The 72089-nt window shown below is 41.4% G+C and overlaps 1 protein-coding gene across 1 annotated transcript; it reads right to left on the bottom strand.

Annotated features, from left to right (window-relative positions):
- Positions 1-294: 294 nt before the first annotated feature.
- On the bottom strand, positions 295-35232 carry KCNK1 (potassium two pore domain channel subfamily K member 1). Its single transcript, XM_032102294.1, has 3 exons — positions 34577-35232; positions 5793-6188; positions 295-2884 (listed from the first exon to the last, which is right to left on the bottom strand). Exons 1-3 carry the CDS (start codon positions 34929-34931, stop codon positions 2625-2627), a joined length of 1011 nt encoding a protein of 336 aa, XP_031958185.1. The 5' UTR covers positions 34932-35232; the 3' UTR covers positions 295-2624.
- Between the last annotated feature and the right edge of the window lie 36857 nt (positions 35233-72089).

Consider the following 72089-nt stretch of genomic DNA (forward strand, 5'->3'; position numbering starts at 1 on the left):
TTTCAGATTTTCTCAAATATTGGAGCAGTTGGTTCATAAGGACATGATAAATGCTATGTTACTTTTATTTGCTACAATCAGTCAGCATCTGAAACAAAAACGAACATACCTTGGATTGGTCTTCTTTTTTTTAAGGAATAACCAGCGCAATACTAAGCCACAATTAATATCAAGGTCAGGTACAACACTGGCATTAACAGAGCCTCCTTGAGCTGAGGAAGGCTAAGTAAAGGATGCACAAACACAGACAGGATTTCCTCAATGCACACATGCCACTAAAGAAAATAATCCCACTTCAGAGTGCAGGCAGGCAAAAGCCAGACTTTTTATTGAAGTTTAAAATAACAAATATTCACCTACAATCACAGTATACTGCTTAGTTTATCGCTTCTGCTTTGAATTCTGTGCTTTCATTTCACGTGTCTACATTTCGCATTTGTGTACACGCTGCAGAAGTAACTTTGTATATCATTTAACATCTGTGCATATCCTTTAGAGCTTAATGTTACACAGAAATTAAAAGAAAGTTTGAATTTTAAGGTACCAAAAAAAAATCAATAAAGTTCCACTGAAAAAAACTGTATAAATGTTTCCTGTAGTACAGTACTCCTTATTTTATATCAGTGTCATTTTTATGCCATAGTTTTCAAATATTGACTGTATAAAGAGAAGACTAGGGGAAAAATTATCTAAAATGTCATTCCTACATCTGTTAAACTCTGGTGATTTATGATATATGTACAGTATATAAATATATTTATGTATATATGTACATATATATTGGTTAACATTCATTATAAATAGAACTGTGTTAACTTAAGCAGTATAAAAATAGCCACTTTCCTGGGAACATGCAAATGCAATATGCTCTCACCTAATCTATAAAATTCAAAACAACCAAAACCTTTAGCTCTGATTTTCTAGAAATATAAATTTCAGTTGAAGACTTTCAGCTGATTTAACCATAAAGTAAGTTTTTCCAGTAAAGATATAAAAATCTGTTTGATGCTAGCTATCATTAAGCTGAAACACAGTATATTTTGGGTTATTTACTTTCAAGTATTTTTCCCATGTGCGCTAAATCTAGACACACTGCATTTTTTTTTCTTTTACAGTAAAATATTATTCAGCTCTAAACACTAAAAGCCAAATTACAGGCAATCTGGCATGCTTGCACTGCAGGTAAAAGGCTCTCCTCTACACCGTTCCTATGTGGGAGGCTGTCCTAATATGGCTATTTGTGCTCCAGATCTTCTGTTCATTGCAAAGCATTATCAAGATTCCCCTATCTTAAGATTCTTAAGGCCCGAAGAGAAGTACTACAACCACTTAAGTCTCATCTCATGCTCACCGAAATTCACTCTGAGGTCCCTGCATTCAGCACAGTGACTGGTAGCTGGACTAAAACACCTCTCCTATTACAGCCAAAGAGGTTCCAGCTTCAGAAGTTGAGCGAGATCTTGACTTTTTAGTGACTTTTCCCAAGGGGAAAAAAATTCGGTTCCATCCGAACCAAATGTGACATTTTTCCTTTTTTCTTGCCATATGAAAAACTGAAAAATTGTTTTGCCCTGAAACATTCCTTTCACCTCCAAAGTGCTCCGAGTACCAGCAAGAGAAGCAAAAGAATAGGAGCTATGTTCAAAGGTGATGCTGTTTCTGTTCCTCCTTGTACCCACCAGCTCAGCAGAGCACACGCTGGGCTGGACGGTCAGAGGAACAGCACCGAGTCCCTCTGCTGAACAGATTTCAACCTTCTGTTAGGAGAAAGCCATAAGCACATGACTGTGCCAGTCATATGTGGCATGTGCTGATTCCATTCCATGCAGCTAAATACCCACTCCTGCCCATTTCAGAAGACTGAAATGCATCTGTATTCCTTCCCTACCATCTCATCTCATCCAGAGCTTTGAATTGTTTTCGCCATCTCTCAGAAAAGTATTTCATACAAAAAAACAAACAGCGTGGAAGACTCAAGGCACACTCTCTTCAGGACAACTTTTCTTGTGATCAGAGGACCTTTTAAGGAAGTAGGAAATTTAAATGTAAATGGCATGGGCAAAGGAGGGGCTGTCTTGTTTTTCCTTTCCTAGAATTATTGTTTGCACCTGCAAGTTACTGGGTAATAGAGGGATGACCTAGATATTCCCCTTCCACCAGATCTAGAGATACTGCTCTGAAAATGTTTTCCAGATTAAAATGCTACCTATTGGATTAAAACTACGACTGTCAAAGGTGCACATCCCAAAATCTGCTGTCAAGCAGTTACAAGATGGGGCGTGCAACTCAGTGAGCTGGATGTCAGTGAAGGCCTAGTCTCCTAAAGATGTTCAAGTTACTTGTGCAAGCCTTTCTCTCTGGAATCTCTGAAAGTGGTACACCTAAATCCTTATCCCTCAACCAAAATGGCCTTATGTTCCCAGCCACATCTTACATTTATTCCCTTTTCCCAGGGTGGCTCCCACATTGTTCCCAAAAATCTTTTCTATGTCAGAAGTGATGAATCCTTGTTAAAGTAGCACAGTCTTCCAGCTTCTATATTTTGAGAAAAAAATTATGAGGCTTTCTATTTCTTATGGTAAGTAGCATAAATGCACCAAAACACAGGTATGGATACCCATGTATTAATTGTTTAGAGAGCTGTCATTGGAAGTTGGGGACTGGGAATTCACAAAAGGCTCGTTTGCCTTCTGATCGTCCTTCATGGAGGCTGCTTGGTCTGAGATGGAAGAGAAGGAGAGCTGGTCGTGTTCCATTATATGCACCTGGTCCTCTTCCTTGTCCTTCTTCACATAAAACAACTTCCTAAACTTTTTGAGCTCATGAAGTTCACAGAAAGTCTCAAGAACCACCAACATTGCGATAAGGCCCATCAACAGATAACCTGAGTGAAAAAAAAAAAAAAATTAATTAATTATTAGCAAACCAAGTAGGGCTGGAACAGTTTTGAGCCTGTGACTTTTCTCACCCCTGTCATCTCTGACTAGTATGTTAATTTTCTTTATGGCATAATTTCAGAGCTTTGGACTGTGATATCCTTGTTTTTTCGTTTTTAATTCTACAACCAACAAGACCCCACATAAACAGAAAAAGTAATACTAGAGGCTTGAATTCTATTACAATTGTACGAGAAAAAAACGTGTAACGGTATTAAAGAAACAGAATACTAAGATTTACCACATGCACACTCTCCTACTTACTTATGACTTTCATTATTAAGTACCCTTCAAAAGATTTTGATCAAAAGATCAAAAACAGAATTTCAACAAAATTCCCACAATATTCCTACATATTACAAGTAAAAATATGGGAGCTAATTATGGTCATTGGTTATTTCTATCAGTTTAGCAGGACAAATCACTTACTACTTAATGAAAATTTTGGAATTATTTTCCTCTAAAATTATTAGACATACAACACCCTGAAATACCTGGAAAAACAAAGCAACTAGAAACGTGTACAAGCCCGATAAAACCAAAATGAAAAATTACTGTAAAATTACTCCTGGAATTTGAAAAACCTGACGCAGTTACTCCATCTTTTGGGGATGTTTGCAATGTTTTACTAAGGAATATAGATTACCCAAAACTTGGAAGTGATTTATTTAAAATATATTACCAATGACTTCAACCATGTACTGACTGACTTATTTTTAGAGGCAATAGCCAGCTCTGATAGACTGAGACGTTCAGAAATGAAGATCCCCATGACCAGCAGCACACCGTGCTCTTTTTTTTCCTCTCCGAACATACGCATGTATAGTTTAAAGGAAGGTGTTAAAATGAATATTGATTAATCTCAGTGTTTCATTAGATCCCTACTTCTGATCATTACAATTCAATGAGGAGCATGACTACTTAATTATTTTATCATTTCAATGAAGTAAATCGAGCAGAAGCTAAGCGTATAACTATTAGCAGAACGCACTCGTCCAAGGGCTGAACATAAAATGTGCTGAGAAACCAACACAGAGTAACGATTATAATTTCCATATGGTCACTGTTCCATTACCTAAAGGCATAAATATTTCACCTGTAGTTACAGATTATTCACTGGCAGTAACGCTCTCCTTTTCCTTCCAGGAGTACCATTAATCAACTTTTTAATACTGGATACTGATCTCAATCAGCACTACAGCTAAAATTTATGAATTGTTTTTAAGCTTTATATCATAACATCAAATGGGAGCTATGCATTAACACAAGGAAGAACTGACAACGCTATACCAAATGAAAAGCATCTATAAATCTGCACCGAGAATTTATAATTATCTCCGAAACTCAGTCCAGTTGATTGCCACTTGATTTAGAACGGGACTTGTGTTCTCCCAAAAATTCTTGAAAAGCCTGTAGTACTAATTAAGCATCTTCTGATGCAGAAGTCCAAAATGTCTTCTAGAAAATTTAGGTTCAGGAGAAAACATTTTATTTGGTTCCTTGAATTGTTCACGTGAAAAGAAAAGAATAATTTAAAAGTTATAACCTTAAAACCTATTGAAATTAGATATTCTAAGGTCATAACTTTGCCTAAAAGCTACTTTTTCCTTTTAGTATTTCCTACAATTTATTTCCTAATTGTTCTACAGCTTGAAAAAGCTTTAATCTGAGCCCTAATGTTTTCTTCAGATTTTGAGTTTTCAGAACAGCAAGCCTGTAACAAGACCTTTGCCATGTGTGAGTTTCCATTCACTTCATCATTTAGCATCCCCAAATCAACTCTGCAGAGCAGCAGGTTAATAATTAAAAGCTACCATTCATAAGATAAACATGACGGGGAGAAGAGGAAATCTGCAATGGCAAGAGGCCTAGCAGGATAATAAAACAAAATGTTCTGTTGGCTAGTTCAAGGCCCTGCTTCAAGGAATGAGAAAACCTCTCTTCTCAGGTAAAACACAAAACCAAGTTAACAGACTCTTTGCCTACATTACGATTGCTGGATCATGCACATAAGCAGAGTCAAATGCAGACCAGCCTAAGAAATGGACCTGACAGGAAAGGTTTGCTTTGGCTGTTCAGATCTTTTAACTGGTGCCTCTGATGACCCAAAGACTGCTCAGACTGAAGCTATACCAGAAACTGCAATGCTTCAAAACACTGTCACTGGAAAATATTGCCCTCAGCATACATTTACTCAGAATACCAACACAAAGGTAATTTTCTTAGCTTCACTTTCTTAGAATCACTGATCACCATGATTTCTTTTGTGTCAAATATAATCAAACTATTTAAATTTAGCATTCATGGTCTTGCTTTGCTATCATCTCAGTCTACTTGTCTGTCTTTGACAGCTGGTATGTACCAGTGCAAGCTTCAGCTACCTTCTGTTACAACTGGAGTCAGAAACTTTGCTATTCTGCCTCATTTTCCACTGCTTCTTGATTCGTCTCTGTCCACCTGTCATCTCACCTTATGAGATGACCTTAGGTTACACGGATCACGTTCTTGGTTCCGTGATGCACTGAAATGGTAGCCCAAGATGCTCTTAACCATTTTCATAACAGCATTTTTTTCCTACTACTAATAAGAGAGGAAGTAGCTATGGCATATGAAGAATATGAAGAATAATGGCATTCTAGTTCTAGCTTTTTCATTCTTAACTAAGAAAACTGACCTTACTTAACAGTTTCCTCTTTACAGAGCTACCTAAATTAGTGCCCAGTTTGCTAGCTGACAGTTCACAAACGGTCATTATCCACAGAGTGGAGAAGAGAAGTCTGACTGCCAGTTTGATGTTCATTTTTTTTTTTTTAAATATAAAATGCCTTTTACTTAGCTGCTTAGTTTGACACTTACATGTAATTCCAATTTTATACAGCTCTCGGAATTTTTGATTGTAGCCTTCTCCTGGCACATAGTCTCCAAGGCCAATGGTGCTCAGGGAAATGAAACAAAAATAAAAAGACTCCAAAAAATTCCAGTCATCTTCCAGGACAGAAAATATTGCTGCTGGGATTAAGAAGAAGCAGGAGACAGTGATGAACCCAAGGATCATGGCATGGATGATTGCGACGACCTGCTTGGAGAAGCCCCAGCGAATGTGGAAGTACAGCACCGGCCGCCTGGTGACGTACACAATGATGCGCTGCACCACCGCCGTCAGGAACAGCAGCGTGAACGGGATCCCGATGACTGAGTAGATGATGCAGAAGGCCTTTCCTCCATCAGATAAAGGCACTGTGTGTCCATAACCTGGAACAAAGCAGAGGAGGCACGGAGTTAAACGTAGGAGCTCAGGTACCAGTCTGATATCAGCTAAATTGAGAGAGAAGAACAAGCTGCACTATTGCCAATTCTGAATTCCACTATTCTTGACAAATGCTGTTCAAAGGTCTGTTTTAAGCAGGCAAACAAAACTCAGTACTAGCCATGAGCAAGCAAACCCAAATATTTTTATATTTCAAAATTGTGAACATCATTGTATAAATGCTTACTTCAGAGAAGGAAGAAAGGCCTAGTCAGGAGTGGAAGTTTATGCCAGGAGATTTGTATTTAATTCTGGGTTTTCCTGCTGAACTTTTTATTTAGTTTTACAAAGTGAAGTAACTTCTTCTCCCCATCCGGTAAACTGGGATAATATTTCACAAAAATATTCCTACATCTACTTTGTAGTAACACACTCTAACGCCTGTTGTAAAAATCAATTAAATTACGTAGAAGTACTATAGCCAGCATTCCAAACTATCTAATTCCATGCTTCCACAAATGATAATCCATCAAAGGCATCTAAAAGCAGAACAAACATTTTTCACATCAAAACTCCAAGGATCTAGCCACTGTGGCTAGATTTTTGCCTTGCCATTTACACACCAGGAGGATCAACAATGATGTGTTCAGAGTACAGGAATGGATCCCCTGGTGTACAAGAGGCTGATCACAGCCAGCAATCCCAATGTCACAAACCTGTGCAATTTACTTGTACCCAGTGCAGGTGGCTATGCTGCCAAAGCACACTCTGACAGAAAGCACTCGGTTCTAAACGTAAGTCAGCACAGAAAGGAACAGTAAATCCAGCATAAACCAGGAATGCTTTCTTCTGTTTGCCAACCAAAAAGAAAATAAAAGAGTATTTTCTTTTCATTGCAGCAAGGAAAAGGCAATCTCTTGAAACTTAGTCTGGGCAGCCTTTACACTGATATCAAACCAAGCAAGTGCAGACAGGCCCTGCCAATTCTGCAGCCCCAGATCAGCCACATCATTTGGGTTGCATTACTGCTGTACAGCAAGGCATTTTCCAGAGCTACTGCAATGAGCTATCTTGAGCAGTCCAGGCAGAACACACAGTGAATTCAGGGTTATGCTGCTTCTGATTTCTGAACTGGACTCACTCTGCACCTCCCCAGTCTGCCCAGTGCAGCACTAGACCAGGCAGACATTCCATGAGGCCTCCTGGGAACCCCCTGCCTGCTCTCCTGTGAAACTGGCTGTTCCGCAAGTCCCTTCAAGTTTTATATGAACACAAGAGACTTCTTCTCTATTTTGATGGATTTAATAATAGAGTCATTGCTTTTTAAGTTTTCCAGAGGAGTAAATAAAAAAATAACATTTCCTTTTCTTAATATGCACAGAGACACTTCCGGACAATGAGAGGCAGGCAAAATGTCTTATCACTATAATGTACAAAGTCTTGTAGAAGAAGCACATGAGGTGTAACTCCTCTGTGTGAGCTAACCCGACAGGAAATTTCAGTTGTACTTGAATTTTAATGATATTATGAATAATTTACCCAAGCTCAGTCTTTTGAGCCCTGGAAAATCGTATTAATTAATGGCTTTTTTTCCTACTCACCTTCTGCTTGCTTTATCCGCTTTGAGATAAGAGGATCAGAACTCCACCGAGCAGTTCAATCAGATTTATGAAGTTGCAGAGAAGCGTTCTACTCCGTGCCTAATAATGGTGCTGGAGATTTGACTGGCATTTCTGACTAACACCAAGCTGTCGCTTTCTTGGCCCTTGTCTATTAAATCCCTTGGATCTTGTATCCACCAGGGCCTATCCCATCACTTCCTACATGAAACTGAGCATGACTTAACGTTTTATCCACACTCATTTTCAAGTGACACTTTACTGCCCAGTTGCCCTGGGCCTCTTCCACCATCCTTACTGCCTTAATTAATGTTATATCTTTAGTAAACTTCCCTCTGCCAGGTCATTTAGGAATAAGCTGAACAGCACAAGCCCAACACAGATCTACAAGTAACACCATTTGTGACATTCCCTAGGGGAATGAACTAACCATTCCCTCAAGAACTAACCACTTCTCCTACTCTGTTTGCTATCTTTCCCTATCTCACATCCATCCAGACCAGTCCCAGTTACTTAGTTTCCCTGAAAATATTTTGAGAGAGAATCAACTGCAAGTTTGGCAGAGAAGAGTGTTGTGAGTATATCACAGCGTAATTAAAACTGATTGATGTGACACAAACACCAAAAAAAGCAGCTGCACTTCTCCATCTCTTCAGTAAAGCAGAACTATGGGTATGTTATTTGAGTAAGCTGCAGATCAGACCTCATTTGGAATAATCTACCTCGTTCTGTATATCCATGCTTAAAGAATGCAAGCACATTGGAAGAAGAGCAGAAAAGGGTTACTGAAACCAGCACAAGAATAGAGACTTTTTTCTAAAAGGAAGATAAAACGGCTGACTTTCTTGGCACAACTGACTGGAGGTTGAAAAGTGATAGAGTATCTGCCTGTTAATGCATCAGCATACAAGCACCAGCAAAAAGAAATGCTTTAGATGCAGAATAACAGTGCCAGCAAAAAAAAAAAAAAAAAAAAAAAAAAAAAAGCTTTGATATAACATAAACACATTTCTAGTTTAGAAATTAGAAGAAGGTTTATAAGCTTCAGAGAAGAGTTTTGGAGCAGCCATCCATTTCCAGAACTGGGAAAAAAAAGCCCCAAATGCCTGTGTTAAAATGAAGCCTGATGAAGCCTGGTAACTTTATAGATGGTGCAGGAACACGAAGCTACACATGACAAGCAGAAGTTGAGCTTGCAGACCTAGAAAGTCCCTTGCAAACTCCTGGCTCCTAAATTGAACATATGTTCACACTGTACAATGAATCCAAGCTTTCATTAATTTGAACACAAACATCTGTAGCATGCATACCAACAACAGTATCTGACACATTTGTTGGATCATTACGCACAAAGCAGCTTGATGGTGGTTTAATCCCAACCTCTGTGCTGACCCAGGCAGCAATAGGCTCATTTCTTGGATTGGATGAGGGATTCTGTTACTTCTCTGATACTTCTCTCATGATTCCTTCTGAAGGACAGAAATTACTGCTACACACTATGTACCTAAGCTCTGAGGAAGTGAGTCTGGAGGAACACTCTGCTCCCCAGCTCCTACCAATTACAGGAACTATCATACTAAAGAGCATTGACAGTTTCAGACTGAAGAGAGAATTTACTTTCAACCAGCAGCAGTAAGATGACATCTAAAAGCAATGTATGAGTGATCAGTGTTTGGGAAAGAGAGGCACTGCTTGGGAATAATTATATGGAAAATCTTGAGCTGAAACAGTCACAATTTATGAGGCTATGGCAAGTGAGAAAGAAAAGGATTCCTATTTTTTTCCAGTATGCAAGAGCTTTTATGTAACTTTTCTTGACAATGCCTATAATCTTAGTTATCACTGTACAAAAGTCATTAAAACATCCCAAACCAACACAGCCATACTTTAAAAGAATTATGGTTCAAAGGCACAAGATACTTCATTGTCTCCTTTCAGACACTTGTGCTCTCTTGCCTCCCATCACTGCTCCTGCACCTGTTTGTACTTCTTTGTACTGTGTCCTCTTCAGGGAGGTGTGTGTGCCCATTTGCCTGTTTCAGTGGAAACCACCATGATCAGAAGCATTACAGTTGCAACCCTAAGGTGTTATTTTTGCTATGAAAAAATGATGCTCACCAAAAGGGGACTACTATTACTGTCTCAGTCTGGCTCTGTGGCTCACACGCGTGCACGCACAAACGCACGGCTAGCTTCAGTACGAAGTCGCTGGCAAAAGAGGCAGGAAGGGTCTTTGTTTATGTTCCAACAGGAGCATTTCTTCCTTCTGCACTGTCGAAGGTCACCGAGACAAAGAGGAGAACAATGCTGAACTCAGAGGTTTTATCCAGGGGCAGGGAAATGGCGGGACTAGGGAACGGGGACCGATGGGGAACCCCTGGGGGAGTGACAAGGGGGGGTCAAGGCTGACAGCCAAGCGGGGAAGCCAAACTGGGATAGATTAACTTAACAGAACAAGCATCCTGGGAGAAGCCTTTCTGGTCACCCAAACCTCTTTAGGTTCTTGTGGTACTAGGGACTTGTCTTACTGAAAACTCTCTGTCCTGTGTAACGTAAGTTCACCGGCCACCACAGACTACTTATGAAGACTTTTTTTTATTCTATCAAGAACATTTGCTATGGGTGACCAGAATTAAATCAGCAATGCAGCATGTCTGATAACTATGTTACAAATTATGAAGAAAAACAAGATTTTTTGAACACTGTATTTTTATATTGTATAATGAAAACATCAGATAACAATCACCCATTTAAAAGCACTGACCTTCAAAAAATCAAACCCTCAGATATCCTGCCCAAGCACTGCTGCTCACACTGACACTAGAGATAAAGGATATTACAAATAATCCCTTCCATTGTCTATTCATAGTTTAGAGGTGTTTTTCCTTTAAAAAAAGAAATCATGAAAAAGAATACATCCAACACCAGCAGCATTTACCAAATGGAATAAGATCAATGATCCATCTAGCTCAATGTCTTGAGATAGACCATACTGGATTGATTACACAAAGAGTAAAACCCCATAAGATGTTGAGAGTTGTGTTTCAGTTCTGTTCACATGCAGGGATTTTTTCCTTAAAGGTCACTTACTCTCTTATGACTTGGAGGATTTCTACTATTACATGCTCATATAAATCTGTTCTGATGTAATTCTAAATGTTGTCACAAAAGTGACAACATACAAAAGTGTTTCTTTTTAGAAATAATTTAAAATACTTCAACCTTTTTACATTTACTTTGGTGATGAGTTATACAGGTCAATGATGTGTTCAGTAAAAAAATTTCCACTTGCTGTACTTCAAGTTAGTCTTCTGTTCCTACATCTTTCTAAAAAGGCTTAGTCATGACTTTTCTACACTTCCCAGTGGGTTGTATCCCTCTTGTGCAAGTTCCTCTTTCAGTTATTTTCTCTTCTGTCTTACCTGTGACTAATTGCTCCTGTTAGATCACTTTGTAGATAAATACACAGATCTGGCCATTATATTCCAGTTAAGATATATTTTCTCTCTCCATTTTTATATACACCATCACACTTTGTTTTCCAGAATCTCCAGGTAGCTTTCGACAATGTCCAGTTCATAATAGCCTGCGTCAAACCCAGAATTGCCTATGAACATTTCACGCTTTTCCATCCTCTGTTAGCTTGGCACTTGCTGGGACTGGGTGTTTACTCCTTTCATCCTTCTCAGACACCACTTTGACCAATCTAAGTGGTTGTGTATCATCACTGCTTTGTCTCTCCATAGTTCAGTCCCTCCTGTAGCTCATTACTGAGTTCTTCTCTGTGTTAAGAGGCAGTAGCTGCCTTACAGGTCTTTCAGAACCCTGAATTGAGTATTTAGTGCCAGAGTGCAGAGGTGCCACAGCTGTGTCATAACAACCCAGCCTAGACTTCCACACAAGCCCCCAGATGATGCCAAAAGAGGGGATGTTTGAATGGTGGAGAGGGATCTGTCATCAGGTGAGGCAAGTAACAGGCGAACAGCAGTGCTACAGCCCTCGGGAAGCTTTCCCCAGCCAGCCTCTCCCAGGCTCTGGTGATGAAGCCTGGCAGGTGTGTACCAGGCTGCAGCGCTGCCTCCCTCACCCCTCTGTTATGCTCCCAGGGCATCAGCCATCCACGCCTGCTCTCATAGGCTGCTCACATGAATGGGGGACACTGTCCACAGCATAAAAGCTCACTCCTCTCCCTTCATGAATTATACCATCAATGGTTTTGTGTTGTCTGTTTTCTTCTGCCAGGTGCTCTTCTCCTTTTCTTCTGCTACAGATTTTGTCAAGCCACAGCTCCCTCTGGCCCCAGGTGACCTGTTGCAACACCACCAGCCCTGGGTAGCACCACTGCGCTTCTCAGCGTGTGGAGAGGGTTGTATTCAGCACACCCAGTGTCCTCCCCAACACACTCATTGAAATGGCAGAATCACACTGTGCAATGTGGCAGCATAACACAAGTGTGCTCATCCCTTTGCTGGTCTGAGTCAGCGTCCTTGAAGAGACATCAGACCTTTAAGTCAGCTCATAATCTCAAACTGGCCCAATAAATTAGGTACATCATGTACTATATATTTTTAAGTTATGCAAAAATCTTTAATTCATCCCAAGCATAACATGACTCACTGGAGTATGATGAAGATGGTCAATGATAATATTTACATAATTTCTAGACTTTTATTTTTATAAGCCTTTGACATTTTACACTATGTTTAACAGTGAAATACATCCTTCTTCATAACTGGTCTATTATCTTCCAAGGTGAAAAGGAAATGTCAGGTGATGGTAGATCTGCGCAGTAAGAGAGATCACTCTGGTTGCTGCTATGCTCTTCCTTGCAATAGAAAAGAATAGTTTGAGACCTAGTTTTACAAAAAAAGATGTATTTCACTGTTAAATACTTTGGAAAAGTTCCTCAACACAGTTTTGCTAAACAAATCAGAGAACTTTGATTTCCAGCCAGGCTGAGATACACTAACCTACATTGCAGAAAGGAAGAGGAAACATGTCACTATGACAGGCATTTTTAAGCAGAGGAAATCCATTTGGAAATTACATTTTACTACCTCCTCAACTCCTGCAGTTGAGTTAATGGAACTGATTTTGTGTTCATTAGAAGAAGGAAGAGGAAGAGGTCCTGTAAACTAAATTGATGAAATAATCTGCTTAAAGAAAAAAAAAAAAAGAGGGAAAATGATGATGAGATTTGTTTGAAACCTAGTTCACTTCACTAATAAAAGCTTACTATGCAGTCCTCAAAGACTTGCACTGCCACAATTAGAGACGTGATGAAGGGAGTGGCAGAAACCTCTTAAACCAGTTTTGCCACTAAAGAAAATATTCATTAGGTTCATTCTCACACAGCACCAGTAAAAGGTGATTTAGAAGCGGTTTAGACTTCAAGATGACATGATTTAGTATGGTGCTGATCCAGCTCTCCTCAGTAATAATATACCCCTCAAACCTCACTGGAATAAAAGTAGTAAAACAATATTTAAATTAATTTAACCATGAATATTACATCTTCTTCATAGCAGTATCTCACCTAATCACTTCTCAGAACAGAACTGTTTTGTTTTGCCAATTTCTAGAGTCAGGGGACTTCTTCCAAAAGTACCAACCAACCAACTAAAACTCCAAAGAGAGTCCAATGCACTGATTTACATGCATTTCCTAATGGTATGCAGTTTTGATTCCTTCTGAGGCTGCTCTTTGCTGCCACTAGTTATCAAAGAGAAAGACTGCTAATTCCTCAGAATCAATGTCCTGCCAGCTAGGGCTGGACTTGCCCTGGAAAGGATCGTGTTCATATAATCAGCTCACGAATGTCATCTGCTGCACTAAGAAAAGATGAAATGGCTTTTAACACAGTCAGTTTAGTAATTAATACTAAATAATAAATAAATACTTGTATGAGTAATTTGGCTTACTGTCAGAAATACCTGAACCAAAGAAATGAGGCATGGATACATTCACTTCTGTGGTCAAAGCCAGTTTCAAAATCAGTTTCTACCAGAACAGTTGTATATCAGAACATTTATATCTTGCAAAGCATACAAAATCTGCCTTGTCTGTTCCTGCACAGGAAGCAATATTTCACCTGCCCAAAGAAACTGTATCCACAGCTGCTGGGAAAAGGGGATGCTAATGAATCAAATTGGGGAAAAGGCTCGTATGAGGACAAGGGATACTTTCACACTTTATTCATATTTATGTGAAGAAGAACAGCTTGCTCTACGCTCTTATATTTGGTATTGTTTAAACAGCCCATGGATCTGTACCAGTGCTAGCAAAACACTGATGTTCACTTCCTATTCTTATATATTCTGGGTCAGTTTAAATAACCTGTGTGAAAGTGGGTTTACTGTGTATGGACCTGCAACACATCCTCATTCAGAAATCGTGGTGGTCATTAATTTAGAAAAATAAAAAAATTTAAAAATCCAACATATCCTGGTAGCAGAAGCAGTAATGCTTCTAATTTCCTACTGGGTATGTTCTTAGTCCTCTAAAAAGCCTTCCTACAATAAGCCCATCCCAACTCTATGTCTTCTCTGGGAGTCCTCCACAAAGAGACAGCAAAGGCTCTTATTGACTGGGACATTTGAACAGAGTAGCACTTCTGGTGGAAAATAATTATCCATACAAAAATACATTAAAAATTTAGTATTTAACAAATAATTTGTGTACATATTATTTTTAACTAAATGTAATAAGCCCTTAGAACTTGAAATATAAATATTTAAAACTAAACTAAAACTAATGTGAAAGTGTTTTATGTATCCCATAATAATTATCATTACTGGTTATGTTCTTTTCGGTTATTTCACACTTACTGTGCTACCAAAGCAGAATAAAAATATTTCCTTGCCTTCAAAATGTCCAGCTTAAGTAAAAAATACAAGCCATTCAGTGAACATGAATGGAAAGGTGGAAAAGAACGATCTGACAGGGGCAGTGTGCAACACAGCAGCATTCATATGCCACCTGCACCATCACTCCCTAACCCAGTCTCCCTTTCAGTATTCATATACACTGATGAGCTCCCCACAAAACCTCTCTTCTCCAGGCTCAACGGCTTCAGTCTCTCCCAGCCCTCACAGGAGAGATGCTCCAGTCCCTTCACCACCTTGGTAGCTCTTGAATGGACTCTCTCCAATAGCTCCATGGTGGTTTTTTGCACTGGGGAGCGCAGAACTGGACCCAGCACTCCAGGTGTGGCCTCACCAGTGCTCAGTAGAGGGGAAGGATCATCTCCCCCAGCCTGCTGGCAGGACTCGCAGTGGAACCCAGCATACCATGAGCCCTCTCTACCACCTGGGCCTGCTGCTGCCTCTCCTTCAGCCCTTAATTACGCAAGGAAAACTGAAAGTGCTTTAAGTCTTTTCAAATGAGTCAAACAAGCAGGATCAGAGTAAAGCCATTAGATAGATACGTTACGTATCTATTAATTTTCTTAATGAGAGAAAAATTACAGAACCACTTATTTACAACAAGAAGTTCTGTATCTTTTTTGCTATTGTTAAGACCATTTACATTTTTCTAGAGAGATATATGCCATCCCCTTCTGCAGCTTAGTGTTCCTGTGAACTCTCAAGTTCCAAAAAACATTACATAATTCCAAAATTATGGCACAGAAATTCTTACATTATTTATGGTTGCCATTAATCAGTTTCCATGATCTCCAGGGAATATTTTCTTCTCAGCTAGGAAATGCGTTAAGATGGTTATTGCCTTTGTTCCAACACAGCTGCTGATGCTGGAGAATTAGCTGTCCAGGGAGAAATTTCTGTACCCCGTAATCTATATAAGGTTACTGTGCACCTTTGTATATAAACATATACAAGTATAGAAGGTGGGAATATTGATCTTGTGACCTGGGCACGTCTTTCCAATTCCACATTTTTTCTGTACTGATAATGCAGCAGAAGAAACTGTTGTCACCTTAAGTATTCAGGACAAGTAACAATAAAGCACAAATAACTTTTAATTTATTTCTTTCTTTAAATTCTGACATACTTTTGTATAAATGATTGTGACTTATTATTATTATACATTTCTGTCATGTAGAGATTAAAATATAAATATGACTTTTAAGCCAGAAAAAACTCCACGTTCTTGAAGACTGACAAAAAATAGCTTTGCTCTGCTTCACCTTTGAGTTAGCTGCTCTCATGATCCACAAATACTAATATAAAAATGCAAGCTAAAGACATTTTTTAATCAAATTCGAGTGGAAAAACATTAAGTAGTACAAATACCTTGTCATTTCAATCAGCAAGAAAAAAGAAGAAAAAAGCTGCAGTCAGTGCAGGGGGATCCCTGGACACTACATATTTATAGATGGTAATTTACTATTCAAAACATGATAATTTTTGACACTCTCCACATACCACCAATGCAGCAGGAGAAACTGCAAGATGCAGAAAATGTTTTTGTGTTGGGCTTGTGAGCAAAACTTTAAAACATTAAAATAGTTTGGTTGCAACAGGCGCTTAGATCTTGTATCTGAATGTCATGAAAAAAGCAGTATTTGATAATATTACTTAAGGGATCGGGTATCTGCCAATTCCTGGCCAAAATCAATTCTTTTGACCATTGGAACGCAAAGTATAGCTACAGGAAAAAACCAAACAGAATAAAAAGAATTGCATGGCCACCTTGTTTACATTAGCATTACAGCACAGTGAGTGTTGATCCATAGTGTGGAATACTTGGTAGCATGTACCTGAATTCAAGATTGCATTTAGGGAAGCCAGGGTTTGCTTCAGATTTGCTCTACTCTGTTCACAAAGGCTGGATGCCCAGTAACAGCTGAGGTACTCTCCACTGCTTCAGGCTGTTTAATTGGAAAGAAGTCCAGTCTACATGCTCCAAAACTGCTCCACAAGTGTGAACCAAAGCAGGAAGTCTGAATGAACTGTAGTGCACTCTTGATCTGAAACCAAACAGAACTACAGGGCCAAGAAATCTGGCAGACTTCAGCTGCCTTCAGATTTTGAAGTTGAATTCTTTGCTTCCCTAGCATCAGCTCCTCCACTGGTATTCCACAGCAGAGTTGTGCCAGACTGGCTTAATATCACAGCTCCCCATACTTCCCTGATTGGGTCCCGATTTTTGGAAAGAAAAGCTTTCATTTATTGTTTCTGAATTGCCATCATAGTTCAATAAGATGAATGACAACAGTATTAAAAGTCTGTGAGCCTACCTGAACCTCAGGTCACTTGATAATATACAAGGATGCTCTATTAATTGAAGGGAAACTAAATATAACTCTGAGCCAAACCCAACAAATGCTAGTATCGCCTAATTCTGATGACAATATTCTACATTTCCTGTCATCACAAAGATCATCCACATCTCTCTCACATCACCATGCAAGGCAAGGCACACCTACAGTCTGATGGGAATTCCAAATGGCAGCAAGCAGTAACATTCTGTCCATTTAGTCACTGCTGTTTTAGACAGTATTTACCCAGAGCAAGTGAGTAAGTGAAAAACATTACAACCCCACAGCAGTGATGCTAACAATGAAGTCATTCCCATATCAGCAGTTAAGATGTGGGGGGTGTGTACAAGGAAGGAGTTGTTACTAGAGCAGCACAACAGCAGATGGAATCCACTGCACAGGAACCAAACACAGACATAAGATTAAGTACAGAAATCATTATCTCCCCCCAACACCTGAGATGATTATTTTGAGTGTTTGGTGCAATATTATCTCTTCTCAACAACAGTATCAGTGGGAAATACAGCTCAAAAAATAGTAACTTTAATTTGAAAATAACAGCACTCTTTCCTGCCACCACCCAACACCAGATCTTGCTAATCCTGCCCGGATAGATTACGTATGACCAAAACAGGTATTATCAACCCAAGGGAACTGTTACACCCTCCCAGCAGAGTCTACTTGAAAACACACGTTCCTTGCCACCAGAAAGATACCTACCTACCATGCGTGACACAGGGTGGCAGGGCTCTAGGTGAGGCATATTCGCCATTCCAGGGCTAGTAAATATTCCTTTATAAAGAACATGTTCCCTGCAGGAAGAGTTTATGTTCTCCAGGCACTCAGACAGCAGGCAAAGCTTTCCCACTTACCCTGCAAGAGCAAATTTTTTCAAACCCTGTCAGCTACATGGCTCCTATCAGACTGCCTGTTGAGAAACTCCTTTTTCTTGGGACATGCTTAAACTTCCAGCCTGTCATGCAGTCTGTGTGGGCTGGACCCATACTCCCACATTGCCCTGACAACTTCAGTCATGCTTTTTGGATGTGTCATTAAAGATTTCCTGTCCTCTGTGTGCTTCACAGGACAGGAGCAGAGACTAAATGTTGACTTCAGCAGGCAGAGGTCTGCTAAATCTCTGTGCCAAAGCATTCAGGCCTTACTTCCATCACAAATGATAGTCAAGAGGTGTACATGAATTTCTGGGTTTGCCCTTTGGGTTTGTGTTTGTTCTTGTTTTTTTAAAAGCTAACAGCACTTTTTTTTTTTAAAGTCTAAAGTCTTTATACTGGAAATCGGTTCCTCTTAGTGTCATCCTGGATTTAGGACCCTATAAGAGTTTAACTGCAATCAAACCAGGATCCATCTGGTGTTAGGCTATTTTTCCCCCACAGAACTCCCAGTAACAGCACATTTCTAGAAATACCTATCCAAAATACAAACATAACATCTTTAGATCTGCCTCTAGCAAAGATTTAGCATAAATAAAAAAACTCTTGTTTCAACAGTTATTTTCTGTTATCTCAGATTCATTTTCCAATGGAGAAAGAAGTAAAAATTACAAAAGTCTGTTGAATAAAACTCAACCAGCAGGTCAAAAGTAAGGTGAGACTTCCTGAGGGCTCCTCTGAGAATTCAGCCGGGAAAATTCCAATTATTCTTTTATTGGTTTACTTGCCCGCTAGGCAACAGATGGTCAAAAATCTGTATCAAAGTAGGGGCTCCAACAGACTACTTTATTATGAAGGTTTCCTAATAGAACAAACTACATAAGTCTCAGAAACTTAAATTTGATAAAAGAGAAATGTGAACGAGTTTTATTAGGAAAGTTTTACTTGTAGTCCTCTGAAACACTGGAAAACAAGATGAGGTTTTTGCACCGGAATGTTCAGCAACGTGTGCAACAGCATTCCCATAATAATGTATTTTTAAAGCCACTGATCATCAAGATTAACAAGCAATCAAAGAAATAGGTTCTTTAAAAGCCTTCCTAAGAACTTCAACACCAACTTCAAGGTATCCAAAGGGGTTGTTGTGGTTTAACCCCAGATGGCAACTAAGCACCATATGGCTGTTTGCTCACTCCTCCCTCATGATGGGGAGGAGAATTAGAAATAAAAAGTAAAACTTACGGGTTGCGATAATAAAAGTTAGTAACTGAAACAAAGTCAAATACAATAATAATTATAATAATAACAATAATAATAGTAATAATGAAAAGGAGAATGAAAGGAATAAAATCCAAGACAGACAGGAGATGCACACAGAAGCGCTCATCACGTGCTGATTGATGTTCATCCAATCCCCATGCAGCAACTAGCCTCTACCAGCCAACTTCCCCCAGTTCATACAGTGGGCATGATGTTCTGTGGCATGGAATATCCCTTTGGCCAGTTTAGGCCAGGTGTTCTGGTCATGAGCCCTCACAGTTTCTGTGTACCAGCTCCCTGGCAGATCATGGGAAGCTGAAAAGTCCTTGACTTGGGGTAAGCTCTACTGAGCTACAACTAAAATTTCAGTGTGTTATCAATATTATTCTCATACTCAATACAGAACAGAGCACTGTACCAGCTACTAAGAAGAAAATTAAATCTGTCCCATTTGAAACCAGGGCAGGGTACAAGCCTTTCTAGTTCTTCCTCAGATTCACATCCTGAAATATTCAAAGTAGGAAAAAAACCTAAACAAGGACAATGTTTTGGCAGAGAAGAAGTGTCATTATTTACTAGACTTAGCCAGTAGCTTGTCCATGATATTGATCTTCTTATGTTGATTTGGTAAAAAAACACCATGAGACTTTCACCTTGACTGCAGCATGAAGTGGTGTATCTCACACAATAGATTTTACACATCCAGATTCTGTCTTTAATTCCAGCAGTCTGCACCTATGGAAAAACTCCTTTTAGCAGCTAAGATGCATATAGGATCTAATTGGCAGTGAAGCTCAGAGGACACACACTTTCTGAAGAGACTGGTAGAAGAAGGAGCTTTTTCTTACCAGAAAAGGTCTGGAACCATGGATTCATTTCATGCTGCAACTTTGTCTTTCCACAGGCTCTAATTTTCACATAACAGGTTTTAGAGTTCTATCAGTTACTTCAGCTTTCCACCACTTGTAAGCCCTTGAGTATGCACAGTATACCCCAGGGATGTGCCAGCTGCCACTGCTGAACCCAGCACCTGGTGCACTGTGGTGCTCTGCTTGAAGCCAGGTACAGTTCACTGGAAAAGAGATTTCTAAAAATTTGTAATTCACACCTGTTACCATCCCAAATGCACCCTGGGTTGTGTCAAAAGCTTTGAATGCATTGCAGTGCCACTTACTGAAGTGTTTTAATCACACATCCAATCACTGAAGAATACCTATCTAGTCTTGCTAACTTAATAATTTCTTGCATTGAAATGAACCACAGCTTTTCTTCCTACCATCTGGAAATAAAAAGAAACAACCAGCTGCAAATTAGTATGCTTTCCACCTCCACTTTGAAACAAAAATTGCTTTATTGCACCATCAGAAAGAACAGAGCACGAAAACAGTGAAGGAAAGCAGTATTGTGGGCAGTAAGGAATTATCACACAACATTAAAAAATTAAGCCATTTCACGCTGTGGAGTTAAAATCAAATCTGTAAGCAGCATCTTTGCATTAAAATCCAACCTCACGTAGAAGAAAGCGTTATCTACCAGATACAGCAGGGGAATAGGAATATTTACTTCTAATCTTGTTACTGATTTGACATGTGGAACTCAGGGAAATTACGAGCATCAGCTCTGTTGTTTGGCAGAGGAAGACACATAGTCCTGCCTATTTTTGTAAGGTACTTCAATATTTCATACATAAGTCAGTCAGTCACCATAATGTATCTCCATGTGAATAAATCCTATTACTTTCTTCTGTTTTAATAGCTATTTCTCAGAAACATGAAGAATTCAACAACGCATAAAGCCAAACAGAAGCAAAACAATTTAACACAAATAGAGAAAAAATCACTAAAGCAACTAGCAAAAACACACAGATCTGAAGTGCATCACACTCCACTTTCATGCAAGCACATTCCATCTAGAATAATAAAGATAAATTATGAGACAATATTTACATAAGGACCAAAGTAAGATACTTTTACACATGAGATTACTTACTCAAAACACTAAATCACAGTCCTAAATATGATACTCGATGATACTTTCTCATTTGAATACAGTCTAGCTGAATATATCCACCATTTCATCAAGCTCAAAATAGAACACGAATTTGCAAATCTCAATGGGAAAATACTTTAACTGTTGTGAGAACTGGTTTACTGAACCATAAACTGATTTTATAGATATACTAGTCCTATTCAATTATTCACATGTTTAGGGCATCCCACATAGCAAACAAGAATTGTGGGAAACAAATTTGATTAGTTACACTGGAATAAGGACACCCAGGGTAATCACAACTGTATGTCCTATCAGCATATAAAGAGAAAGGAAAAGAACTGTAGTTGAACATACTATTTATGTTCACAAGGAAATGAAATGTAGAGGTTTTTGCTTATCTAGAAGAAAGTATTTAGAAATAAATAGGGATGCAGCATTTAGACACGTAAACTACATACACAAGACATTTAGCCAGCAATGTAAAGACACAGAGCAACTTAAATACTCTGTGGTTTTCAAACCTTATATATATTGTCTGTTTAGACTAACGGCAATTTATTGTAAAACAATGCACTTCACTTAGCTACAAAAATGTCTCTTGGTGGGATAGTTGACGATTCCAGAAATTCTTACAACTATAGCATGACTTTCCTAGTGGAAATACATCATTCCAACCTCTCAGGGCCAGAATAGCCCTAAGATAGCCCTGCATACGATGAAAGCAGGCAACATTAAATCAGTATGACAATTCATAAAAAAATACTCCAGTTGCCCAATCACAACTCTGGACTCACCAAGTCAGTCAAAGACCATCGACACTGACCAATGACTTTGAGACCCATTTCCTTAAATCCCTTTCCAGTAAGGTAGCACACGTATCAGAAATGCTTAGCAATCATCCAGTCTGAAGGTTTCATGTTCAGCACCCTCCTGCTGCCAGCACCTGCATTTGCAAACAGTGACCAACATGAAATGTGTGGATTGACACAACCTGTGACTCTGTAAGGAAAGCAGGATGCTTACATGGCATCTCTCAGACCTCAGCATAAAGGGGAAGGGAATGTAAAATTGCTGGTAATTCCAAAATAAAGGCCTAGCACTGAAGAGCCTGAACAGCAATGAGTAAATTGATAGTTAACACATCTTTACAAGGGAGAGATTTCTTTGCAAGCGTCTGGTCCTAGGAACGCAACCAGTTTCTTGTAATTGTCAACATCAATGTCTTGTCAATTGTCAATGATAAGAATTTGTAAACTGGTTACAATGGCATGACTGCATTGCTTCCTTACTAACTTCAAAGACAATGCAGTTTACCACATAACAGTAGCTACCCAGCAGGAGAAAATGAAGTTCCCCTGGAGATGCGTGTACCTGAGATACGCGGGATAGGAATATTTTAATGGTGGCATCTGAATTAACAAAAAGGAGTCCGGTTAAAATTCTTTCAGCTTTGCTTGCTGACATTTTAATCCTGCTTGAAATAATGCTCCTTTACAAGGGACAGCCAGCAATTGTCAGATACATTAGCATTACAGGAAACACTTCCTTAGGTTGCCAGTGCCTTTCTTATATATCTGTTGACAATTTGACTGTGCTTTTTTGATTCTTTCTTTTGCCACACTGCTACATGAAATGCCTAACTAATTCCAGAGTTACCACTAGGAAAAAAGTTGCTGTTGGTTCTGGCTGCTCTTGTATTGGTTGCAGTTTACTCAAATGTAATAACTCAGAGCAAACTAATCCAGCAGGAAAGGAGTATGTTTCTTCCAGTCCAATAAACTGACTTGGCTTACTGCTGTGGTCCTGTTGGCAACACACCTAGCACAGGGTTGGACCCCAGGGTGAGAATCGGGGATCCAAGCCATCTTCCTACCGCTGGCAAAGCTGTTAGGTAGGCTCAGCCCATTTTGTTTTGCAACACCCGGAGCAAACCCTTTACTAGGTAAAGAGAGGCATCCAGCGTGCTAAAGCAGAGAAAATACTGCCACCTTCTCACAAAGGCTACTCAGGCATTTGGTCAGTTATGTGGGCAGCATTGTCTGGTGTGTAGTTTGTTTTCTACACATAGTACACAACTGAGCAATTCCCTAGAAAGGAGAAGCAATATTTTTGGATTCTCCACTGAAGGAAAGATACAGAAATGTGCATTGCACACTTTGATATGGCTTCTAGGTAAAACCTTTTTCAAGTAGCTGTAATTTCCTCTAATATTACTGAGCAGAAAAACTATTACTAAAGGAAAAAAACCAACATCAAATACAAGAAAATAAAAGCATGCTGAAGTGCATCCACAGGATGGGAAATCAGCTTACTGTATGGGAACACAGCCCAGCAGCAGAAATGGAGAACTGCAAGACAAAATACACAGGCTCCTATTTTCAACCATACTAATGGCTCATACATGGTTTTTCATGACTGTTTTTCCTTTGTCTTAGTTCATCCTTTAGCAAAATACATACAGAAATGTCACTGTAATCTCTCAAGATGCAGAACATAACAGTAGGGCACTAATCAGCAAAGCAGTTCCTGGTATGCATATGCTTCAAGATCTACTGATAAAACATTACTCAGAAATGTGAAAGATTATCCCCATCTCCCTCATGACATCCAAGGACATGGTATAATGCAAGGTTAAGACCTGGGGCTCAAACTTCTGTTCGAGATGTTGAGAGAGCTTCCATCTTTTGCTTTGATTGAGATTCATGGCTACCAATAACTACTAGGATAAATGACAATGTCCTCAAAGCAGCATACAAAATACTCACAGGTGGCAGCTAGAAAACCTGACCTGAACATTCAGGTGGCTTCACTAAGTAAACAGAGCTGCACTAAAAGATACAACTGAAAACTAAAGACGTATCTTTGCACTGTAGGTAGGCAGAATGTAAATGCATAACAACTCCAATAATAAACTAAGGCCTAAATCTAAGGCCTGAGATAAGTCTCGGATTTACCTTTTTCTTATCAACATGAATTGTTGATTTACACAGTGTAACATCCTGTAGTGTTCATGGTTCTTTGGTTGCCCAACCAGAGTTGCAGCAGTGGACCAAGAGCCAGGCTGGAGTCCTGGATTTCTCAACAAATGTGTAAATGTACAGAGGTAAATTAAACAATCCTCACATTAGAGAAATTCATTGCTAAGTACTAATCACTCAAATTATTTACAGCATTTTGTGTTAATTTCTGTGCACCACTTACAGTTTACAGTAGCTGGGATTTTCAAACAGGAACACAATGACACTTCTTTGAGCCCTGTCCATTTTTGCTATACTGTTGAGTCAGCATTCCAACACTAACCAAAAACAGAGCCATGGAAATCGCTGATCACAGAACTGTCAAAGTTGGAAAAACCCTCTAGCATCACCAAGTCTAACCATCAAACTATATAATATGTATAAATAAGTAACAAGACCTGCTGTGGAGTGTTTAAAATTTAATTGCCCATTAGTAAATCATACAGCCTACAGCTTCTGAAACTCTACAAGAAATGGAAGTTCTCTGGTTTGCTTTAGAGTTTTCTCATTTCCTTTAGGCTGTAGGCTTCAAAGGAAAAGGTCTATGCCATTCTTGTACAGCATACAGCTGGGAAAATAGCTACTTTTAAAAATATACTAAGCAGAGATTCCGAGGCCTTCCCATATTAATCTTAAATACAATGATCAATTTTTAAGGCTCTTCTCCCTTTTGTGGAGGGAGATGTATAGACTTCTATAATGAAGTCCCCAAGAGTTAAACATCCAAGCTATTTAATTTTTAGCAGATCTCTGGACATGTTGCTACTTTCTGAAGGGTTTTTTCCCCCACTTTAAAGCCACATACAGTACAGTCTCAGCCTACTGGGGAAGAGGTGAGATCAGATTTTTGCTCTGTGTTTGCACTTGGTGACTCTAAAGTAACATCTTTTCAAACTATATTGTAAACAAAAGAGGATACCTACTCTAACTTGCCTCCGGACCTTGGCACTACTACTGCATGTTGCAACGTCTAAGAGTGCCAATCACATTTTAAAAGCTCAACCAAGCAAAATATGTGCTCATAGTGTGCCATGTAGTTTTAAAAGGACAAAAAAGTAGAAGACCAAGTGTCACGGAAGAGAAAATTCAATACAGACTTTAAAATAAAATCCTACGTAAGTCCCATTTCAGTCATTGCCGCACCGTTTGAGATTTTCTGAAGGATTACTTTTGCCTCTTAATACTGAGAAATCTTCCCACACTTGGAAATAATGATAGTTTTAGTATGTATTTCATAGAATCATAGAATGATTTGGGTTGGAAGAGACCTTAAAGATCATCTTGTTCCAACCCCCCTGCCATGGGCAGGACACCTTTCACAAGATCAGGTTGCTCAGAACCCCATCCAATGTGGCATTAAACATTTCCAGGGATGAGGCATCTATCTTCTCTGTGCAACCTCTGCAAGTGCCTCACCACCCTCACAGTAAAGAATTTCCTCCTAATATGCAAACTAAACCTACTCTCTTTCAGTTTTAAGCCATTTCCTGTTGTCCTATCACTACATGCCCTTGTAAAAGGTCCCTCTCCAGCTTTCTTGTGGGTTCCCTTCAGGTACTGGAAGGACACAATGAGATCATTCCAGAATCTTCTCTTCTCCAGGCTGAACAATCCCAATTCTCTCAGCCTTTTCTCATAGGAGAGGTGCTCCCATAAACATTTTCAATAAAGCTGAGAAAAGGACTACTTCTACAGTCATTTCAACATACAACAACTAGAAATATAATACAGCCAGTACAACAAAGAAAATAAGTCACAAAATCTAAACACTGCCTGAAATGTATTTTCTTTTGCAAAAGCCACAATTCTGAAACTACATTCATCTCTCATTCTGCTTATTGAAAAAAAAGAAAGTGAACAATGATGTGTCTTAACCATATCATTTCAATATCTAATTCTGGTTGGTTGGTCCCTCTTTTACCTTAAACTAACTTATACATCTAGTCTTAGAAACCTTCTGTGAAGAAGCTACTATTAGAGAATTTAAGGTTATTCAGCTGAGTCAGTTTAAACAGTCTTTAAATAATTGAAAGGCACAGAAGGAGGTACTCATACTACAAGTAGAATGAAATTCAGAGGTGCATTTTAACCTTTTCATTTTAGTTTTGAGTTATTTCTAACATATTCAGAATAAACATTCAGTGTGTCGGACATGAAATGCACAAGGAGCAAAATATATGACAAAACCCTATTCTCATAGTACCAGTGCTCTCAAAAGCTGCATTTGCAATGATAATAAATTATGCTTGAAAACATTCTATACAGAGATTCTGGTCATGCCAGAAGTTTTCAATTTGTAGTAGAGGACAGCAGAAAGATGCAGAAAGCCTCTACTTGCTGTTATCGTAACAGTCTGGACTCACAATTTTCAGGAGAAAGATGGAATTCTGCTGTTAAAGTTTCTAGCAGTAAATAGTATGCAACTTTGTCAGAGGGCACAGACTCAATTTCTCACACACAAGCAAAGAGTATTTGGAACACTGGGCTACTGGGCTGGCTTGTTCCACTGGCAAAACCTGTTTCCCAGCCTAACCTGCAACTGGCATTTCCCTGGCTCCTCAAAAATGATGTGATAACTTCTGAAACTGCTCAAGTGACTGGCACAGAATCCGTTTAGAGTACGGACTACGGTAATTCTTAGGAAGCATCAGATAGTAAATGCTTGGAGTCTGGTGACAGCTGGTGTACCACTTGGATTCGTAAGTGCTTCTCCTACAAGGGCGCTGGCAGACTGTTTTCAGAGATGTGTATCTTTTCCTTTCCAAGGAAAAGGAAATCCGTATGTTCTTCCAAGAGGCACTCTGATACTTTTGTGAAGCACAGCCACTTGAAAAGCTTTGCTCCATTCATTCCTTTCAGTCCTGCTCTTAACCAGGACCACATTGCTGTTTTGTCCTCACAAGAAACAATCTGTTTAAGGTTTAGGCAAGGTTCTTCAGTAAAAAAGACAACTGGTACATTTCTCCTTGATCTTCTGGGTCACCATCAGTAACTACTGTAGGTCTTCAGTTGAATTTTGCACGAATGTCGTAACTCTCAAGCAGCTCAGGTCAGACTCAGAAACAGTAGGGATTTAGATAGCTAATTCCCAAGAAACTTTTTATTACTGTTCTTTAATCCTGAAGACATCAAAACTCTCATAGGAATCCTAATTTTTCCTCAAAAGGCTAAACTTCCACTTCTTCGCAGGCCAATAAATATTTTGGTCTTCATATGGCTAAGTAGCTTGTAACCTACTTTATAATTAACCTGAAGCAGTGACTAAAAGAGACATTTGTCCATAGATTATGATGTTCCTCTATCCAAAAAACATCACAGATTATTAAAATGACAATGCAGTGGGCCAAAGTGAAACAAGGAAAGAACCAAAACAGCCAACAAATAAATGAAAACAGGAGAAACTACAGATTTAAAAGACCTTTTTTAAATTACATTCAGATAAAAGTGAAAATCCTGCCATGTAATGGTCAGGAACTGCAGGATTTGGTTGTTAAGTTTTAGAAGTCCTGTTCTGAAAGCATACATGACTTTTAGCTTAGGATTTGATTTGGAGATGTCAGTAGAATAATAATAAAAATTCCAGCTTTACAAAAGGGTTAAAAAATAGAAAATGTTTAATGAAAGGCGATTTTGGAGGAGATTACTCTCTTGCTTTTCAACTGTTTGTGTTTCAGACAGGAATAATGACCCTAGGGCAAACATAAAAGGACTACAGAGGCAGCAGTTGCAGTCCTGCACTTGCTGAGAGCTGCTGGGGTGGCTCCTCATCACTGGGAATTTAGCAAAGCAAGTGGAACTGGAGGATACAGAAGTGAGGACAGAGTTTGTAAGAAACACATTCCGTCCATCAGCAGCCAGCACTGCTCCAAACAATAATACAGTCCTGCTAATCCATGGCTTCTCCAGTTTCTGTCAGGAGATGGTTTTTTATTACTCACTGGCCTGTAAAGCAGGCCAAATATTGGTTTAGAGCGACTTTTGACACCCTTTCTTTCAGCAAGCACAAGCAGGATTTTGGCACAGCTGATTGCTGTGTAATCCCATGAGAAACCAGGAACTACCACCCTGCCTGGAACACAAGACAGGGACAGACCCAGATTTCCTCCCTGATACTGCTTACTTAAGTAGAGAAAACAAGACGTCTGTCCTGGGCACACAAGAGATAATGTGACCAATCTGCCAGCTGTAACTCATCTCCATTACTCATCTCTTATCAGACGGTGCATTCTGTCCTGAAGTCCAGAGCCTAGTATCTTTCTCAAAAATGGTTATTATCATTGATTTTGAAAAAAATACAGGGGTTTTGGAGATATTCACACAACACATTTTTGGTTTGTGTGTTCTGGCAGGGTTGCTTGGTTTTGTTTTGTGGGATTTTTTATTTGCTTGGGGTTTTTAACTTGTCAAGTCCTTTCTTTTCTAGTTTTAAACGTGAAAATTTTTTAATTTTTTACTATTTCATCGAACATTCCCATGATTTTGTGTTGTAAGGCAGAGATATCAGAAACATTCAAGATACTTTCTCAGTATTAGTCCATACATACCCAACTTCTTTCACAGCTTCCCTAGCTGATGGTCTTTTTGTCTCTTCTTCCTAAGGAGTTCTAGAAAACCCTAGTTCAAATCCTTGTCCTGAGAATAACATTAAGCTGAACTCAACTGAAACCTCCCACATCCCAGGAGCGACAGCATCTTAACCCCAGGGCCAGAATAAAATATGACAGCAGCAAGTCTGGAACTGCTCCATGAGCATAAAATGAAGGAACTTCCCGAGAAGAAAGCAGGCACAGGCAGACAGAATGACTCTTTGACTTTGTGTTTATACCACGTCATGCAATATTCAGGGCGCCTGGTTCCAGGACAGTCTATTGATCTGGTGGCCAGCAGCCTTGGGGCCAGTAGCTGTGATTACCCTGTTCCAGAAAACCCTGTAGGCTTCAACCACTTGGCTTCAGATCCTACCAGTTGGCTTACTGAATGTAATCCTTCTCCTTTGGCATCCTTCTCAACCTACCTTATAATTTCCTTTGCTGTTCTTAGAAGCTCTCCTGTATAAAAACCACTCTGTTGCAGAGCACAGCACAACCTCCCTTTGCCTTTGAGATTATCCACAGCAAATTACCTTTTCCTGTAGATGTTGTTTCCAAGTAACAAACAACTCAAAAGAGAAACAAAATTCCCAACGTTTGGCATTCTCACTCAATGGCAGATGAATAGCTGCAATTCATCACACCAATTTAAATAATCTATGAGTGCTGCAGTCAGAGCAACAGCACAATGAAGCTTCAGTGTTCTGCTGGAGTCAGGGGTGACTACCAGCGAGACAGATCTGACTTTAATCCATCACAAGTTTGTATATTTTCAGATAAGAGGCAACAAAAAATCGTATGTCAGGTCTCTAGACAAATATTTGGTATAAATTATGAAACACATTTATTTGGTGTGTATTAATGAGATAATACAGGCATCACCAGGGACACAGCCCACATATTCTGACAGCAGCAGAAGTGACATATGCATTTTACATTGAATTCAAGCATAGGACAAAACCCTTTGTCTTCCCTAAAGCCTCTAAAGTGAACTATCCTCTTATTTATTATGCTATCTATTTAAGTTATATTCACATTTTTCTATAAGATATGAGAGACCCTAGTAGTCTCTTCCACCTGAAGGCTCTACTGTAAGAGCCTACAAATCTTATGATGTCTTTGTAATGCTCCACTGTGATGCTTTCATGGCACTCTCTCATCTTCTATGAATTTGTTAAGATCTGTAATGCACACTGAATAAGCACTGGATGTGGGGCCTGTTCCCCTGGGGGGAAAGAAAGGCAAGAAAATAAAGCACTTGCGAGAAGAACATGGAGAAAATGATGCAGACTGCCAGGCTTCTCTCTCCCTGGTCTCTTCATAAGGAATATGTTCCTTTGCAGTACGTTCTTTTGTAGTACCAACTCCAGCAGAGACTCACAGCCTGTTACTTTTCATAAAGGCATAGTTTAGTTTCTCTTCTAAGTCATCAGTAGCAATGCTTATGAGAGTCAGACCTAACAGAGAGAGAGAACACTCTTTTGTAAGAGAACACCCTTACAAATCAAATTATATATGCATTAACTCCTCATACAGCTTGGCAGTTAAATAACTTGAATGCAAAACTGTCCCTGAAAGCCGTATTGTATCTTTACTAGCACTTCAACCAAGCACTTTCAAAGTAACAGCCTCTGTCAGCCTTTATCTGCAACTACTGAATCACTACTGTTCCTTACTCCATTCAGAGTACAGCAAGCAGAAACCCAGACTCAGTACATTATGGATCCTGGGTGACATTCCCTGAATGCAGCACAATACCCATCCTCAGCACCTACAATGAGACTGGTACAGGCTGAATTGCGGAGATGCTGCTTTCACAAACCACTTTGCCATCAACCATGTTACAGGATTCAAAGTGGTTGAATACTAACAGTCCTCTCCTTTTGTATTGTCTGAACTCCTGTGGCTCAAATGAGCGGCCAGCTGACCTTCATCAAAAAATTTAAAACATGCATTGCCATTGTAGACAAGGCAACTTCTCCTCACTTGGCCTTGTCCTGATTTAGAGATTTGCAAAGGAGATCTTCACTTCCTTCTAATGGGTATCTTGCCAACCCTATCACGGCAGAGAGAAGGATAAGGATCCAAAGAAGCTCTTTCTCAGCAGCCCTCTGCTATCTAAGTGTTATGTGAAATCTCCAGTCATGCTTGTAGATAGCAAGGCTTGTAGAAGAAGGGAAAAATACTCAAAGCTGGACAGTCAGAATAAGACTTACAGTCCATTCGTACAAAATGCCATGGGATATCCACACACTGAGAAGAGTCTTTCCAGAAACAAACATAAAACTACAGGCCCCAAGTTCCTAAAACAGCAGCTCCTTTCCTTCCCTACCTATTTTCCTTCAACAAGCGGAAGTCAGTGTACTCTTCATATCTGTCAACACAACCAGCATCAATTTCTTTGGTTGCTTCATTCTGCTTACAACTTGTGTAATGCAGTTTTCCCATATTGTGCCAATATGAGATAAAATGTTAGACACTGACAGCATGCCAAGACAAGTGAAAACACCACCTGGAAGGGCAAGTGCAAAAAATTACTTCATTTTTATTGTTAGAAATAAAAGACTTTAGTACAGATGGCACCACAACAAAGCCAACCAGAAAGAACTGCTTCAGTATGATGATTTGATGGCATCTAGCACTGAGACAAGCAAAGACCATAGATGTGTGTCAGGTATTAATTACAGGGAGTTTCCAAGACAGACACTATTTAAATGCACACAGCTGTATATTCTTAGTGTTTATGCTGTCAATTATTAATGACCAAATTGCTTCATCTTACACATAGCTCATATGGCATTCTGCACAACTGCTTAAGTTGCATAGGGAAGAATAAAGTCAGAAGAGAAACCTGCTGCCAGTCACTGCTCCAATCTGCTGAAGCCTCACCACCAGTCCATTTCACTGCCCTTTGTTTGCCCGTCCTTCAGGCAGCTTGTGACAGTCCTGTGACAGCCCATGTGCACAGTAATATTAATTGCTTTCAAGTAGCAATTTGCCTTATTCTGCAATCTCCTTTCATTTAAGATTTTTTTTTCGAAGTCTTAACTGGCTTTATCATTTTCTTCAAGGATTTTCTCTAGTGAGTAAGAAGCCAAAGACTATAATAAGGACGGGAGGGAACAAGAAGTCAAGTCAGGGTTGCCAAATTTAAACACTTTCCCTACATGCTTTATATAGAAAACTGAAAGGCTATGAAAGAAGCCTTGTCCTCTGCACAAGGGGTAGGTGTGTATTTATTTACATATAAGAGACAAATTCAGTCAGCTGAACACAAGGAACATCCGGGTGCTCCCTGTAATTTCACTTACACACAGAAACAACCCAGCAATTGCTCTTTTCTGCTTTTGCTCTTTTCTGCTTTTGCCTTTTGGCAAAGAGAGGGCATTTCAGGTGTACAGTTTATAACAATATAGCACATTTTGAATGTTCAAACACTTGTGAACAACTGCTTGAGGTGGCCAGGTGAGTTCTTCTGCCTGTCTTTCATTTTAATGACCATTTCAAGAGACTTGAAAGATTTCTTGCTCAGATGCAGAGTTAATTGAGGGGAAAAAAATGCACCTCATCAGAAATACGTGCGCTCTGGGGAGAATTCAAACACGCATTGGACACACCTTATTGGTCTGGATTTACATTTTATCTTGTCTACTTGTACAAACTCTAATTTATATTAAACAGGAATTAGGTACAGCTAAAGGCCACTGCATAAAACAAGAAAGAGACAAATTTGGTTAAAAAGGGCCCAACTCAAAGGACTATCAGACACAAAAGGAAGAACCACCACTTGATGCCTGGTCTATTACATCAATGATGACTGGATGACTTCAGTTTATGAAGGTGACAGAAATAACTAAAACTCACGCATGTCAGACCTCTGGGTTTTCTAAGCATATGCCATGTAAGTGGCATTTTCCAAAAGGTTTTCCTTTTGGACAATGGTTCCTTGGGTCTTCTTCCCTTGTAAGGCCTCGATGATCAAGCCAGCTGAACACACAGGGCCAGGTTATACCTTGCCCTTCAGCAGACGTGCAGTGGGAAAGAGATGTCCCTGTCTAAGCTGTACTGGTGAATCCAAACATCCAGTAGCTGTGTATCAGCAGGAAGCGTTAAGGTGTTACCAACTCAGCCCCACCCCCTCTGTCCCAACTGTGAACACTTTTTGACTGATTCATCAAAAGAAAAAAACCAACCAAAATCCAAAACAAGCAAACGAACAAAAAAAACCCCCAAAAACCAAACCAACAACAACAAAAAAACCAACCAAACAGGACTTTTTTCAATATATTTTTTTAAAAAATGTGGGTTATTACATTACAGAAAAACTCATTTGAATATAAAAATAGCTCTTGGACAAAATACCTAACAGTGTAACTGATTAGGAATGAAAACAAGCATTATAAGGTCAATTCAACTCCTTAAGCTTTAAGTGCTTTATAGTTTCACTGAATAAAAAAGAAAAAAAAAAGGAAAGAAAAAAAATTGAGTGCTGAAGTACTATCACAATTCCATGCTTTTCTTCACCAGGACTATTATCATATGTTGATTAATGCATAGAAATTTCTTCACTGAAAGCATTTAACTGCCACAAGTGTGTCACTTTCTCTCTTCTTACAAACTCTAACGCTAGTAACTAAGAACTGGGGAGGGGAGGTGCTGTGGCAACACCCATAAGCCTGTTTCACTTTTTAAAAACACAGACTTCCTGATGACTCTAACCTGTATACTCAATGACAACTACTTATAGGACAAGCATTGCCTGTTTGAGATCAGTCAGGAAGCACTAACATATGATCAGGTAACCAAATTATTAAATGTCATTATTAATATCAGTTGTGTTAACTTGGGGGCAGGGGAAGGAAGAAAAAAAGAAAAAAGGAACAGTGCCTCTTTTATAGTAATATCAATATACTGCCAAGACACAAAGCCCTTTCTGGTTGTACAAATGTCAGGGTGATTTTTTTTTTAAACCTTTTCTTATTTGATAAGCCCTTATTATTTATGGCAGTGACCTGCATTCAAATCACTAGAGCCCAACTTCCCAGCACAAATGCTTGCACTCATCCTTTAAGAGAAAGCTGTCCACTATGATCGTATGAGAAATGCAACTACTGTAAAAATAAGTGCTTGTAAAAACTATGGTCACACGAACGTTTCCTCGAGCTTTTCAAAACACCAATGCAAATCACTACTTGGAAGAAAAAAAGCATTGTCTTTCAGTCACTTACATGCAAATGTTAAATGGAACTTGACAGTAAAATATGAAAATGAAATTTAACTTCATTACAACCAGGTTAGCAGCCCGTCCCCGTCCATCCGTGTGTGTCCCCCCCTCCCCCTCCCACTGCAAAAAATCAGCCTGGGGAAAAAAAAAAAACCAAAGGAGAAAGCAAAGAAGACCAAGAGCTTAAGAAGACACCCCTAGAAGCATTTAAAAGTTCAAAGAAAGAGATGGGCACCTCGCCGGATTTTCGAAACCGCCAACGATTTCAAGGTGGGGTACTTGGCAACCGGGCTCTTGGCGCTGCATTCGGGGGGGTTTCAAACACGGGTGATGCATCCTACACAAAACATGCCTGTCGCACGGGAGAGTTTGGGAAGCACCGCTCCCTTCGGAGCCCCCCTCACGCCCAGGGCAGCGGGGCCGGCGGTCGCTCCGTGCCCCCGGTCCTGGGCGTGCGGCGGCCCCGGCCCGTGCCCACAGCCCCGGCTGCCCCACACCGGCCCCGCCGCCGCCGCGGGGCCCTCAGGGGTCCGGGCCTCCCCGGAAGGCCTCCGGCGGCGGGCGAACCGCCTTTTGCCTTACCCGTGGTGGAGAGGACGGTGCTGGCGAAGAAGAGGGAGGAGGTGAAGTCCCAGTTCCAGTTTCCCGAGGCGTTGCTGAGCACCGAGACGCCGTAGTTGCTGGCCTCCAGCACCCGCATCAGGAATTGCTCCAGCTGCTGTTCCGAGAGGCAGGCGTGCTCCTCCAGGAAGCGCTGCTTCAGCTTGCCCAGCTCTTGGCGCAGCAGGTCTTCGTAGGGCAGCTCCACCGAGGAGAAGACCACGGCGCCGAACACCAGGTAGAGCAGGTAGCCCAGCACCAGCAGCGCGAAGCACCAGGCGGAGCGGTGCTGCTCCACCAGCCGCACGCAGGAGCTGCCCGCCAGCGACTGCAGCATCTTCCCGAGCCGGGGCCGCCTGAGCCCCGGGCCGGGCCGCCGAGGGAAGTGGGGGCTGAGGGAAAGAGGGAAGGGGAGCGCGGCCGCCGCCTGCCCCCTCTGCAGCCGCTGGCTGACTTGGAGGGCGCGGAGCGGCGCTGATGTGGCGCTCACGTGGCGGCGCGGCGCAGGTACCGCGGCGGAGGGAGGGACGCGGGGAGGAAGGGCCTCCTCCTCCTGCTGCCGCTGCCGATGCTGCTCCCGCCGCTTCGGCCGCCGGCTGGGACGCCGGCGCTTTCTCTCGTTGCAGTTCCTTGTCTCCGAGTAACGCGTGGAATCCCCCGCTGGCGCTCAGAGAAGCCGAGCGAGAGCCTCCCCCCGCCGCGCGCTGCGTCGGAGCTTTATTCCCCTTTCCACACAAAAGTCTCTGGAGATTTCCTTGCCCCGCTGCTCCCCGCCCCCTGCAGTGAGAACGCCCCAAAACAGCAATTCCTTCCACTATTGTTTTTTGTTATGATTTACTTATTTATTCATTCGTTCACGTTTCAACGCGGAATAACGTGACGCAGTGTGAAGCAGGAGGCTGAATTTCATTCAGTGCAGAATGTGATGAGTTCAAGGAGAAACCCAGATGTAAGGCGTTGAAGTCCTCCCTCAGGTCTGTAACTTCAAAATGGGGCCTGTTCGGGGGTGCAGTTTGAACCAGCTGACCTCCAGAAGCTCCCCAGACAAGCTAAAAGAGTCTTTGCTCCTGTGCAGGGCTCCTGCAGACACTTTTTAATGGTGTGGAGTGCCTGGCTAGTGCTCAGGGCAGCATCCACAGTGAATACAAATGCGCTGTGCAGTCCCAGCCAGCGATCTTCACAAGTTTCACTCTGAATGCTTCTTTCTTCATCCATCTCAAACTCCAACCAGCAACCACACAGTGAATTTGCCAGATGAGGTTCCCCACCAGATGAAAAGAGCAGTAAAAATTATAGCTTCCCAAAGTGTCCCTTAGGGTGAATAGAGACAGCTTGTGGTAAAGGAGAGAGAGAAGATTCCCTGGTCACAAAGTTCTGCCATTCACCTCTCAGCTGATGGCAATTTATACAGACACAAAGTAGTAGCTTGCAATTTAGAAACTTACTAGGACTGGCCAGGGAGTTTGGACAGGGTAAATAAAACCCAGCAGCCTATCTTAAGTTGTTAGGTACCCCTCTAAGCTTTAAGGACTACTGTGGGAAAAGAATAGAAAAATGAAAGGGACAAAACAATTTTTCAGTCTAGAAACTTAAAACAGTATATTAACATTTCCTTTTATACAACAGCTGCATGAAACTATGGGATTAATCTGGCCTGACAGAACAGCTCATCCAGTTCCTGATCTATTCCCACTGCCAGCCACAGCTGGGTCATTCCAGGGGCTTCAGCGCATCCCCCACCCCTTTGTTTCATGACTAAAATGTAAATGTGCTCATACATGCAAACAGCAGCTGCTTGAATGGTTGGTCAGTAGAGCGCTTGGGGGATGTGGGAGGTACACAGGAGACAGGCCAAGCAGGCAGACTCTTGATGATGTGCCAGGAGCACATGTGTGGTATTCATGATAGGCTGTGGTCATGTCTTTGCTATAAAGCAGTATTTTCCCAACCTTCAAACCAAATATTTGTTTAAAGGTTAGAAAATGTTTGCCTAAGAACACACCTCTCTTCAGTTATAGGAAACCGTGGCTGGGTAGCTGAACAGTTTTATTTACCAGCCTCCTTCAGTTTTCCATTTTTATGAATCAGTCATTCTCCATTTTTAGAAGCCTCTCACACTTGGAGGCTTGCTGGGCTAAAGAGAAAAGGAGGACTCTGCTGAACAGAGCCTGCAATACTCTTCTAATTCAAATTTTATCCCCAAAGCTTCTTGGAGGCATAGACTGAGGGGAACAAAGGCAGAGCGTCACAGTGTATCACCAAAGTGTTCAGTTCTTGCTTCCAAAGCAAACATCTGGACAGTCTGAGTTTTAGCCGCTGTTATTGATGTTCACGGCTTAACTCGAAGCGCTTAACATAACTGATACCTTAATTACAGATTTCTTTGGGATAGAAAGGTGTCTTCATATTCATCTGATCTTGAGTGGTTGTACTTACTGTGATAGTATCACATGTGAATGCAGTTATGGCATTCCAGCTTCATTCCACAGCATGCTATATCCATTTTCATATTGTTTTGCTAGTCAAGAACTAGGCCAGTCAAGGATTCAGTGTACTGAATTCTGTGTTATGTCCTGTATAACAGAATGTCACAACGTGCTTCAGCAGGGAGTGACTGAAATTGGGGAGCAGGCTGTTACAGAACAGCCTTTACCCAGCAGAAGTTTCATTCTACTGTGATCATTCCTCTTAATAAAACATGAATCCAGTTAATAAAGTGTACCACATCATCACATCGCTTGTCCACCAGCTATGCTCTGTGGTGGCTGGGCTCCTTACTGCTGGAGAGGCCCAGGTGCAAGCAGAGTGAAGAAACCCACTATTGGTAGACACTGGTGCTCTCCATTGCACAAAACTCCCTCTGAGCTACAGAAAATGCAAATACAAGCTGCCTGTCTACATGGGCAGAAAAGAAGGCAGACATTCTAATCCACCATGGAACTGAGACAGAAACCACAGGTGTTTCCTGGGGTGCTAGAAAACCACAGAGAAAGTTACTAGTCTCTAACTCTGCTGCTTGGGGAGGTAGGACAACTCCCCTATCACATCTCTGTGCTAGCAGTCCATAGCATAGTCCAGAGGCTATATGTACATAAGAAGTGTAAGGCCCTCTCAGAGCTGTATGAATCACTGACATTTTCTGTTGAGAGAAGTAAAGAGGCTTTGTGTTAATGGCAGTCTGTTTTTCTCCAAGATTTTTGGTTAACTAGAATAATCTTTAATTACTGAAACATTTCCAATGAAATGCTGAAGTGCTTGAAACACCAGAAGACAAGGAGAAGGTGGCTAGAGGAAGACAGCCTGGTGGCAGACAGTGACCAGAGAGGGGGATCACCATACTTTAGTCATTTGTCCAGTGAATGAAAATGACAATAGATAAAAATAGTAGCTTCAGTGACAAGCAAGAATAGCTCACAGCAGTGCTCCAGTGCCCAGAGCCTGGTCTGTGGTGGGTGGCATAAGCCAAAGAGGAGCTTTGACACTAGGGCCCTGCTGCTGTAATCCTGTGAGCAGGAAGGTGTCTGGGGAAAGGGAACTGCCCATGTTTGGCACTGTTAATAATATCAAGACTATAAAATATTTTCAACTCCAAAAAGAAAACTGAAAATTACTCAGAGGCACAGAAAGCTTCAGGCTGACTGAAAGGATTGTTTCCTTTTTTTTCCCCCCAAAAGAGTAGTCTCATGGCCAGATCACAAAACTTTTAAATCAGTCTTGGAAGAAAAAGCCCTTCCTCTCATTGTGTTGAAGAACCTTAAGTCCCAGAAGCTGGGTAAATAAAATTAGCTACCAGGCAATACTTATCCTGCCAAACCTGTTCTGCTCTGGCATACCTACATCATGACCTCACAGTACAGGGAACAGAGGAGGTGGTGGTGAGGAACGGTGGGATGAACCAGGACAGTGTGGGAGGCAATAAACACGTACGTGGGGAGAACATGAGGCAGTATCAAAGCTGTGTCACCCTGACAGCTGAATATTGGATAGCAACAGGGAACTGATTTGTCCCTCAGGACTGTTCTGCAAATTTGGCATGGGTATAAATTCAGCAGTTATAGCAAGTTTAAAGACTGACTGATCAGTCCTAAATGATGAGTACATGAAGAAAGGTTGCCATAAATGTAAGATTCTCTGAATTCACTTCTATTAACGATTCTGCCCCTAACATATTTCTTAAATGAAACTGAGAAGTAGAATCATTTACAATTTGATCAATCTGTTAAGTGAAGGCTGGAACATAATAATACATTTCTTTTATAGAAGAAAATATTTCTGAGCGATTGTTTCTAAATACTCAATCTGCGAGCTTTTGCAGAAGTTAATACAAGGTTGGCTAGTGGCTCTGATTGAATGTCATGGCCCTGTGGGCAGGCAGGATGTGAATTTATAAGAATCACATCCTCACAGGCACTAACACAAAAGTAGTTAAGTTGAGAAGCAGTCAGATGGGTTGCCATGTGTTCTGTTTCCAATGGGTAAGGTCTTCTATTTTGGCTAAACAGAATCATCTAGATTTGGGTCAAATAAAGTAAAACTTATAAAAGTTGAAACAAACAGAGCCTGACTTTTTAGGAGAGAAAGTAATCTGTGAAGAGGGGATGCATTCCCATCTTAATTTGACAGGACGATGGAATAAGAGAGTACAGATGTACTTAGGTGTTTAAAATTTATCAGCAGCCATACTGGTGACAGTGGAAATATTGCCATGGAAGAAAAAGAGTCAGCGAAACCTCTGTCTGTGTTCATGCCATTTCCAACAAAGCCTGCCTGGCTAAATTCTACTTGAGAGGGAAGGGAGAAGGCTTGAGATTTAGTGATTTCCTCAAAAAAAGACCACTTTATGCTGTTTACTTAATGGTGCAACACTGTCCACAAAGATTAAGACCACTGATGTGTGATAGCAAAGGAATGAATGTGCCTAGTTTGGAGCTATTTTTAGGGGAAGGTTTACATCATGAAGTAGTAGTGCTTAGAATCAAGGAAGTTTATATGCATGGTCAGGCACAATTTCTTTCTTGAGTGAGTCATCCTTGTTTAGCATAAATGTAATTTTCCTTAGAGTTTCAGTAAGTATTCATATTTAAGCAATGATCTTGGTGTCCAGGTAGAATAACTGATAGATAACTGTTTTATAAAGATAAGCATTTCATGTAATGGAAAAAGTAATGTCATGTGTATTTCCCGTCAGATTTACCCAATGACATTATCCAGAAAGCAGCTTGGTTTCTCCAAGAGGTATAGGTCCAATGGGGATGAGAGCTGCATATATGTACATAAATACATGCATCCATGTATATACATATATGGTTTGATATAATTATATCTATAGCATGCCTCCTCAAACTCCTCACTATTATATTCTAAGTTGTGCCACATCTTTGTAGAAAGGTAATTACCTGTTATTTGTAGGAATGTGTTAACACTAAAGAAGTGTACTAGCTCAGAGAATTCAGGATGTCAACATGACCTTATTAGAGAATTACATTAAATAAAATTCAGTGTTTTCAATAAAGTGACCTTGTCCTCCTAAGTCCTGTGGCAGTCACCCAGCAGAATTGGTCTTTTTAATCTCTTGTTCAAGATGTTGAAAAGAAGAAAAATTGTTAATATACTTAATACTTCATACTGAAAAATAAGGGTTCAAGTCACAAAATACTTTATATCTCTTCCATCTACTCTGTAGAATGTTTTATCCTTCTTCCCCCAGGTTGGCAGTCTGCTCTTAGAGGTGGTTTTAGTGGGAAATAAAAGAATGCAGTAGCTGAAGTGGGCTCACACAACTGTGGGTGTCCAGCCCTCCATCCTGATCTTACCAGTTCTGGGACCAATTTTGGTTTTGTCTTGAAGATGTTGTACCAGTTCTTGGGCACCCAGGAAATGATAGTGTCAGCAAAGCCCACCAGCTTTCTCTGGGTCAATTTCGAAACACACAGCCCCAGAAAGAATTACACACTAAATGGTCTGTCTGTAATTACTTTTTTTAGTAAAAAAGTAGTTAGGCTACTTTAGTAGGCTATATTTTCATGGTTTCTGATTTTGGTTAACTGAGGCCCAGTCCCAGTCTTAGTTTAGTGGTGCTGTTGGTGAATATCAGGCAAATCCTTTTGCCTGTTTTAATTCAGTTTGCACTGCTGTAGAATTTTTGTACTTGTTTAATCAATTTTATGCAACAGGCTGAGTTGAGCTTGTATTACAGTGGCAGACAAAATCTTGGACCCAGCAGTGGTGACGTTCTCTCTGACAGCTCACGCACCCTCTTACCCATTCACGGAAAGGTCACATTAACTTGTCAAAACAGCTTTCAGCTTCAGCTCCATTTGACTCTGTGTTCCTGGGCCCCAGCATGTGTACACAGCCCAGCACTGCTCTCCAAGGCCTCCTTGCCCTGGGCTGTGAGTTTGGACGGAACAGCATGTGCACGCTTGGACTGGATGTACTGGGGCCGGTGTGCTGGAGCCTGGTCTGGACACTGATACTCTTTGACTCTGCCTTAGGCAGCTGGGCTCTGGGGACTGGAGATGTTTCTGAAGCTGTTATCATTTGTAGCAGTGAATGTCTGGATGCCTGCAACACAATGGTTCCAGCCCACAGACCTAGTGGATAGTGCACATCACCTCCAGGCCAAGATACTTCGCTGAAGTAGGGAAGTCTGGTGCTGGATGTGGCTGCCTGCATGTGGATCATACAGGGCAGGTTCTTAGGATGAGTTTCAGATGCTGCCTAGATGCTGCCCAAGAAGTAATCAACTGTGGAAGAAGTCGGGTTGCAGATCTGGGAAAGGATCTCTGTTTCCTGCTGCATCCGTAGCTGATAGCTAGGATGTACTGCAGCTTGGCTTTTCAGGGCTCTAGACTCCTAGAGAGCAATCCTGATGAGAAGCCCATCTTTTCAGCCTCTAATATGTAAAATACATTCTAACCCAGATACTCAGGCATACCTGAAAACAACACTTGAGACGACCTTGGGTATTTCCTGTGCTGATTGGATCCTACAGTTCAAAGGAGCTTAATGTTTAACTGTAGGGTGGCATAAATTTCAATGCTTCCCTGAAAATGTCCTAGCAGGATGGAGAACCCAGGCAACTTCTTCTCTGGGCACAGGGTTTACAGCCAGCACCTGGCAGGGGTGAGCACCCTTCTTTCACCATTCCTGCAGGGCAAATCCGTGTGTTTCTGTGGTTGGTCCTGATAGCTCAGAGGCCTAATAGTTCTTCTCTGGGAGTGCAGAACAAACCAACACACACCAGAAACCCTCAGCCATGGCATTTATTCCTTGTAGCTGAAGGCCCACATTACCACAATGAAGTCAGCAGGAATTACTACTCGCCGATGAGGAAACACAGGCAAAACCATCTAATTTGTGATACTCCCACCTCGCCATGCTATTTGGACAGGTCTGTTTTCCAGGCAACCCTTCTGCCTCAGCAATGTTAAATTTTAATAAGTGCTATTCATTGCCTCACTGAACCAATGTCTGGAACAGCCCATGGGTACTATTGCCACATGCACCTGCTATAATGAACACCAAAGCCTATTTCAGTGACCTGAATCTTTTGAAAATTTAGTCCTTTATTTTTATCCACTTAGAGGGAGCACAAGCTACAGTGTCCTACTTTTTCTCAACTGTGTCATCTGACTCATCAATCAAAACTGAGGCTGAATCTTATTATCACCCACTGACTTTCAATCAACCTACAAACCAATCAGAAGTACAAAAGAAAGGTTTTGTCACTCAGCCCTATACCTTTACAAATCTTGAGCCATGTGAGATATTACAAAGTTTACAAAAAATACAATTTCGGCAAGGCCAAATTCTACACTCTTCCTTGGAAAGGTACACCTTAGAAAGAACATCACAGGACAAAGAGAAAAACTTCTGTGAAGTAAGACAACTTTAATATGAGCTTTTATACTATTAGGTTGCTTAATTTTAAATATAATACAATAGTAGCATTGATTTATCCACTTCCATCAGAGTGCACTGTACACTCTTATGACATTTACCAGGTATAGAAATATAAAAGATATTTGGCCTACAGGCTGTTAAAGAAATGACTTAAAATGTAGGTCTAGGCAGAAGAACCTCTGTTAATAGCAAGACAGTTTTTTCCCCTGTACTTTCAAAAATGCATGAAGCAATTTAGAAACAACACCTCACCACCACCCCTATCACCAAAATCTGTTTTTCTTGTTGTTACAGTAAAACAAGTATCAGTGACCTGATCCTATTCTGTCTGACTCATGAGACATATATAGGAAACAACTACAACACATGCTAGAAGATCATTCCTTCCTTCCTCTTAAAATCTCTTTCCCAGAATCCAGCCTGCTATCCTTCAAAAAGTCTTCAGCCTGGCCAGGAATAAAGAATAAAAGACTGAAATACCCCAGTTTCCAGGGAAAAAACCCCACATTTCTCACTGTGCCACCATTTGTCCTCTGATGTCTCACACCTGATTTTAAGACAGATCTACAAAAAGGTTGAGAAGATGTTAGGTTGGGACCTAACATTCGCAGCCCTTTTGAACATTGCCAACTGTAGATTTTCTTTTTATGCTGCATTGTGATTATCTCTACCTCCCCCACTTCTTTGTTTAAACTAGTCCTACCTGTGCCTCTTCTTGCTCCTAAAGTCCTCTTCTACACATCTCGTAAAATGAATTTAGGACTATATTTTCATAAACATAAAAATGAAATAAAATTAACACTATGTATATTTTTCAAGCTATCCTTTCATGAATGAAGCCTGAACCTAAGCATTACCTCAGTGCAAACAACTAATGATCAAATCTTAAACCAGGCTGCAGAACTGACCATTAGCATAGGTTTTCCAGTGAAACTGGAATTAACTGGTGTTAAATTAATTTTGGGACAGTAGGTATTACTGCAGCCCTAGGGTATATCACTGTGTCCTGCAGCCATAGGGAGGAGGAGGAAAGAAGATCCAGCAGGCAGGAATTGTGCAGCAAGATTGATTTATTTAATTATTTTATGAACTCTTTATAGACTTTTTTCTTCATAGTCTAATTGGACAAAGGATCAGCCGCCCCTTGGGGTGATTGGCTAAAATCCTAAAACATCCATTGTCAAAATATTTTTTTACTGTACCATAAACAAGGCTTCTCAAGGCTGCAGGTGTTTGGTAGTTTGCATAACTCTGCTACCTCTTCTGTGAGAGAGAAAAGTCTCTCACGGACTTAGAAAATAGCAAGAAAATCCTTGCTAGCGGCATTTTTGTATCTACAAGTAGATATACAGCTTAGTGTTAGAACAAACTTCCTAACAGGTTTTATGCTTTGGATGAACCTCTGTTTCCAAGTCAACAACATACACCTCATCAACATAAAACCAATCAAAATATTAATGATTAATATAAAGTTATAACTAATAGTAATCAGATGTATTGCCAAAATGACAGTTACTTTTATTTTGTGTTTATTAAGTAAAGGGAAGTGTTCTTCTAGGCAGTGCACAGAGAAGGAAAGACAAAAGAGAAACCCTAATATTATTGGAGGTAAGAGTAACTTTTAATATTGCTAGTCAAAGGGACAAATGAGTAGTTTTCACATTGTACTGATGTCTTCTATTTCACTACAGGTAAATTCTTACCATGTCGAGGTTGACTATAAAATACAAAGGCTTTCATATGTTGTGTGCCTACCACACCACATTAAATGTTTCTTTTTGAAAAGCATTATTAATCGAGTGCCATTTACCTGCAACAGTACAAAGCACTGTTGGTGAACAAAAATAAATCTGCTGATGAAATTCAGTACATCCAAAACCTATTACTGAATTCAAAAGGAAATTATTGTTAAGAGAGAAGTAACTTAGGGGCTGTATACTCTTCTTTAGTTAATCTGAGCTTTGATTATAATAATTCAATATAAGGCGTAGTACGTTCTAAGGAGCAAAACCAGAAGAATTAGGCTGTGATAAAAGAACATTTCAGCAAGATTTTTGTGAGACTAGTGCATGGTAATACATATTTAACATTAAGTTTCACTGATACTAAGCATTTAGGTTAGTGCTGAATAGACCCCTTAGTCCTCAGAGGATTCTCAGTCCCGTTCCACAAGGGAAGCAAGCACGAGAACTCAAGCAGGATATCCAGCAAGCGGCTAGAGGCTGAATGAGCTCCTGTCAGAATTTCAGCAAGGACAAGTCTCCCCTAGCCAAGATCAATGAAAGGATCTTGTGGAGTTTAGGCATCTTTAAGGCAACTAGAAGGGAAGTACTATTTATCAGGTAATAATAGTTACAAGAATCATACTTGTGAGGTTGTATGGGATTATATTGATGAAGAAATTGGTGATGGTTATTCCTACTATCCAAAATCATAGCAATTTGGTCCAGGGTTGCAAAGAACCTCAATCTTATTGAATATTTATATCCTCATGCTATTATCTATTCAGCCACAAAATTTATCAAATATAAGATATTACTGTACCATAATTACTGAACAGCTTAATAATTTTGAGTACTGAAAAGAGAGAAAGTTTCTGTGCTTCTAATCTCCTGACAGGCTCTGAGTGAGGAAATTCTGGTTTTCTCATTTTATATCTGAAAAACAGAGCCATAGAAACAGAAGATCTGTGTCTGAAAGCCAGTCACCATGAGATAGGGAGAGGCATTTAATAACATAGTCAGGAATGCCAGCAAACCCCTACTGATATCATTAGGAGTTGACATGTACAGTTGATAGCAGTACATTTTTTGCAGTCTCATGAAGGACTTGCCTGCCTCCTGAACATCTAATCCCCAGTGACTGGAGTCACTGCAAGGAGGAGAAAGCAATGATGGAATCAGATGCTTGCTGCCAGCAAATAAGTCTGTGTGCAAAGCACAGGGAAAAAGTATTTTTCCACAGCATGTGGAAGGGATGTCTGATTTCCAAGCTGGCCTCTGCCAGAAGGTTTTGTTACCTTGCTCCTTCTCTGGGCCACACTCTTTACCTGTCAGTAATTCCTGCAGGATTTTCTGGATGTTTGTATGCATGCAGGCATGTCCAAAACTCATCCATGTCCCAGCCACTCTGATGCCAGTCACCATCAGCCCTTTCTACTTGACATCCTTCCCTGCTAAAGATTCAACAAACATTACTCCCCACTAAAGAACAACAGTTGTTTCCAGTTTAAATGTCAATGGATGAAGAATCCTACTGGTGTGCAGCCCTTACCTTCCAGCATAGCACCTCAGGCAGAGCTGGCCTGAGTGACTTCCCGTGGTGTCCAGGCTGTGGTGGAAATGTGTGACATGTGCCAGGGACACTGCAGCTACTGCTTGCTGCCTTCTCCTTCATGTGGCATTATGTGGCTCATGTATGGTTTTCCACTGGCAAAGGGGACAACAGGCCTGAAGGACCATTGCACAAAAGAACCTCTAACAGCTCAGGAAAGCCAAGAGTCTTGTGGTTCATTCCCTAAATGCCAATTCTGAAACATGAAGATAGACACTCCAAAATTTTTAGCCACAGGCTTCTTTCTGCTTAGACATTCCCATTCATATTCTGTGATAGATAGACATTATTTTGGGGGAACAAAATGGGCTATTACCACAGGAGCATATAAATCCTCCCTGTCTTCTGGGAACTTCAGACTGAAAGATAATCTGGATGTAACGACCCTAAAAGATTAAATATTTATGAAAAATATATATCACAGCATTTCACGTACAATTGTGCAATATACTTTTGTGACTTTGCTCCCAAGGCACTTCTTTTATACATTAAATTGATGACAAATGGTGTGATGCTTTGCAGCAAGAAAAGATTTCTCCTCCAGCCCCCCAAATGAACCCCCTAAGACATATTTCTTCTGCTTCATGTTAGAGCAGAAAACTGCATTTTCACCTCATCATTTTATATTGTAATGGTTCTGGTTATGAAAATAGAATAATCAGGAAACCTATTTTTAAAATAGCTTCACTGAACTATAGAGGAAATTATATTGTCTGCTGAGTTAGAAAATCTGTCTATAATTAGGTTTAAATGTCACTCCTTTCAGTGCCTTTCAGCATTTCTGCAGACCGTTGTCCTTATGAAGTATATAGTTCCAGAGTATAGCCTTCCCCTTTTGAAAATTATGACCCTGTGGCTTGCTTTTAGGAGAGTATTTCTTTATATCAGCTGTAAAAGATAATCTAATAGTTGATTCAGTCTCATTCCTGTGGCATAATTTGTTTTCATTTGCTTTTCTCTATGTATTGTGTGTTGTAAGATTGTGAGGAAAATTATTCATCTGTAGCTAAGGATAGTACAGAATTTTACTATAAATGTCTCTATTTTGTATTTTACAAGTGATGCTTGTGTATATGAAGTGCTATTTACTCTACATAAAGAGCAGTGGAATTTCAGCAATTGTAATATTTTTTCTTATTCTGCGATCTTACTATATAAATAAAGAAAAAGAAGTTATTAGTATGAAAGATATTTATATAGCTGTCCTTTTGTAGAAAAGATGCCAACTGACCAGCTCTTGTTGGGTTTTTTTATTGCCTACAATAATGCCATCACTTATTAGGTTAGGTTTTTTACTCATCCACCCGTGTTTCCAAATTGAGACATATTTTCTGAAAAATATACTGAAGATAAAAAGTGACTCCTAAAGAAACTGTTGGCACCATATTACTGGTTCATGTGGCTATCAAGACATTGCTGTGCTTTAGTGTCTTCTGGGTACATATCCTATAGTACATAGGATATGTATAGGGTGGAGAGATGGAGAGAGGAGGACGACACACAAGAAACCTGTGGTGTCCCCTGGCCGCCTCACAGCTCTGCTGTGTGTCCTGGTGATGTGCACTCATGTAGTAGCTGCTGCACTGCTGCAAGCCTCCATGATCCTTCCCTCCTTGTCTTCCAGTTCACTTCTAACATTTGACCAGCTCACATATGCCTCCCAAATCAGTCTCGGAGCAGTGACAGGGTGAGGGGAATGGGAAGTAAAGGTGCACTGAGCAGAGTAAACAAGACCAATGTAGATGGTTTGTCACACCTGCAATTCTGATGTGGATGCCTCTATCCTTGAGAAAAGCAGAGTTGATCCCCTCCTCTACCAGGTACACCTTGTTCTCAGGTGTTCAGCCACTGCTGGATTTGTGTTTAAATCAATTGAATTATAATGCAGTGGAAATATTTTCCATTTGGGACCTCTGATTTTCAGAAGAAATAGTTCCCCTTGTTAGCCAGAAATGAACTGTAAAAATCATGCTTCAGCCCACATGAATTCTGACTGTACTTGAAACTTTAACCTAATTAAACTGTTAACTTTAAATGCTGGCATAAAAAGAAAAAAGGAACAATTTTTACATTATGTAGGTAAGGTAGCATCTGCCATTTTGGCACCTTTTGTACCACACAATGTTGAGTTCAGGTATTTCAAATCTAATTAGGACATATACATGGACTTTCACTAACTTGTCATGTAAGTACAGCCATGATTTCCAGTGTGAGCAGCTCAGGTGATCCAGCCTGCCTGGCTCTCCTTGCTTACAGACCATGTGGCTGGTGAAACAATGCAATTTCTTTCATCAAAAACTCCTGACTCCAAAGATCTGTCACTGCAAACAGTCATGGGAGCAAATCATATGCCACCCTTAAAAATCAATATTGAAGAATAAATCAAACTATAATAGTGTGTCTGTCTGGTTGTTTAAAAATAGATGAATAAAGAAAATTCAAAGCACATGAAGCAGCCAAGAGAGGTTTACAGAGATTACTCAAAGGCTGAAAAATTGCAAGGAAACTCCCCTTCTGGAAACCATCTAGCTCAACACCCACTGAAATCAGAGAAGTAGTTCCTTCCTGTGACTTTGAAAGTCTTCTCAGACACATCACTTGTGTCTTCCCAAACACAAAGAGATAGCAGCTAATTCCCATTTTTGCTTATACGCTCCTACTAAGGCCCATTGATAGTGCCCAAATAAGGCAAAGGGAATGGTCTTGGATGTGTAACAATTCAGCCTTCAGGCCATGAACTTTCAAGGAAATGGTGTACAGCAAATCCATCAACAAACAGTGAGCTGAGATTGTACCAAGAAATCTTATTAAAGTTGCAGGAGAATTACAGACAAATTCAAAAGGTCCTACTGAAAATTGCTATCAAAACCTCTGAACTGTTAAACGCATCTTTTGGTGATACTCTTGAGGCTTCTTCTAACATTCTACAGAAGATACAATTTTCCTTTAAACTCCACAGAGTGCTTCAAAAGCCTGCAAGGGTTACAATTTTCTAATAAATAGCATTGTATTAAACATTTATTTTAAAACTCTCAAAAGAAAAAGTAATGAAAAACAAAAAAAGAAAAAACACTTAGAAAACAAGGTTTTGACTATCAAGGAAAAGTAGAAAGGAGACAGCTTAAAAAACTGAGTATGTGCGAATATAGCGAAACTCAAGGATTCGTAAAGAAATTATTGACATTAATGAATCACTAGCAGGGATCTACAAATAATTACACATTAAAAGCTTCTAAAAGTGACTTGGTGGAATTCTAAGAAATATCACTAAGCCTGACTGTTTCAACTACCTCCCAAATTTTACTTATAAGTACCACTGTCATGTACCTGCCCCAGCAGCACAGAAGATAGGAATATTCTTTACATCCAGAACAACACCTCTTTGCTTGTCATCTGGATTTGCCATCTGGAAGAGCATCACAAGGACTGATTTGTGATTCTTGGTGATTTGTGATTCCCACTGAACAGAATGTAGGTAATTGTTAAGCTTGGGTGTGGAATCGGTGTAGTGATTTTTAGAGGACTTTTGTATCTGACCCTGTAAGACCTTCAAATGAACTGTCAATTAAGTCTCCCTGTGACCAGCTCAACCCATAGGCTGCTGTTCTGCAGCATCAAGTCTGAACAGCCAAAACATGGTGAGCATGTGTCTCTTTGTAGTCACTGAGCCTTATTCATGGTTCAGCATAGAGCTGTGCTTCGTTTCCAGTGAGAGTGCACCCTACTCTGTACACAATCTGAGGAAAAGTAGCTGTGATGAATAGATAAGCCTCACTTACATTTTGTATCCTGATATTCTGCTGCCAGAAGAAATTCTTCATTTGGAAGGAAGTTTGGGCTTTGAAACTCTTTCTGTCTGGGAAAAATGTCCCTCTGTTCATGGGAATGCCGATGAGTATGACTGGCTCCAAGGAATAACAACAATCACTGAAAAATTGGTATTTGGGACTTAGTCTAATACCTGACACTTTAGTTGGACAAACATCTTCTGACAGCTGAAGCCATAGGAATAAACCTTTCTGGATGCCATACAAGAGTGAGTAGGTTTTTTCTGGAAACTAACTTTAAAATGCTAGTAATTTTTGAAAGTTATAAATGAATTATTCCTAGAATTATTCTGTGCAGCTGCTCCATTTCTCATTGTTGGGATTGTCCCCACTGGGCAGGGGGAATCTGTGCGCTCCAACCTGACCAGTTGTTCCTCAGAACCTAGCCAGGGGGGTTCATCATGGGACAGGCTGATCTGATACCAGTTCCTTAAACATTGTGCTTGAGTCAGCTCCTGGCTCAGTGGTTATCAGAAGCCTGAAGAGATTTTCCTGAAGAAGCTGAAATAAATGAGGTATGTTAGCTTGTTTTACAGGAAGTCCACCCTGCTTTTACTGAACTAATTACCCTGCAGTCTTATTACTGGTTATGCTTTGGTAGTGCACTGTGAAATCTGCTGAATCTGGAGGCAGAGCAATTATGACACCTCAGGTTCATTTGTGATTACACAGTGTGTCACTGTTTTGTGTAAGCATTGTGTAAGCAATGACTGTTCTCACAGCTCACATTGCATCAGAGAAACTCAGAGCATTTTATGAACACTCAGAACAGTTTGAAGAATGTATCAATTACTAATAAGATACATTCTTATGTTTGAATGTTATATGTTTTCTTCTCAGAATGTTTTCCAATATACAAGTACTCTAACAGCTTCATTCTGTGTGGCACTATATACAGTACATGAGCTATCTAATAGGGTTTAGGGTAGGAAGCAAAACTGTGGTTGCTAGAAAAAATGACAGAAACCACTCTGAGATGCAAAAAAAAAATATTCAGTTAGAATTTGGCTAGGATGTGGAAGCTAAAATCTGTGCACTCTTGGAAATGAAATAATGCCATTTTTAATGACTGCAGTGTCAAGGGTGTTCCCTTACGACTGTTTAAACACGACTCCCATTAGCACCAGTCTGGATTTTATGTTAACACAAGGTCAGAGAGATGAGTCATACACAGTGCAGTAATAGCAGATCACTGAACCCACAGCTAGGTGAGCGTCCTCTACACTAGCTGGGCATCAATGGGGTGTGACCGCTCTGCTTAAGGTGGCACAGCTGCAGCACTCAGCAGGGACAGGATGGATTTTCTCTCTGTCCACAGCAGAGAGCATGCACTCCTATCCTGGACCACACAAAGGATGTGCAAATGTGCAGAGGAAGAGCAAGGTTTAGGTAGGGACAGGCAGCCACATCACTCTATTCATTCTTGGGCTCTGTGCAGTAGATAAGAGTTTCATATATGAGAAAATAGCTGATGCAGGGGTTTGGCACACATGTGAGAGAAGGCAGCCATCCTGGCACCCTGCAAATGCCAGAAATAATGGTACTGAGGCAGGGGCTATTTGGTACCTGTGTGAGGGCGTGTGCCAAGGAACTTGCTGGTTAATGGTAGGATGATTGAGGCAGAAGGAGGCTGAGTTATTTCTGAGTAGTTGTGCCACTAGCTGGGAAGAGAGAGGATATTTTACAAGCAGAGAACTGAGACAGTGATGAGGTGACTAAATTAAACCCAAACATGTGAGACAGCTAAGAAATTAACTAACAGCTCCATATTCCCTGCCCAGGCTCTTAAAGCAGACAACATAACATGCTCCACTTTGTATCTCTGCCTCTGTCAGAGGCTGTCCCTGTTGAACAGTGTGCACTGCTTTGCATGCTAAAAAATTACTGTGCATGATGAAAGGCTCAAAGCCAATAGCTGTAGCAGCCTTAATTAAAAATGCAATTAAAACCCTAGAATGAGTTACTGTTAGCCAAAGGGGCTAGGACAAACCAGAAGGTTGGTCTGGATGGGTTTTTTCTCCCTAACATATTGGAGTGTGAAGGGAGCTAGAGAGATAACATGGCAATTAAAAATGAGAAATGGATTAAATTAATAATGAAAATGGCTGGGAGAGGTTGAACTTTTTAACTTTTTTTTTTTAATCTGTCTATAGTATATTACATAAAGAAAAGAAGTTTGAATAATCAAGAAGACAGAATGATGCTGTAAAATTAATTGCTAATTAAGAACACAGAAAAATTAAATGGAAAATGTAAAATATATGATGAAATGGGTCGAGTACTACATATCTCTGAGGAGCTAGTGGAATTGTGGTGTGTGAATGGATTTGATGGGGTGCTGTAGAGTGTTTGCTTCAACTGGGTTAATGTACCTAATGGCAGTGCTAAGTTACAAGACTCACCCCTCTGTAGTCATGGTGAGGGAGCCACTTCCAACACCACAGCACTCCATGGAGAGACCAGAACAAATAAAGAGTTTTCTGGCAGGGCTAGATGTAATGAAATCTGATGATGATAATGCTACTGCTTCACTTGGCTTATTACAGTGTTCTTATTACCAGGACTTTAGAGCCTTACTGATATTGAGTTCACACTGGCTCTGTATTCCCTTAACTCCATCAGCTTCCAAAGGAAAAAATGAAGGAAACTCTGAGACAGAAATGAGTCATCTTCAAAGGGCAAAGCTGCCACTTCAGTTACTTGTACCAGCACTAAGCTCAGAAGGGTAAACTTCAAAGGGAGTGAAGCCTCTTTTCTTCAGCAGCTGGATGAAGCAAACATAACACATATCAGCACAGATACAGTTTTTCTGACTCCAGAGCTAAGAAAACATCTTTCATGCATCTAAAGACTTGGAAATCAAAATCGATTCTCTCTCAATTTCATCCTTGTGCTTTAATCCTTTAATCAGAAATGATCCCTGGCAAGAATCTTTGTTAACAAGAACCAGCAGCGAACTGTAGAGTTGGTATACCTCAAAAAGCTGCTGAAATTGCTAAAATAACCAGCAGCAGGATAAGACAGGAAGATATCCAGAGATCAGTGGTTCATCTTTTCATTGCATACCAGCCTTGTCTTCTGCTGAAGATTTATGCATCCTTGATCATTTGCATCTGCTGCCTGGGCTCTGAAAGCAGTGTGGAGTGACTGTGCACAGTAGTAGTCTGGAGGGAACTTTCCAGTTGTCACGTAAGGAAAGCGCTGGTGTGCTGGTGTGAAAAGAGAGAAAACAGCTCTGACAAGCAGACCATGTATGAATTATTAAAATGTTACCTACCCAGCTGCTGGACTCTTGTATCCAGCATTAGTACACCATGCGCTACAAACAGGTGGCACCAGGGAGTTTAAGAAACCAAGGGAAAAACTATTTTGCATACAGTGATTCTTTTCCTATAGGCTGCTAATTAAAAACAAGTATATCAAAAAAGCCCAAACCAAAACAAACAACAACAACAAAACAAAACCCAAAGAAACCCCCAAACACCAAACAAAAAAACCCCCACAAAACAACGTATTTTCTTTGCTATCCTACCCCTCCTGAGCAGTCTGACTGGGACAGAGCTGTCTGCATGCTGCCATTTGCAGTAGTACGCTGTGTCCACCTTTCCAGCTCTGCATAAACATCCTAGAGAGGACAGAGGGATGGCAGCACACTGGCAGCATGTTTCACTCACCATTTTGAGCTGGAATAAGGGTAGAGGTCTCAAACGCCCAGTGCAGTCTGGAAACAGGCACAGACCCTCATCATGCTCCATCTCAGAGACCAGCAAAAGCCATCAGTGGGTAAGACTTGACAGCAGAAGACCCCAAGCCACAGAATGGACAAATAATCTATTTTAACTTGTGCTTCCAGGGCTTGCTCCCACTGGCCTCCACCCTGCCCATCAAATCAGCTGGAATAAGGCTAGGTTCATCAAATTTTAGTGGCTTCCCCTGGATGATTCCTCTTAATGCATGTGTGCGGAGGAAGGCAGGAGAAGCTTGAGTGGCATTTTTAACAGCATTAGCCTGTTGCATCCATTAATGGCACATTTTTTCCTTAGCCTGTTTGCAGTCTTGAACTCCAGTGCATCCCATTTGTTATTTTACAGGCAGTATTTGGTATTTAGTCAGAAGGGAAGAGCTACTGCAGGTAAATGAAAGATGAGCAAAATATTTCCATCCGATTCTGCCATTTCTTGTTTGGAAACCCTGGGGATAAATTTGCATGAAACTGTAAAAATGCACACTGAGAAAGCAAGCAGTGCACAAACTGGGAAAAGCAAGGACCACAGCAGAAAGATAAATTTGAATTTCTTGGTCAGTTTTGTTTTAATACCCTGTACTTCTTTAGATAGATCCACACAGTTTTTCATTAGCTCCTCTGACCTGGTCTCAGTGTGATTCCTTTGACTTTACTTATCCCCTCTTGTGTCAGCAGCAGATAGGGAAAGAAAGGCATCGTTTCTACCTCCAGTGGGTGTGGAATACATCACTCTCTGCTCTAATGAGGATGCTGTTCCTTGATGTGCTCCCTCTTCCATGTCCTCAGTGTTCCAACCCACACTTTTAATGATCATCTGCAACAATCTCTGAGATTCAAAGGAGTTCCCCCATTCGTTCGTCACTATTAAGAGAGAGAGAGTTTTATGAAAAAACACAGCTAACTAACATTCCTTGGTACGTTCTCCTGTGGTTTTCTGAGAGATGTTAGGGTCGATATACTCCTGCAATGGTACACAGGTAGTCAAATACAACCCCAAAGCTTTACCTTCTGTAAGTAAAAATCATGGACTAAACTCATGCATGAGTTCATCACTTGCAACTCTTATTCTGCCTTCAGGAGGAGGTGGCATTGAAGCATATGAAAATAAAATTCCACATAAAATTCATGCTATTAATCTGTGCTTTGTTTTAATCCCACTTAATGTGCCCTTAGTGCATATTACAGTCCTTAGTGTTTTACCAGTGATGACTACTATAAAGGAATCAGATACACTGGTACACCCAGGTTCCTTTACCAGTGACACAAAATAAATGAGAAAATTTTAAGAAGATCTTCTGATGGCTTTGAATTTCCTTATTACCACAAAATTATGGCTGCAATGCACTAAAAATCCACTCCATAACCAGTGTAATTAAAACCTTATGTACCTCCTCCTGTTTCCCCCGCAGAGTGGTCATTTGTTAAATTGCTTCATAAGGCTCCTGCATCAGCTTCACATTTCAACCTGATTTCATGGTGTAATAGGGCTCTCACTATCACTCTCTGTGCTTGCTCGCATGTAGATGTGTCAGCACTTGTCTAATAACTACTGTATTAACCAGCCAATTTCAGTCAAAGCTTTGGAGGTCTCAGAGGTATTCTGGTCCTGTAAGATTTACAACAACAGAAAACTCTGTGGAGGGAAAATTTTCTGTACATGCTTTTCCTGAAAGAAATGTAAACACCATCCACATTATTAAATGTAAGGGAATTCACACAGGAGTGTAATTAAGCTTTATTGGTCTTCCAGTTTGCCAACCAATTTGTAAGAAACCCAATCATCCTACACGTACAGAAAAGAAAACAGGGACCTCTGGGGGGCTTCTAAACCAACCAACTGGATAAATGATACTGTGTCATACCTGATAAACATCTGTCCAACCTGTTAAAGATTCCCAGCCCTGAGGTCTCCCCAGGCAATTATACGAGCAAAAGCTTTATTCTGCACCGCCTGATACTATGGCTGAAACATTGTAATACATTAGTGAAGCTCTTTAAAATGAGGTTCAAAGCCTGCAGCTCATGGTTGCATTTGTACTTCAATTTAGAGCAGTCTAGGTAAGGCAAGGAAGGTAAAACAATGCTGCAGCATTGATTTCTCTCAGGGACATGACAGTTGCATAAAGGGCTCTGCTAATTATAGCCACCAGCTATCCACAAACTCCACAAAAGCCACAGCAGCACTGCAGCTCTTTGGTGCCTGCCACAGTGCATAGCTCTGCAAGCTGAAAGCATCTGTCACACTTTAGAATTGATTTCCGAAGGTAATGACCCAGCAGGCCCCTGCAATAAAACAAGGGTGGACTTGACTCTGAAAGGTCCTTCTGATGGTGATTTGCTGCCAGAGCACTTTCCTGCAGCACACCTGGTTTTTAATTGATGGGACTTCTCAGAGGTGGATCCATTATACATGACTCACTCAGCTTCAGGACTTTAATCCCAGGGAAGTTACCAGCAAAGCTCCCTTAAATTTATTTTGGAAACAATATGGACCATCCTTGAGACAAGAAAGCGCAGTATTTAGGCAGAAATATGCAGTTCAAATTTATCCGTTCATAAAAGACTCAAGAAGGTCATTGCTTCTCAAAACGCCAGAAACTTTTCCTAGTTAAATGCAATGGACTATGCTGAGTAGAAATTACTGTCGTCATGGAGGTTTTTCACTGCCTAAATATAAGGCTACATTTAGAGGGATATGTGTTAATTTTATACACCGTTAAAAGAAGTGCTTTGAGGAGGACTAGGAAATGCCATCCTGTCTCCTTTCTCTGGCTGGAGGGAGTCCCAACTGCTTGCTCTTTTGCTTCCTTCCCAGCTGACACCAAACTTCTGCTCACTGCCCATCTGGGTCCCTAGGCTCTGTCTATATAGGCTCCAAGGTTTGAGGAAAGAGGTAGCTGAAGCAATATCCATGATAAACAATTGAAACAACTTTCCTTCACCTGATCTCAGCTCTTTGCCTCTCCCAACCTTTCCCTAGGAGTAAAAAGTGTGAAATATTCTTTGGGGAAAATTCTTGATTCTGTTTCCAGCATCTTAAAAATCTAAGAGCTGCTGCAATTTGGCAGCAGCTCCCTCTACTCTCTCTGCTCCAGGGGGGCCATGTTGGCTTCTATCAGGTTTGGCTGCCATTGGCTTATCAGTGCAAGAGGGTAATTCCTCAAAAGAGTGAGATAACTTCATAGAACAAGGCGCAGGGATGCAATTCATACCCTCCTCTCCCTAAGCCTGCCTTCTTGCCAAGAAATGACAAAATATTTAAGCATAACATAACTTTTTAATTGTTTGTGGCATTTGGAGTTGAAACTCTAAGCAATAATTATGCTAATGAGAGATAAAGTATGTTCTTGGCAGCTGAACACTTTTTTGTTGGCATTGTCATTGATTTGTTTATTTGTTGCTTTCTTTTCATCATTGCTGGCTCCTATTTGTATGCAGTAAGTGCCATTTACAGCTGTCCTTGAGAAAACTGCTGCAGCTTCCAAAAACTGTTTTTCCATTTCTTTCATTTTTTTTCTTTCTTGTTTCAGAAGTAACAGCTTTCTGACTTTTCAGGCCTTTGACAACTACATGCCATGGAGCTTTTTCCTGAAAAGGGTAATGACTTTCTCACCAGAGCAGTACAGCAAAGCACCAGGGGAATAAATGCGGGGACTTGCCATTACGACAGATAGGAGAGAAATCAAGTGCCTCAGGGCCCTCAGTATTGGGTTGAACGATCACATTCCCATTTCAGTTCTTAACTGAACAATGAGCAGGACTGAATGGAGTAGATCCAGGGGGATCGGCAAAGGAAAAAAGCAAAAGCAAATATAGCACGTTTTGAGCGTAAGGAGCAGCTCTATCTAAACAAAGCCATTTTCATAAGGAAAGCCTTTGAAAACCTGGTGATTCAATTCTGTGAATTGCTGAGCTGGACACAGGGAGAGGTGAGCTGAGGTGGGAAGGCAGGGAAGGAGAGGCTGCTGGGCAGTTGCACAGTAGCCCCCTCAGTGTGGTGTGCAGTGATCACTGCTGCAAACACTGGCAGCAGAAAGGCTGAAGACCTCAGGGCTTCTGCCCTACCGGGTTTAGGGCTATGTGTGCTCTGCCTGCAGAGGAGTCCCACCTACATATGAAGGACCTTCAGCTTCCCAGTATACCATGAGGAATGCAAGCATCAGTTCAGCTGCAATGGAAGGATGCCTCAGTTCACTCAAGCACGTTAATGTGATCTGCATGACCCAGAAATGCCCTAGCTGTGAGAGCTGGGTCACAAGCTCCATGTAGGAGCGCTGCTGTGCAGTGTCTGTGACATGGATCAGGACTGGGAGTCTTTAAACAGAGCCTTTAAAATGGATATGAGGCTGATTTCCCAGTTTCCCTGTCACACCTGTGGTGTGGCACACAGCAGGTTTTTGACATTTCATAGTAAGATACAACTGATTCTGTCCAGTGACCGAGTCATCCTGTGACACTTGTTTGATGTCATGTAAATAGAAAGTGAATTCTACACTTGAATTTAAAACTACTATTATGTGTGTAGCTCTTAGAAATAAGGAGCAGAGCACAGAATGTCTGCTGGATCTACTGTCTCTGCACTGTGTCTCTAGCATGCAATAACTGACATTCTTTTCTTCTTTTACTCTTTGGGGATATTGCTTGAAAAATCTACTACATACCAGATCAGTGAATCAGTAGATGCTCTGTTTCTCCTTGTACTAGATCTCCACTAAGCACAGCAAGAAAAACCAGCCTCTCAGGGTATGGATGTTCATGATTCTTAACACACAAAACATATATCAACCTTATATGTTCCAGCACTTTTTGTTCCATATCACCATTTCTCCACCTTGGTTTATACTTGGTGAACAGTTGAATTTTTTGGTCTTTAATAAAGAGGAGAGATGATTTCCAAAATCACAGAATCATCTGTAATTAAAAGAGTCACAGACTGACCAAAATAAACCTTGTTGCTTGCTTGGGATTGTATCAGAAGCATCTTTCTAGCACTCAGCAGGCATTCCTGAGAGCTGCCCTGCTGCATTGAGAGCAGCTGCTGCTGACAATCCTACCACCCCAGCATGACTTCTGCTGCACTGACACAGCCCCACTGTCTCTAATTCTGCTCCTTGACAGAGGATCAGACCTACCCAGGGCAGACTGCTGCAGGGAAAACAATGCAGTACAGACATAAAATAAGAACAACCAGGAATCACACAGGTACATGTAAGAACATACACTTCATGCTGACTGACATCAATGCAAGCACAAGTCACTGGAGATTAAGGCTGTACTCCCTGACAGATGCTTTTCCTGCTTCTGTCTTGGCTCTGATTCTTTCCTTCCTTATTGCTTTACTCCATAGTTAAAGCATGTAACACACCACTAGTTATGCTGTGCAACACACCGATAACACTCCAAACATGACAACTGAGACAAAATAGAGATCAAGGGGGCACATCACCAGCTGCATAACACAGAGCATCACATGTATGAGAGAGGACATTTCCATAAGGCTTGGGGTGAGCCACTGATGCATCCCAATTCATTCCTTGATACCCAGGTAAGCAGAAAGGAAAGAAGGAGTTAAGAAATTGCTGCCACGTCAGTATCTGTTTGCTACTAACATCCAGCCTGGGTAATCATTTACACCCATGTTCAGTGCTTGTAAAACTCTTCTCAGTTTGCACTTCAAATTCATTTTGTACTCATAAGGAATGAACAGATGAAAGCTCAGGACCAATGCATTTCTACCTGCTTCCATGTGTCATCCTTGAGTAGCCCCACACTACAGAAAACTCAGGATTTTTCCTTTCAGCTACCTGCAAGATGTAGGTTTTATGTTCAGCTATAGGTTACTCAAGAGGACTGGTACCCCCTGTGCCTGCCTTCTGAATCCTAAAGGAAACTGAAAGAGCCCACCACCCATGAGATATCAGGATTTACATTTCCTTAAATGTGTGCCTTGAAATATTCCAGAATATTCCAATTCCAGAACAAGAAGCTAACTATAGTTCCTTGAACATAAATGAGGATGCTATATCACTTTTAGAAAAGCAAAGAAGAAAACAGTTATGTGGGACTCTGTCCTAAAGTCTGAACTAATTTTTAATTTGTTGCTGGAGGAACATTTGAGATTTTGCTGCACTAGGGAGTTTTCTTTCCATTTCAAGAGTCTGAAAATTGATTTTCCATAACCAGGTAGCATGATATCTCACAGATCTAGGAAGTACTATACCAGGTTTCTTGACTTTATTAATAGCTATGTTTTTTATTAGCCTAGAAGAAGGATAAGGAGGAGGCAACTGGCAGTCACTGTACAAATAATCTTTATAATGTGGAAAATACCAAGCAATTTAAAAGATGCTGGCCAGCAAGATTCTGCAAGTGCTGCTGACTACCAGAGAGATAGTTCACACTCAGGTGGGTGAAGATACACTTGATTTGTGATGAAGGGCAAATAAGGCAAGGCAGAATGACCTCAGAAGAGCCAAGGTTAAGTCCAACAATTGCTATCTTCAGTGTGGAGAAACTGCCTGAAAAATGCCTCCTGCTCCAGGTGGCCAGGATTGAGCACCTCTGGGAGCAAATTCAGGGTACTCACTTTGGGCCACTCAGCTCCTCACTGCCCGATTTCTGCCTATGCATGGCAGCCCCACGACGCACAAGTACAAAGCCAGCAGAATGTCACTCCCCAGGTGCCTGTCTGCATTTTCACATCCCATTTTTCCACACTTAAATCTGCAAGATCTGAATGTTCATTAGTTGACTGGGTTCTTAAGTGGTATTTCTTCAATTTTGCTTATTTTGGCTATCTTTGCCTGTTGTTTTTCTTTACATAGCTGGGTGTTCAGCTTGCATTTTCTTTATTTTTAGGATACATCACATCCATTCAGGAACTTCCCTCCATCTCCCTTTAAGCCGCCCAGACAACACCCATATTCTAAGCCTAAATGTCATCTGAAAATCTGGGGCTCATCACAGAACTTAAATCTCTGGTTTATAAAGGTTATTGAATTTCTGCACGTGACAAAATTCCTGGTTGAAATATGCCTCAGATTTAGAATTGAGTGAGAAAGAGATGGTCAGTTTTATCTCACAGAGATAATTGAACCAGATGTTTCAAAATCTGGTTTTCCTCATTTCTAGTATTCTAGAAATTTCCAAATTTCTATAATAGTATTCCAGATTTCTAAAGTTTGTATTTCTAAAGTTTGTATAAACTGGAAGGGAACAGTCTATACTGAGGTGGACCAGGAGCCCAGGAGGCCAAAGTGCCACTGCCCGGCCAGTGCCTGGAGGTACCCAAACTCCTGGATCCCTGACAGCCACGTGGGAAGTGAAAACACAGTTTGTGTGTATGGCAGGGGAAAGACAAATACTGTCAGAGGGAAAAGTGCTTCTAAAGAGAAATTCAGACTCTTTTCAGGTTGTGCACAGAAATCTGTATGTGATTATTTTGAATATATAGTACGTTGCAGTGCCATGGTGTCCTGGGGTGACGTTTTGAAGCCGCTTTATTCCTTACCCGCCCGCTCGATGCCCAAGGACGCTGGGCCTTTAGGATGGACCCGGGGCCGGGGCCGCAGCACCGAGTGTGGGGCACTTTAACGGGGGCCCAGCGGCTCGGGGGCTCGGCAGGGAGTGCACTGGGAGTGCTGTGCTGCTCTTTGGGTTTCTGTTGTGCTCCAGCTAGCTGGGAAAAGGCTCTGTTGGGTTTTTTTCTTGTTCTTTTTTCCTTTTCCTTCCCCTTGCCTCACTGCCTCCCTTCCCTCCTTGCCAGTCCAGGGAGCCTGCGAGGTGGCCCCGGCTGGTCCTAGCCCACGTGTCTGTTCCCTCCCCAGGAATTTGTTGTATTTTGAGGGGTTTTTTATCCTGTTCTACTCTATTTTGTTTGTGTGTTAATAAACGGTTTGGGTTTTTCCACTCTCCCTTGCTGTGACCCACTGGTTTTATTGGTGGAGGAAAAGGGGAGGCCCTTTTCCCTTCGGAGGAGACACTCACTCCAGAGTGTTTCCTCCCGAAGTTTTGTCTTCAAAACCGAGACACATGGTTACATGTGAAATCTAACCAAAATTCCCTTCACTTGAAACTTATACACATTATTTCAGCAGATTTGGAGCTTCATGATTGCAGACTCCTTTTACACTCAGTACAATCACATTCTTAATTTGGTTGGTGAAATCAGATTGATTTTAAAATGCATATAGATGAAGTTATGTCTGTCTCATTTTTACATACTGTAATGGATGTGAACATTAAAAGATTAGTTTGCAAAGTGTAACAGGGAGAAGAATATAATCAAAGGACAGAACCCCCTTCCTTGTGATTTGCCTAAGACAAGTGGGATTCCGATATTCATCTAGTTTGAATGAAGCATACCAAAGGCATTAATTCTTGTACCTGTGGTTCATTTACTAACATGATTTTATATAATCTTGACACCTTTAAATTATATTTATCTACTTTCAAAACATCTTAGCTCTTGGTGCATGATGACCCAATCCATTTCTTGGCAGCTGGATTTATCCATGTCACAAAACAACAGACCACTGCAGAACTCCCACTGTTGAACTTTGCCAGATAAAGGTCTGTCCTAATTTTTCCCATTCTGCAGAAATCAGAATTGAAGCACAGTTTACTTGGCATCTTCTCAGGTGTTTCTGTGCCAGGTGCAAGTTTCCTGTATACATAAAAGCACTTGGTCTTTACCAGTACATTCAGTTACACCTTATAGCTGATCAAAAGTGACACCATGTACAAAAATGTCACATATTTATTGTGTTATCCTTCTGCTCCGAGTACCCTGGACATGCCCTTTGCATTCACAGCAGGCCTTGTAAAGATGTGCATTGGTTTTATAAGCAGCCCAATAACCTCCAGAGTACTGTAGGTGTGATCTGGACAGTGTGCTAGGATCATGCTTGGCAATTATTTTGAGCTGGTTTCAGCCTTGCAGAAATGAGGACAGACTAATTAGACTTGGACTCTTTAGCTGAAAAGAAGAGACAGCTGCGAGGGGAGATAATAGAGGTTTATAATGATAACTGAAGTAAACAGGGAACAATTACTCAATCTTCCACCCACTATGACAATTAGAAGGCACCCCAATTATCAGCAGCAGGATTAAAACAATGAGAAAGAAATGCCTTTTCCCCTAACATCTAATTAAACTGTGAAACTAACTGCTCATGCAAGTCGCAGAGGCTAAACCCATATATGAATTTAAAAAGGGATCAGATAAATTCATGTAAGCATGAACGTCCACCAGTGGTGAGTAAATGTGACTGTCTGGATGCAACCTTTGGCTCTGGAAGCCCCTTTATAAAAACCTGTAGCTGGGAAGGTACCACTTTGCATTTGTCCTGCTCTCTCATAAGGACCTGTTTCTGGGCACAGCTGGAGGCTGGGTGGATCTTTCAACTCACACAGCATAGATGTTTTATATATCCATTACAGTCTTCACTAGGCTGCCATAGCACTATTTCAGGCATCCATATCATGAGAAAGACAGTAAGAGAAGAGCTGTGAGAGATGCTGACCTCCATGGGATGATGAGGAGTAAGTGGATGAGTCCATCATGCCTTCAGCAGTAAAACTACCCTGAGGTGGGTACCAGGGTGCCCAGCCTGTGGCCCTAGGACAGTACATCTGAGTTCTGGACTACTTCTGCACAGCAATGTTACTGCACTAGAACATGCATGCGTTCAAGTGTCCACCACAATACGAGGGTCACCATGGCAGGAGAGTCACCACAACCTCCTGCAGGCCACAAGCAGGATGCGTTCCGTGGCCTCAGCCAGCACAATAACACAGAAAACCACATGCACATGTACCCTCTTCAGGACTTTTATTACAATAAAAGACCACAAAAGCAAAGTAGAGAATTGATCTCTTGGTGGAGAACGATATGACCTAGACTTTGGGTGCACTGCAGTTACTGCCTCAGTTCTTACTTTTCAAACTCTTGTACAGTTTTCTACTGCTCCAAGTTTTGGCATGTTATAAACTGGAAAAGGCACACGTACACACACAAAGGCACAGCATTCAGTACGTGCAACACATCTGCTTTCTTCTCCAAGACCGCCAGCTGGGAGGAAACAGGAACTCTATCCAGTGTTACTGCTTTGTACCTTTTGCTGCTTGGGACCTTTTCCCCTTCTGAGAAGTGTAGCCACAGGGCACAGTCCTCCATTCAGTAGAATTAAAGCTGTGAGAGAATCAAGATTACGATCTCACATGAAAATAAAATTTATTTCATTAAAGGAATGAAAGAATGTCTCTTGATAAAACAAAAGCCTATTTCATAGGCTTATTCATAGGTCTATTTCAAGCCTAGATATCATACAATAATAAAAAACCCCAACTTCTAAGTCAAGGAAATCACTGAGGAATCAAAATACACAAATTTCAAATATTGGACACATCACCTCTCCAAAGTGATGGAAAGTGTCCTTTTAGGACCTCACAAATCAGAGAGAAGAATAATCTGAAAGACATGAAACTGAATCAATATACTTTCTACTTTCCTCCTGAATGAAGATTGGTTTGACTCTAGTTTTCTCTTTTAAAAAAAAACAGAACAAAAGGGGGGAAAACGACAAGACGAAAACTCAAAGAAATAATAGTTGCCATTCATCACAGCTCTTTCAAAGCTGATTTCAGATTGTAATTTGCCTGGAATTGCTTCTTGAACAGTCCCTTGGCTTCCTATCTCCTGGTCCAGGTTGAATGAAAGACAGTTGCTGCTGGTAAAATAAGCTTTCTCTTTTGAAAGTGTGCCAACTTTTGCTCTCTGCCATCAGCAGATGAGCCAAATGGTTCTTCTGAGGAAATATGAACTTCCAGACAACTCAGCTGTTTGAAGCCTCAGCATAATAATACCAAGACCAAAAAATACCAAAGTGCAAAAGAGAAAAGAATCCCTTCTACAGCATCCATAAAGACAAAACAAAGAGATGACAATTATATCATCATCCACCTAATTTAAACTGATGTGAAAAAAGCATGCAAGGGGCTTTCAGGAAATTTCAAAATCACTAGTGCTACAGCTTAAATATACAGAAAAGGCTTACCTTTTGATCCGGGGTAATTCTATCAATATATAGGTTGCAGGTGATACAAGCTTCTGTGTGACAAACCAGATTTCCCACCAAAAATAAAGCAGTTTAGAGAACCAGACTGTGCTGTCTTCTGCCATTTGCTTCCCTGGAGAAGCTCCAGCCCAGCTTGCTGCTTGTGGAAATGGCGCAGACCAGATGGGAATGGAAGCATCTCCACAGGAGCAGGCAGGGCAGGTGAGGCTGCAGGACCACTCTGGAGCAGGCTGCAGAGGGCCAGGAGTGATTCCACCCTCAGCAGAATGTTTAGCCTCTTTGCCAGAGTGTTGCCCATGCAGCGGGGCTGGGAGAGCAAGGCATGTCCCCAAACCTCCTAAAAGTCATAAACAAAGTTTCCCTTATTGTAATTTTTAGCTAAAGACCCAGATGTTTTACGGAAGCAACTGAGAGGCAAATGCCTTTAATTCCCCATTGCTATCCTCCAGTAGCAGGCAGTTCCCTTGGGGGTGAAGGGGCAGGCCCAGATTAAAAGGCTGGCAGGCAGCTGTTGGGTGGCTGTGTACCAGCACGCAGAGGTTGCTGTCTGTGTCTGCGCCTCAGGTGGCAGAGATTAATCATCAGGCTGGTTTTCTTCTGCTGAAAAAGGTGTCCTTGCCCTTTTGTTTTGTCTTGTTGAGGCACCATCTCTTTTCATTTCATTTCATTTCATTTCATTTCATTTCATTTCATTTCATATCATCAAGGAACATGAAAAAACTGTCTTGGAGCCTACAGCACCAAGTGAGGGAGGAAAACCACCCCTGGCCAAAAAGTCCTAATTAAAACTACACAGATGTAGGAATAGAAAGACATGTTTTGATCTTAATAGTGTTATCTGGGAAAAGCTTTGTCCTGGTGATTTTGGAAGCTTTCTGGCTGCCCCTTGCTGAGCAGAGCTGCAAAAAGCTCAGGACAGTATTGATCACACAGCAGTGCTCCCGTTCTCTGCCAGAGTTGTTTTCCAACCTGTACATCGTGTACAGTGTGCTCCTGTGTTTCCACAAAAGCTGGAGCATTTTGTCGGTAAAGCCTTATTTCATGACAAAGCCAGCTATACAACAAGAAAAGACAGGTCTTGGAGGGTAGCAGCCTGGGAGAGGCTGAGCCATATCCAGCCATGGGGCTGATCCAGCAGCAAGGGCTGTGAAAGACAGGAAGCCTGTACCCCTGCAGTCCAGTGCAGTGTTACTGGGAAAAAAGCTACTGGCAGGATAAGCGGAAGAGTAGAGACAGGATCAGCAGTTAGCTTGGTCCACCTTTCTTGGCTCTGGCAAGCAGATCCTCGATCTGCATTCAGATTCTTGGCAAACCCATGGTTTGTGAGGATCTTCTACAAAAGTCCTTGCAAAAGCATGATGCTGTAATGTTTATGGATGGCTGCTTCTACAACGTAATACTGACGTCCTTCATTACAGAGAGAAAAATCACCATAAACTTGAGCAGTTATGTACTTGCCCAGGAAATTTGTCAGACAGGGGGAACTTTGTCAGACATTTCCTGTAGAAGCTGCCTGCAGAAAGCATGACAAAAAGGTAAAACTCATGTCGTGCCTCACCTGGCAAATTCAGAAGCCCTCTGATCTGAGGGTGACAACACAAACCAATAGTTCCAGTTCACTGTGGTTTGCATGCTCCAGAGGCTTTTCTAATAGCAAAGCCTATTTGAACTTTACTTGGCCAGCAACACTAGATGAGAACTGGTTATATATTTCAGGCTGGAAACACAGGCCTGGGTCTGTCAGCATACCTGATCCACCTGAACGTGGGGTCATTAGTCCGGGAGAGATGTTGGGATGATACAGATTCAGAGTGCTGTATATCTTTACAGATAATCAGTGGAAAGCAGAGATGTAAAGCTTATTTTATAAGACAACAGCAGCTAAGGCTACAAAGGCAATGACATCCCCAGAAGTTATTGTTTCCTGGTGCTGCAAGTAACATGCAGGATCTAGGGCTATTTGCACTGAAGATTTACAACCAGGACCTAAGGCTGTCATCTGCATTGAGACGGGTTAGCTTGAATGGAATACAGAATAAATGGGCTAGTAAGAAAAAGCAAAAAAGGCATAAAGAATAGAGAGGGGAGAAATAAGTGAGTTGTTGAGTGTGGGGAATTATAAGATAGAATTAGGTTGTGAGCTGTAAAACCTGCCTGCAGAGGCACATGGCAGCACAAAGGAGCACATGGCAGCACAGAGAAGCTTGTCTCCACGGAACCCTGGGGGGAGGAGGTGTCACACGGCAGACCCTACGGAGAGGAGCCTGCCGGGAGCTGACAGATGAGTGAGCAGTGAGTGATCATCCCATAGAAGAACATTGAGAAAGTGGCAACACAGGATAGGTCACGCCATGTAAGGAAATACTGTGCCTTAGAAAAGTGTATAAAACCAACTCACTCCTTTGAACAAACGATTCAGATTCCCTCCCGGTCAGGGTCTAAGATTCAATTGCCGACAAATGGTGCCCTGTGTGAGGAATTTTCTACAAGCCTATCTGTGCGCTGTCGGTGAGCCCCGTGGGACTTGAAGTGCTGCTGAAAGAAGCAGGAACGCTGGCCAGCGATTAATCCCTACAAGTTGTAGGTGAGCCATGGGGAATGTAGGGGATGGAGTATCTCAAGAACAGAACATCCCAGAGACGTTAAAATGGATTTTAAAGAAACATGGCAGGAAAGTTGAGTCTACAGATTTGAACAGACTCTTGTTCTGGGCAAAAAACTGAGATTCAACTTTAGATAGAACCGGTATTTTTGATCCTTGGACATGGGACGCTTTAGACGCGTTGTGGGACCGAGTCACACGTGGTGACGCAGTGCTGACAGAGCTTTTGTGTCGGTGGAGGACAGTGTGCAAGGCGCTCATGGCGCATCCGGCACCCAGAGACTGGACAAAGAAAGACTCTTGTGTCACTGCAGCAGCTGTGCCGAGCCCTTCTGTGCCGCCAGCGAGCGACCGTAAGTCTGTCGGGGCTGTGGGAGGAGAACCAGAAGGTGGCCCCTCATCCCCGACCTGTTTGACACAGGAGGGAAGCCAGACGGTACCGTAGAAAAGCACGCACCGCCCCGCGTCATGCGGCATCAGCTGGAGTCGGGTCACGGTGAGTGGCTGGAGCCGGGAGGTCCTGTCCTGGTAGCGTTTTCCATCTCTGTTTGCCCTCTGCGAAAGTGCAGCAGCAGCAGCGGCAGGGGGGAAAGCGAGCCCGACGCCAGGGAGCACACGCCGGCAAGTGCATGGCTGCACGGCTGCACGGCTGCACGGCTGCACGGCTGCACGGCACTGGCGAGCACATGGCAGAGCTGCGCGGCGGCGGTGAGCGCACGGTGCCGAGCCATAGCGGCGAGCATGCGGCAAAGCCCCGCCACGGCTGCGCCCCGCAGCCGCTCCCGTGCCGCGGATGGGCGGGATTGGCGGCACCGAATGCTGGCAGGGCCGCGGCTCCGCATGGGCGGGATCAGCGGCACCGAAAGCTGGCAGGGCCGCGGCTCCGCTCAGCTCGTGGCGAAGGCTGCAAGTGGCTCTCTGCATGTGAGAGATGAAGAGGTGAGCTGGCGGGGCCCGCGCGAGCCAGCGGGACCGGACTCTTACAGCCAAGGCTCCCCTTCCTTGCTGACTCTTGGAAGCTGATACTGTGCTGGAAAAAAGGACTAAGTGGACCCATAGCCCCTTCCCCAGGGGTGGGGAGGCTACACCATACAGCATTTGCACCAGCTTGTGCGGGAATGGCTGCAGGCTAGGCATGTTGCTCCTGCAGCTGGTCCATAGGCATTTTTACCACACCACCTTGTAATACCCTGCATTGTTCTGATTGCTTTTTGTGATGGATAATAATTATAATTTGTAAGCTATTTATTTAAGCAAGAATTAGACTTGTTACTTTTTGAAACCTTTTAAAACCTCTTAGAAAGTTAATGTTATCATAACTGTAATGTCCAAAGCCTGGATTTATATACATTCTGTAAAATGGTATTTAAGCAGTTGATGATACTACCTTGCTTATTTTTGCTCAGTGAGTGCTTGTTGTTCTGTTAGATGTATTATTTCACTGTTCATAGTAAGAAAACCGCATGTTATGTTACACATTTTCCTGAATTTAGTAAATTGAAAGATGCTTGTGTTACATACTGTTAGAACAGAAAAGGAGGAATGCAGAGATGGGGTGTGCCCCCTGTGAAAGGACTGTAAAGAAGTTTATATGTTCTTAATTTTTCAATCACATTCAGAATGATATTAAAAAAGTTTTTAAGCAATTTTATAAGTATTTTAGAGAAACCCTCTCAGGCAAAGCTTAAGGCTCTGGCCAAGCCCTAGCTGTGGCTGACTAGGGATTATACCATCAAACCCAAGTCTTTCTGCCCTAAAAGTGTAATCAAGTCATTTTGACTTGCTAATTTGATTTTACAAAAGCTGGACCCTCTTTCAAAGTAAACTTAAAAGACTTGCCTAGGAAAGACTTTCTAAGTCTTTACTGTGAAACAGGACAGTTGCAGACTCTGAGTGATGGTAAAAGTTTCAGACAACTTTACATTGTTTCTCAAAGTTCTATCTGTTCAATCACTGCCATAATTCTTAATTGAATAAAACAGAAAAGGGAGAATTATGGGGAATTATGAGAGAGAATTGAGTTGTGAGCTGCAAAACCTGCCTAGAGACACGTGGCAGCACAAAGGAGCACACAGCGACACAGAGAGGCTTGTCTCCACGGGACCCTGGGGGAGGAGTGTTGTGGGGGCCCATTAATGGACTGACGCAGTTCAATGCCAATCAAGCCAGGGCCATCCATGGGATGGGTTTCCCCGCCCAAGACAGTGGATCGGAAGGTGGGTCATTAAGCGGCACCAAAGTCTAGGCCGCATCCCCCTGGGTGGCACCTGGGCTCAAACTGCCTCCCCCTGTTCTAGAAAGTTCCTCCCTGTTGTGACTCCTGCCTCCCTGTCTCCCTTATTGGTTCTTGTTAGATTTTATCCTCCCCCTTGATTGTATCCCATTGGTTGCCTCTCTTTTCCCTGCCTCGTTCCAGCCCCCTATAAAACGGTGTGCACAACTCTCCTCGGGGCCCTTCTGGTCCCTGGACCCTCCTGCGATAGTTGTGTTGGAGCCCACACCAGAGGTCTCTCTCTATTGCTTTGCCTCCAGGTCGATCCGAGCCCTAGTCATCGGCTACCTGTCGTGCCTCCTCTGAGGAGGAGCAGGCACGCGCATCTAACCAGCGCCTTTCCCTGCCACCAAAGATGTTCTTTGGCGACGTCGTGGAAGTAACACTGGGTCCCTTCTGACCGAGGACAAGCCAGAGCTCAACCCAACGAGCCAGGACCGCATTAGAGGAGGTGTCACACAGCAGACCCGGACGGAGAGGAGCCTGCCGGGAGCTGACAGACGAGTGAACAGCGAGTGATCATCCCATGGAAGGACATTGAGAAAGTGTGCTGCTGATGTGGCAACACAGGATAGGTCACGCCATATAAGGAAATACTGTACCCTAGAAAAGTGTATAAAACCAACTCATTCCTTTGAATAAACGATTCAGATTCCCTGCCAGTCTGGGTCCATCATTCAACTGCCGACAGCTGAGCAAGGCTTATGACACTTCAATGAGAATAATCCTTTCTCAGACCACAAAAACATTTAGAGAGGAAATGTTACGATAAACCTCAGAGAGGCACGGATGAGAGACTGTAAAATTCAATCCCAAATGTTTGAGAGGTTGTTAAGTGGACTAATAGTAAGTGAGATTTTAAGTGTAATGGCATGTAATACAGCTTTTAAGTAGCTAGGAAAGCATTATATGAACTGACAATGGTGATCTGTGGCTGAGAGACCTTAATAGATTTATAAGAGTTTATTACCAAATTTCATTTATTGCTGTCATAGGGAATGCTCATGCCTGAGAACTTTACATGAATTGCAGTAATTGATCATCCAGGGACATGTCTAAATGCATTTAAAGGAAACTTTCAAATACCACTTTCAAGTGGTATTAAGTTAACAAGGAAAAAAATATGTTAAAATCTATTCAGGGAATATTGTTGTTAGCAGGACAACATCAAGCCCCTTAGGCAAGGAGTGTTCCCTGTTATAAGATATTTGATCTTGACTGTAAGAGAAGAAAAGTTTTAAATCAGCCCTCCCAGTACAGATCCTTCCCCCAGAGACTCAACAGTCCCCATGAACAACACTGAAGTCAATTCACTAAAGGTCTAAGTGCCAGATCTGGAACTGGGCTCTGGTTCCTCATGTGCCCTAATTACAGCTTCACATTCAGCAAATTACTGCTGTGCTCTAAATCCAGGGAAAAAGCCATGCAGGTTTCTTCAGCATGAGTGTTGCTCAGGCTGGAAGGTGGCTCCAGGGCTGTCTAGTCCAGCATCTGCTCAGCTTTCCCCAGGGAGAAGTGATACGGAGAGATGGGAACACAAGTGTTTTGTGCCCTCAGGCTGAGCTGGGGGGAGCACAGGGTCATGTCCCCTCCCTGAACACCTGTAAGCCACTTGTGGGTTTGGTGTAGGGTCACCAGTGGCCACAGCTGAGCCCCAGGAGTGGTGAGGGAAGGAAGGAGGGAGAGAAGAAGCGTCAGAAAAATGGTAAAAGGTAGAGGAAGGGAAAGCGTAAGGCCTAAGAGAAAGAGGAAAAACAACAAAAAAACCGGTTCTTACACATGGAATAGGGAAAATAAAGAAACTAAGAAATTGATCAAAGAGGAAATGCACTTGAGGAATGGACAAAGGACAGTAAAAAATTAAGAAATAGAGGAAGTCAAGGACAGAAATTGGGGCTGCAAACGCTATTACAGAAGTCCAGCATCAGATCTCACTGAGCCTAAATTGGCTCTTTTTATGTTTGAATAATATTTTTTGATGGATTTTGTGGATTTCCCTAGTAGTCCAAAGAGCTCCTCTTTCAGTACAATTTCAATTGTACAAGAATAGATGATGTCAAAACAGATATGGAAACTAAAGGAAGATAAGATTAAAAGACTGCAGGTTATAAAGGGGGCACAATGAATATCATATTGGGGAAACTAGTCCTTGGCTAAGGCCCTGACCAAGTAAAAAAGAAATCAAATCATGTAGTTTGGAGCCACATAAGTCAGCTGGGATCTAAATGACACCAGTCCAGAATCCAGAGAGAGACAGTGACAGCTTCCCAGCTGAATCTCCATCTCTTTCTTTCTCTACGAACCTCACCCATCTTTACAACCTCCAAACCCTAAATATTGTCCCTTATTCACTCCTAGGTCTTAGTACATCAGTTTGCCTGGCTTTTTTTCCAGGCGTTTTTATTTGAGAACCTTAAAATATATGTACATTCCATGACCTTGAAAGGTTGTTAAATGAATTTGTTAGAAGGCTTCCAGTAAATTAAACTGTTTAATGATGTGAGACAGTTTTCCACAGGACAGTGCTGAAATAGGCAATCAGATCCAAGAAGCAGTGCTGATTTTTACTGCAGCAGAAGCACTGTCAGAACCCCAAAGAAAGCATGTAGCAAATTAACAGAATATTAAGTACAACCAAATAATATAAAGTCAAGAGATGTCACCTGTGGTAGCCTTGATGGGAGTTTACTAAATGTGTTCATTTTTTAAAGGCAGATGGTGACTTTTGGAGCC

This window comes from Corvus moneduloides, chromosome 3 (genome assembly GCF_009650955.1).
Source record: "Corvus moneduloides isolate bCorMon1 chromosome 3, bCorMon1.pri, whole genome shotgun sequence".
NCBI classification, from domain to species: Eukaryota; Metazoa; Chordata; class Aves; order Passeriformes; family Corvidae; genus Corvus; species Corvus moneduloides.

Coding starts and splice junctions, on each gene's coding strand:
- KCNK1 (XM_032102294.1), bottom strand. CDS start 34,931: ATGCTGCAGTCGCTGGCGGGCAGCTCCTGCGTGCGGCTGGTGGAGCAG. Junction 6,189..34,576: donor CACCGTCCTCTCCACCACGG/GTAAGGCAAAAG, acceptor GCTTTGTTCCAG/GTTATGGACACACAGTGCCT. Junction 2,885..5,792: donor GTATAAAATTGGAATTACAT/GTAAGTGTCAAA, acceptor TTTTTCACTCAG/GTTATCTGTTGATGGGCCTT.